Source organism: Gossypium hirsutum, chromosome A08, assembly GCF_007990345.1.
Source record: "Gossypium hirsutum isolate 1008001.06 chromosome A08, Gossypium_hirsutum_v2.1, whole genome shotgun sequence".
Taxonomy (NCBI): Eukaryota; Viridiplantae; Streptophyta; class Magnoliopsida; order Malvales; family Malvaceae; genus Gossypium; species Gossypium hirsutum.
Window position 1 is genome coordinate 121,426,789 of NC_053431.1, and position 72,089 is coordinate 121,498,877.

The following is a 72,089-nucleotide window of genomic DNA, read 5'->3' on the forward strand; positions in this document are numbered from 1 at the left end:
AAATATGGACATTTTATTTCTTAAAAAAACTTTTTTGACAATAATATTAAATATTTAAATTTTAAACTAAACTTTTCAAAAATATTTTTTTATGTATTTTTCAAAAGTATTTTCTAAAAGCAATGAAAAACGGGTCTCAAAGAACATGCTTGATTGAGTTGAAAAGTGAAAGGAAGGAATGAGAGAATGAAAAAGAAAAAAAATAGTGTACTTGTTAGAGAAAAAAAGTGAGAAAAGAAAATAGGAGCGATAGCAATTTCTTATCCTAATGCATAACCATAATTTCAAATTACTATTTTCGTTGAAAAGTTGATGGAATGAAAATTAGTTAGTATATGTTAATTCAAAAGTTCCATTTTTTTTTCCTTTAATTTTTTAACTCTACTAAGTAGTTGATAGAATGAAAATTAATTTTTGTTCAAATTTTCTATCTTTCCTAAGAAACACACATATAAAAAATTATATTTTTTACCTTTCAATTTTTCATCTTTCTAATTTTCCTTTTTACTCTGCAAAACAAAGCATAATGGAAAAGAAGAACCTCTTTCTTGTTTGAATATACTTTTTCATTTAAAGGAAAATTAGAAAATGAAGTCCAAAATTTCTTTTAAGAGGTAAAGAATATTTCTTTTATCATTTTCATCTTCTATATAGATTATTTAAAAAAAATTATAATTGTAAAATCATAATTATTTGGTATACTCACACAAATTTTTTTAAAATTTCTTTTAATTCCACAAGTAAGTTTGAGATTTTACCACGGATATTATTCTTTTATTTTTAATTTTTAAATACAATTTAAGGACACATAATAAAATCTCAACATTATTGTGGAGTTAAAAAAATTTATTGCGTGTACCATTAATCATTTCCTTTCTATTTTTTAACCAAATACAAATTAATGAAACTAATTCTCTTTATTAAATTTAACAATTAGGGATGACAAAATTACTTAAATCCGATGAATTTTGATTTGATTTAATAAAATATCTATTTGCTCTCCCAATTTCTTTGTTCTTTACTCTTTTTTATCTTTATTTCATAATACTATTTTATTTTTAATTTAATATTTAACAATTTTATGTTTCTTTCATATATTAAAGTTTTATATGTAACTTAAACATTTTTTTATTATGTTTACATTGTAGTATTATATATTCTTATAAATTTAATTTTTGTGTGTTGTAAATTACATAATATATAAAAGTAATATATTATAATATATTACAAACTTAGAAAATTGGCTAGGTTGGGCTCGGGCTTTGAATGCTTGAGCCTGAGCTCATACTTTAAATAATTTTTTTTTAGGTTTAATATTTTTGTCTAAATCTTCTTAAATTTTGGATGGATCTTTGAACTTAAACGAATAGTTAAACCCTTGGACAAGCATACCTATCCCTAAAACTAAATCTAAAAGTTAACTTGATTCTTAAAATACAAAAACCTCATAAATCTGTGTTGAAAATTGAAAGAAATATAATCTCTCAAGCTTGTCTTCCAAAAATCTATGTTGAAAATTGAAACAAAAATGATATTGGGTTGAGGCTGGTTTGATCAGTTCTGAATAATTTATACAAATTTTAGTTCAAGGATAGATATTTAATATTAAGGGTCAGCGTTCAATCGAATCGAATGAAAAATTTTCGAGTTAATCGAGTTGATGAATTCTATTTTATTATTCTAATTCAATTTGAAATTATCTTGAATCGAGTCAAGTGTGATGAAATTAGAATTGAATCGAATCAAATATATTTGTTTAAGTTAAATTAAAAATATATTTTTTGGATTTTTATAATCACTGCCACCCACTATAATCAAATTTGTTATTAACTTTCATCCCCTCATAATTTATATATTAATCTTTTTATATACGGGTTAGTTTTTTTGCTTGCTGAGTTACTTCAATTATCTTTTGATTCTTGTCACTATGTATTTCGAAATTAAAAAATATATTAAATGTAAAAAATGTGATTTTTTAATAAAAGTTATCTTAAAGATAAAATGTGAAATTGATACCAACATAAAATTTTAACATGAATATTTTTTTGGATGATTTTAATTTTTGATTTGCGGGTAAAAGGTGATAAGTAAAAGTTTAGGGGGAAAATGAAAAGTTTTGAGGGTTGAGACACTACAGGAAAATAGGGCTTTAGCAGCGTTTTTAGTGGCGTTTTATCAAAAAACGCCGCAAAAATTGTAAAACACATAGCAATAGCGGCGTTTTACCAAAGCGGCGTTTTACCAAAAACGCCGCTAAAAACAGAGCAATAGCGGCGCTTTAGTAAAAAACACCGCTAAAAAGCAGAGCAATAGCGGCGCATTTGGTAAAACGCCGCTAAAAACCAGAGCATTAGCGGCGCTTTTAGTAAAACGCCACTAAAAACTAGAGCATTAGCTACGCTTTTGGAAAAACGCCGCTAAAAACTAGAGCATTAGCGGCTCTTTTGGAAAAATGCCGCTAAAAATCAAAGCATTAGCGGCACTTTTGATAAAATGCCGCTAAAAACCAAAACACTAGTGGCGCTTTTAGAAAAACGCCGCTAAAAGTCATATAACCCTTAAACCCAAAAAAATCATAAACACTAATCTATAACCCCTAAAGTAATAATTATTAAAATTTATGGTTATACAATATATTAAATATTTTCTTATATAATCGTAAAAGAGATAGTATTGAATTTAAAATATTGAATTAATTATCATTATAGTTTAAGGTTTATGGTTTAAGATGGTTTAGGGTTTAGGGTTTATGAGTTAAATATGGTTTAAGATATATGGTTTAGGGTTTAAGGTTTAGGAGTTAACTAGTATTTGAAGGTTTATAATGAATTATGGGTTAAGGGATTATGATTTAGGGTTTAGGGTTAGGGTTGGAGTTTAAGGTGTAAGGGTTTGGTGTTAAGGGTTAAGGGTTTAGTGTTTAGTGTTTATGGGATAGGGGTTAAGAGGTTTAGGGTTTAGATTAATTAGTATTTTTTTATTTATATATTAAATGATTTCTTATATAATTGTAAAAGAGATAATATTAATTTGAATATATTAAACTTATGATTATAGTTTAAATTATTTAAGAGATAATAGATAAACTTTATATATATTAAATGGTTTAAGATTTAATCTAAAATATTTTGATATATTAAAAATAATTCAATTCAAATTAATTCCTCTACACTTAATTTATTTAAGCGAAATTTAAACTTAAAATTTAGTCCTTATATTTTAATTTGATTAGTTTTAGTCCCTGTATTTTTCAAATCGATCAATTTTATCTTTTGTACTTTTCAAATTTTAAAATTTTAGTCATGATCACTCAAATGATAGCAATTATATATGTTTGGTTAAATTCTGCTATTAGTCTTGGTATTATTCGTAAAGTTGTAGGTTGAGTTCATGTTATCCAATTATACTTTATCATGTAATGTTTTAATCAAAAAGTTAATAATATTAACTATTTGGATAAATTAATAATATTATAAAAATATATAGACTAAATGATATTAAAAATTAAAGTATATGCAAAAAAACCTGAAATTTAAATATATTAGAGAGACCAAATTAAAATTTAACCATTTTAGTAAATAATAATAATAATAATAATAAAAGAGAAAAAAAAGAAAGAAAAAATTATTGGGCTGCGTACTTAGTGGCGTTTTTTAAAAACGCCGCAAAAGATATGAATTACCGTCGTTTTCATAAAAAACGCCACAAACATCCCCCTTTACTTTCCCCAATTCAGATTATCCCCGAACGTCTGATTCCTCAAACTTTGAATCTCCAAATCCCCTAAAATTTCTCCCAATTCGATATCTTCAAATCGGTTTCCCAAAATCCCCAAATCAAAATACCTTTGATTTTCGCCGAAGTCCCTTTGATTCTCTTTTTTTTTTCATTTTCATTTTCATTTATCATTGAAAGAAAATAAAAGAGGAAAAAAAAAGTTCTGATAAACTTGAATGAAGAATAGATGGCAAAATCGTTGAAGCCAGCGTCCTCCGATGAAGAACTGTACAATGCTTCGAGTTCATCGAAGAGGAGCGAATGAACGCTCATGTCAACGGCAAAAAGACGATGAGGAGGAGATTGAAGCTGTTGCTCGTTCCGCCGACGCCTCCGACAAAGATGATGACGCCGTCCATGAAGAAAATGTCGATGATGCTGATGATGTAATTTTACGATTCTGACACTCTTTTATCTTTCTCCTTTTACTTTGGTTTCGATTGTTTACGATTTTAGCTTTCGGACTTAGCTATTTGGTTCTAGGGTTTGCTGTTGATCATAAAAAATTATTTGTTTCGGATTTATTTTTTCTATGTTCTTTATGTTTGCCAGAGCTTTATTGTTCAAAGAGGTGATAACTGGTACTACTATTGTGTATCAAATGCAGAGCTGTAAACATGAGAATTGGAATGTAGTCGCTAAGTACTTAACGGAAGATCTTCCCCTTTTGCTCACTTCCAAGAATCTAAAAGATGTTAATGATGTATTATGTATGGTATTTAGATCAACACCTTCTAGTTTGAGGGATTTCATCAAGTGGATTGTACAGATTCGGAGACAAGATGATGGCAGTACCGTTTTAAGTAAATAGGAGAAAGGAAGGGTTGCACTCAAGGTATGATGGGCATATTTGTTTATCTTTCAGTAAACTACCATTTATCTTTTTAGTTAATTCCTTCTTTATGAGTTACATCTGCAGACTGTCTCCCAACTTTGCTCCAAGAGGAGGTAATGTCTGGTTTCTTATATATTTTTTTCATTGTTTTTTGTATCAAATTCTTCGTTCTTTTTAGGAATTGACTTTATGAGTTTTTCTTAAACACCAATTTCCAGACCCTTCTGGATATCATCCCCATTTTAGACAATTACTGTAGCCACTTAAAGCTTTTCACATATCCTAACAAATAGTCCATAGGCTTTTGGCTAAGAATTCAATAATCTTTCATGGTATTGCCTGTTTGATACTTGTTATTCAGTTATGATATATATTTTTTCATTAGAAGTAAAAAGTTTATCTCAGGATGTCTGCTTGACAGGATCTCAATATCTCTCCCTCATCTTCTTGATTTTTTCTTCTTAGAGAATCTTGTTGAAGAACAATACTGGACAAACCTCTGTATTGGATTCATTATGAAAATCATTTGTGTCATTTACTACTAATATTTATACATCAACCACATTTTCTTGTGAACATGCAAAATAGAATTTCTATTATTATTATTATTGAATATATTTTTTATGCATGTGTGGAAGTGATTCCTTGTTAATTGTTATTCTATATCCAAAATGTCGATCCTATCAATTCTCCTGCATTCTGCATCCTAGTTAAGTTCATCTGATAAATGCTACAGACAACTGATTTTTTTCATCTTTGAACCACTCTCTGTTTAGGAGGAAAAAAAAATGATGTAACAGATTGAGCCATGTTCGATCTTGTTTCACGCTAAGCGCTTATATAAAAGTATACAGGGCCACTACCCTTATTATCCACTTTTGTCTATTAAACAAGGTTTTTCACTAGTTATAGGTGGTTTCAACATTTATGCTTAGGGAAAATATTCTGTCTTTTTCAATGTCTTTTTGAATGTTTGTTTAAAGTAAAATAGGATGGTCAAGGTAAAAGATTTTTCAATTAATGTGAAAGTACCTCTTTATTCCTGTAAAATATTTTATCAAATATTTTTTCGTAAGATATTTTTCAAACTGCTAAGATTATATCCACTGTAATATCCTCATACTTGACCTGAACATCGGATCAAAACATTAAGATGTTACATTCTCTACTACATTCTTCACTTATCAAATATTTTTTTTAATAAATTTTCATAACTTTTCAATTTAATTTTTTTTATCATAAAAGTTTAATATCCACTAATTAATCATATTAAATTAATTTTCTTTCTTGTTACACTTTAATCACATAATTTTCCCCCAAAGGCATACTATTTTCACTTAGCATATTTATCAATGTTGCTTCTGTTGTCAATTAATAGAACACCATATCCTTGGCTATGGGGTTTTGCTTGGTAGTTATGCAGCTATTTATTGAAAGTTGAAACTCATGCCTGTTTTATGAATGCTTACATGCATGGCAAGCTGTTGTTAGCCTTTCTTTCTATTATGTTTGTTGCTTTGTATTAGCATTCTCTATGCTACTTGCTCTGCAAAGTTCCAAGTTTCCATTTTTATTAAAGATGGCAATCGGGTATTTGGAAATGTTAATTATCTGATCTTTGGCAATTTTGCCCAACAGAATTAAGCTAATTTTATGGTTCTATCTTTAATTAATGCAGGACTGAGCAATGCCTCCTTTACAGGTCAGTTTCTTGTTTCTTTGTCATGGATGGATGTATTTACAGGACTGAGCAATGCCTCCCATACACAATTTAGCAATTTTGGAAGCTCTCATTCTTCTAATTCAGCTCAGCATCAGTCAGTCTCTGTGAATGAGCAGTTGGAAGAGAAGTGGTATGCTAGTCCAGAGGAAATCAATGAAGGTGTTTGCATAATTTTATCTAATATATACAGTTTGGGTGTGCTGCTTTTTGAGGTACAAAAACAAATTGTTCTTCTATCTTTTATTTGTTTTCTTAGCTATTTTTTATCTGCGTGGAAGAGAGTGGATATTTGTATTTGTTCTAAAAAGCAATTTGATTGTTTCTTTCAGTTGCTTTGTCAATTTGAATCTGAGAGAGCACATGCTGCTGCAATGTTGGATCTATGCCATAGGATTTTTCCTCCAACTTTTCTATCAGAAAATCTCAAGGAAGCTGGATTTTGTCTTAGACTACTTCACCCAGAACCTTCTTTGCGCCCAACAACCAGGTACTACAAATTGTTCATCGGTGCTAAATGTGAAGCTCTAGAATCTTATAACTGATGTTGGATATGGAGACTTTGAAAAAGTAGCATGCCAATGTGTAGGCTAGAATTTTAAATGCCTTAGTGATTAGACTATGATAATTATATATATATAAGCTATATCTCTATGATAACCTATGTATCTTGCAAAAAGCATAAGTGAATTAGATGATGAATTGATTGGAGAATTATATTCCATTTATTATTGGTGTAAAGAACAAGAATAGAAAATTAACAAACTATAAAAAACAAAAATGTGAAGTAGTCATCTTGGAGATCTGCATGGAATTAAATTTCAGGTAACGGTATGTTGATGAAACCATTTTTGGCTTTATTATTTTATGGCTAAGTCTTAAGCATTAATGCTTACGTTAGTATAAACTTGCTTTCTTTGTGCTTGTATTTGTAAATGTTAGGACCCTGATGTCCATTTATAATTCAATATAGGATTCTAAGTTTATAGTTGTTGATATTTATCAGGGATATCCTACAATCCGAAGTACTTAATAGATTCCAAGAAGTATTTGCAGAAGAACTGTCGTCATCCATTAACCGAGATGATACTGAATCAGAATTATTATTGCATTTCCTTGGTTTATCAAAAGAGAAAAAGCATAAGCATGCCTCGAAATTAATGGAAGATATTGCTTGCTTGGAAGCAGATATTAAAGAGGTTGAGAAAAGAGGTTGGAAGCAGCAGATATTGCATTTCCTTGATTTTAATTGTGTTATTAATTTATTATTTTAAATTCTAAATTTAAATTCATTAATTTTTGTATTTAGTTTTAAAGTTAAAATTTTAATAGAAAATTTTTATATTTATATCATGGATATTATTCTTCTCAATATTTTGATAATAAATTTTAAATTTTTTATATTTTTCATGACCTTTATAATATTTTATAATATTTTTTTTTTGAATTTCATGACATTTAGAGGTCATGACTTTTAGCGGCGTTTGTGGGGAAAGTGCCGCTAAAAGTCATGATTTTTAGTGGTATTTTTTTAAATAAACTTGCAAACTTTAGCGACGTTTTTTGCGGCGCTTGTAAAAACGCCGCAAATAGTTTTAGCGGCACTTAAAAGCGCTGCTAAAGGCCTAAAAAAACGCCGCTAAAAGTCAGTTTTGCTGTAGTGAGAGTGTAAAATTTTCGAGGGAAGTAAATGAGGAAGTAAAATTGGGGGGGGGGTGGGTTTGGGGTAGAAGGGGGTGGGATGGGAGGGGAGTAAAAGTTTTGGGGGAAAGTAAATAAGTTTGAAAGTTTGGGGTAAAAATGTAAAATATTATACTTTGGTATTTAGTTTATTTGAATTATTCAAGTTATTCGAATTCGAAAACCAAACTCGATTCGAACTCGGAATTTGAGTTGACTCAAATAATTCAATTAATTTGAATAACTCGATTCATTTAACTCAAAATTTAAATTTTTTTCGATTTTTTTGAGTTGAATTGAATTTTACTCACCTCTATTTAATAAAACCTTAAAAAATTGTTTACTATTCACTCGATAACTGCAGGTGTATTGTATCGTAGTTAAGTAATAATTATAACTATTCATTAGGAAGTATTTTAAGAATTGAATCCATAAGAAAGTATGTAGCTGACTTAAACTAACTAACTTGACTCCATAACTAAGTTTCTAATATAAGTCAACAATTAATAAAACAAATAAATATACAGAGTGCACGAAAAGAACGCAAATAAGATAATGGAACTATACAAACTAATGTTATTTATTCTCGATTCATAAATAGAGTGGTTAATAATCTCCTTCAATCAATGTCAATTAATAATCTATATCGGATTAACCTGGATATAGAAATGGAAAGCACAAGTGTCCCTGTCCTCCTTCCTCACCGTCTTCAAGTGATATACTACAGTTAATAGCTTCACCCTTGGTTGTTAAGGTCTTCAATTGGAGGTTGTTACCTGGAACCAAAAAAATCTCTTTATTAAATTGCTAAGGAAAAATTAAGGAGGTATTCAATTTACAAAATATTTATGTGGAAAAAATTAATGAGAAATTATTAACATGTTTTCAAGTGATACTAAAACATTCAACCATTTCAACTAAGTCGTGGATGATACAAATAATAATTATCCAAAAGAATTATTGAATACATTTCTACCAAATGGTTTTCCTCCACATAAATTGATCTTAAAAGTTAATTATCCAATTATACTTTTAAGAAATTTGGATCCATCAAATAGCTTGTGCAATGGAACAAGAATGGTCTGCAAACCCTTTGATAATAATGTAACACATTGGTCAACATGTTGGAAAACATGTCCTTTTACCAATAATTCTACTATCATCTGCAGAAAATGAATGATATTCTTTTCAATTTAAGGGAAAGGAATTTTCAATGTCTTTTTGCTATAACTATTGATAAAGCACAAGGCCAAATAACACCAATAGTAGGAGTGTATTTGTTGCAACATGTTTTCTCTCATGGATAATTATATGTTCTATTATCAATGTCATCATCAAAAGTTTTAGTTAAATCAAACAAAAAAAACACGAAAAAAAAAACCGAAAAAATATGGTATATTGAGAGATGTTATTGTAAGAAAAATATTTATACAGCATCTATTTTATAACTGAAAATAACATTATTATTATGTGGATTTATAATACAACTAATTATTTTGAATGAGAGTGAAGGTGCATGGGAGACGGAGAGGAGCTGTAAGGTTGAGGGAGATTGGAAATGGTAGATGATGGTTGTGATGGTGATGGGAGGAGAGGGAGATAGAGAGAGAAGGGTTTGATTGGAAAATGATAAAAGAATCTAAAATAAATAAATTTTTATTTGTTGTTTAAAAATATTGTTTATTATACCCAAATAATATGTCCAAATTTAAAATTTATTTGTATATTAAATAACTTGATTTATAATAATGAAGTTCATTTTTTATTCGTTTCTTTATATGCGTCATTATTATTTGTCGATGCAGTTGCTAAATTTGCGCAACTTCCTCTTGATATATGGTCAGTTGATGTCATGGAGGGCCTATTTTTATTTCGGCTCTTATAAATGTTGCTACTATTGTAGCTACGGGTATTTTTCTTATAACCCGCCTTCTTTCTCTTTTTATAGTTATACATTACATAATGAATTTAATATCTTTGGTAGGTTATTAATAACGGTATTATTAGGAGCTACTTTAGCGTCAAAAAGATATTAAAAACGGGTATCAATGTGGAAAAAACATGTATATTTTCAAAGATTATCCACAAACATACTGAAAGATTCACCAGAGATTAACGCTTCAGAGGCCATTTTGAATTGGAAGTTAATCCGAAAAATAAACAATACACCGGCGTTGGCTTAATCATTTTTTGTGGTCAAGCATGTTGATAAAATAACCATCCATTTTTTTACAGTGACCATACATGGATATATTTCTTATTAGGATTCCAAATATGAAAGAATGACACAGTGTTTCCAGGATTTTTTTTTTTGCCAGAGTGTTTGACCATATAAGGTATCTTTTATCAGGATATTAAAAAAACATTGCCATAATTAGTTTGACCATATAAGGAAAATCAAACAAATACATGAATCTGCACATGCATTAGCATTTTAGACTTAAAACCCCCCATAGTAGTTGCCCCACTGGTTTATCTATATAAAAAGGAACGCTAGCTCCTAGGGTTGTTTCACCCACCGCAATCATTTCTTGTTTTTGGCAAAGGTAAATCTGTAGTGCTAGCAAGCCACTAACTGTTGCAAGGTATATTAAGGTTGTACAATTTCTTAACTTAAGCTTGTTTTCTGTAGGTTATAGACTTGATTGAAGTAATGGCAGGAATTAATAATAGAGATGTTAATGAAGAAACAATCAATATTGCTCCATTCCCCAACTTACCATCCAATGGAAGTGGCAATGCTAATAATGAGAGAGTTCCTCAATCAACCAATGGAAATCAGGTCCCCCATGCTGAAGGACAAGGAGTTGACACTAACATGGCGATGGACCCTAAAATTCTCAAAAGGTGAAAAACATACATAGCATTTGCAATATATTATGTTTGGAAAATATTTTAGTCTATTATTATCTTATACACTTAAAAAGGTTTTAGTTTTGTTTCTCAAAAAGGTTGATGTATGTGATATTTTTGTGGTGTGTGTTAGGGCTGCCGCAAGCCGTCTATATTCGCAAAGGTATCGACTCAAACAGATCAACTACATTGCACAACTGGAAGCAAAAGCAAGGGCTCTCGAGGTAAACAAAATCGCTGATATATATGGCTCCATTTTGTGTTTAATTGTTAGATCTATTCTTGATGTTGAAGATTTAAGGTTTAAAATTTACGTGAAAACATTAAATTTGAAGTTATCGTGCAATCTGAATGTAATAATAAAAGAGTTAAAATATTATGTAACCAAAAACAAAAAAAAAACTAAGAGTTAAAATATTAAGAAAAAGAAAATGTAAAATGCCTAATTTATTTTGTACGACAATGAAAGTTAAAACAGAAAATCTTTAAAGACGATAAAGATAAAAAGCATATGATCTAAAGAAAATTTCTAGTAATAATAGTTCCTACGTTATATGGAAAGAATAAAACATATAATTAATATAATGACGTCACATTATTAGTTATACAAAGACGTCACTTTGAAAACCTTTAATATCTTATTTAAAATCCTAAAAAGAATAAATACACATTTGATATCATATAATTAATTGTTCATGAATGGATTTATACCCTAATAATATTTAAATAAAAGAAAATATTTAATACAATGTTAATGAAATTTTAAAATTTCACAAGTAAAATTAGGATAGCTATAGGTGTATATAGAATATATTAAAACTTTTAAAAAAAATCAAATATATATAGAATAGTTAGGACAGAGATAAAAACATTAAAAAATGATTAGTTGTTTATGTAAATATATTATGAAATTTATGTAAATATTAAAAATAAGTTTAGGTGAACTGTGTATAAAAATAGTTAAATCAAATCTAAGTCATTATTATGATATTGATACCATACATAGACCTGGCTGAATCTAATTTATCTCATGAACACTTTTAAACATGAAAATGACTATATTCAATATCGGGTCTTTACGGGGCATAGGGGTGGCCCCCAAAAATTTTGAGAAAATTTTAATTAGCTCCCAAAAAAAATTTAAAAGATTTCTTTTTTTTCTTGAAGTTTTTAGAAAATTTCAATTAGGCACCTTCAATTTTTGAAAATTTTCATTAATCTCATGAAAATTTTAATTAGATCTTCAAATTTTTTAAATATCTTTAAAATCTTAAAATTTTTGAAAATTTTATTAGACCCCAAAACTTAATTCTAGGATTTGCCATGGACTATATTTATATATTTATATAAAAAATATAATAATTCTTTCTTTTTATTTTTACAGAAAGCATAACAATTCTTTTATCGTTTGCAAACTACTTATTTTAATTTTATGATTACAATTATAATTTTTTTTTCAGCTAAAGTTTTTAGTTCCCAAGAAATCTGAAGGATGTTATATAGATGAACATATCATACACCCAATTCACCTAAAAGGAAAACCCCTTCCAATCAAATTATTACTTAAAAAGTCTTAAAACATAATTCTGTTTTGATCACCTTAGCAAAGATGCTAGAGAAACAAATTAAATATGAAAAATCTATGCTAAACCTCCAAAATACAGTCACTAAATGTACCTGTTCTCATCCTACCAATGCTTTATTGTAACACCAATTCTACCATTAAAAAAATTATGAATTAGTCAAATCATCATCAAGTCCACAACTCTATGCTCGTAGCCTAGGGGTAACAAATTACTCCAAAGCAGTTTTAATGACTAAATCAAATTTTCGTCCCATTTCCTAATCCAAACACACTAGGGACTCATCCTTCTCCTCTCAATGACCATTTTCCTCCCTCTCTTACTACACACATATTTGCATTCGTTCTTTAAACAGGATGGATTTGTATTGGGTTAAATAATTATTTAGGATTTAAATTTAGTAACTTTTTTCATATTGGAGTCTAAATTTTTTTGTCTAAGTTAGGGTATGAACTTGACAATTGTTCTTACATTGAAATTTAAATTTTTTTTGTCCAAGCTAATCTTTGAACTTAGCAATTGTTCCTATATTTATATTTGAACTCCGCAATTTTCTTACATTAAGGTCTAAACTTTAAGGTTTTCATGAACTAATTTAAACAAAAAAAAATTCAAACCCTAATATAAAAACAGCGAAAAAAAATTAAAACCTCAATATAAACCTAACTTACAAAAAAAAATAAATTCAAACCACAAGAAAATTTACTAAAGTCAGACTCCATTTAACATTTCAAATAACATTATTCCTAACTGTTGAAGTTTCAACATACTTTAACCGGGTAAAGTATGTATTTCAAACAGAATATCATTTGCTGGAGCATTTGACAGCAACAAGATTCTCACACAAGCTTAAGAGATTAAAAGATTGAAAAACAAAAACAAGGAGAGCTTGAGTTCAAGAATAACTGAAAAATCATACTTTTTCATTAAGAAAACAGTAGCTTATATAAATTACAAAGTGAATGGACAATTACCTAATGACTTAACTACTCCCACTAATACTTAACAATTTCAAAATGTGAACCACATAAACAAGTAAGCTGATATGATCAGCCATTACATCCATTACATCAAAAATCTTACTAACTTTGATTACAAGTTACAAATTAACTAAGCAAGTTACATTTGAACAAAATAAACAAAAAGGGGACCATGTTGCTGCTGCTCTCGGTTCTGTTACATTGCAAGTCTGCTTGGTGAGCTGCTAGTCACATGTTGCATTGCAGACCAATGCTCAATACTCCTCCTTGGACTGTATGCAACAAACACCAATCATCTCCCTTAAGGCTTCAAATCTGAATGTACCAAGTGGCTTTGTTAAAATGTCAGCCAATTGGTCTTGTGAGTTGCAATGAATAAGGCTGATTTCTCCTGTCTGCTCAGCCTCTCTAACAAAATGAAATTTAATTTTAAAATGTTTGGTCTTGCCATGAAAGACTGGATTTTTAGCTATGGCTACTGCTGATTGGTTGTCAACCATGATTTCAGTAGCTTCACTTTGTTCTTCATTTAAATCAGACAATAACTTCCTGAGCCAAATGGCTTGATTCACCGCTGCTGCTGCTGCAATATACTCTGCTTCAGCTGTGGATTGGGCAACAGTTTGTTGCTTTTTTGAACTCCAACAAAATACTCCTGAGCCAAGAGTAAAGAAGTAACCTGAAGTGCTTCTCATATCATCTGCAGAGCCTGCCCAGTCACTGTTTGAATATCCCACCAGTTTAAGTTCATTTTCCTTCTTAAACATGACTCCAAGTTTCAAGGTTCCTTTAAGGTATCTAAGTACCCTTTTTGCTGCCTTAAAATGTGATGTGTCACAGCAGTGCATGAATCTAGACAACAAGCTAACAACATGCATAAGATCAGGTCTAGTTGCTGTCAAATAGAGTAAACAGCCTACTAGGCTTCTGTACTCCTTCTCATCAACTCTTTCTTGGTTTCCAAAGCTGGTCAGCTTCTCTCCTTGAGCCATTGGTGTGCTCACTGATTTGCAATTGGACATGCATAACTTGTCTGGGATCTTCAGGGCAAATGCTTGCTGGCTGATGAAGATTCCTTGATCAGACTGGTTCACTTCCATGCCAAGGAAGTATGTTATGGCTCCCAAGTCAGTCATATCAAATACTTCCTTCATTTGAGTCTTGAAGTCATTGATCAAATCAGTTCTGCTTCCAGTCACCAGTAGATCGTCTACATAAACTGAAATAATCAGCAAAGTTTCATTTTTAGTCTTCTTTACATAAAGAGTTGGTTCACTCAGACTTTTCTCGAACCCAAGTTTGCACAAGTAAGTATCAACTCGATCATACCAGGCCCTAGGTGCCTGTTTCAGACCATACAAGGCTTTCTTTAGCCTATAGACTTTGTTTTCTTCTCTTGGAACTTTAAGCCCTTCTGGTTGCTCTATGTAAATTTCTTCTTTCAGAAAACCATTCAAAAAAGCTGACTTGACATTCAATTGGTGAATCTTCCAATGTTTCTGTGCAGCCAAGGCAAAAAGAAGCTTGATTGTGTCAACCCTAGCCACTGGAGCAAAAGTCTCCATGAAGTCAGTGCCATACTCTTGACTATAGCCCTTCACCACTAATCTTGCCTTATGTTTGTTCAAAGAACCATCTGAGTTAAATTTGGCTCTAAAAACCCACTTGACACCTATGACTTTCTTTTGGTCTGGCCTTTCAACCAAGTCCCATGTTTCATTCTTCTTGATCATCTCAAGTTCAGCTTCCATTGCCTTTTTCCAGCTTCTGTCCCTTGCAGCCTCTTCATAGCTTGAAGGCTCAACTATGGCTACATTACACCTATGATAGATGTCAGCAATGGTTCTGGTTCCTCGCACAGGAGGATCATCAATGTCACCACTTTCTAGTTCATTTTCAGTTGGCTCTAGGTTGATATCAAGTTGATCTTCAACAAACTGACTTGTTTCTGAATCATCCCAACTCCAAAACTTCTCTTCATCAAATCTGATGTCCCTGCTCACCAAAATCTTCTTTGTTGAAGGGTCATACACCTTATAGCCCTTTTTGGTACTGCTATAGCCAACAAATATCCCAGGGGCAGACCTTCTTTCCAGCAGCTGGAATGAGTGCATAACACATGCATCCAAATACCTTCAAATGGGAAACGGATGGTTTGAGCCCATACCATGCCTCAAAGGGTGTTTTGTCCTTTACAGCTCTTGTAGGAAGCTTGTTCAATAGGTAAACTGAGGTGTTGACAGCTTCTGCCCAAAATTTGCTTGGAAGCTTACTTTGAAACAGCAGACATCTGGCCATATTCATCACTGTTCTGTTTTTCCTTTCACAAACTCCATTTTGCTGTGGAGTATAAACAGTGGTGAGCTGATGATGGATCCCTGCATGCTCACAAAGCTTCTGAAACCTCTCAGACAAGTACTCAGTCCCATTGTCAGTTCTCAAAGCCTTGATTTTGCAACCTGTTTGGTTCTCTACTAGTGCATTGAATTTGCTAAAGGCCTCAAACACTTCAGATTTGTGTTTCATGAAGTAAACCTAGCAAAATCTAGTCAAATCATCAATAAACAGCACAAAATACTTGCTGTCATTCAAAGAAGGGGACTTCATTGGTCCACAAATATCATAATGCACCAGTTCAAGCCTTTCTCGAGCTCTCCAAGCTTGGTTCATTGGGAATGGAAATTTGGCTTGTTTGCCAAACTGACAAACATCACAAACACTGTCACTTGCTTCTATCCTCCACCAAATTCTGTTTTTGTAACAGATCAAGTGATCTAAAGTTAACATGGCCTAATCTTCTATGCCATAGACCAGCATTATCAGCCAAGCTTGCATAAGCTTTGTTTTCAAGCTGATTAACATCAAGCATGAAACATTTATCTACCATGCCTACTGTAATCATTTCTTGACCATGACAGTCCTTAATAACACATGAATCATTCTTGAAAACTAGGGAATACCCTTTTTCAACCAACTGACCAACACTCAACAGATTCTAATCAATATCAGGCACAAAGAGCACATCTGAAATGACTTTGTTACCTGAACAAGTGCTGACTGAAACACTGCCCCTGCCTTTGGCTTCAATCAGTTCACCATTGCCAATTCTGATTTTTGAGACATAGCTTTTGTTTAGATCTTTGAACAGACTCTCATCACCTACCATATGGTGTGAGCAGCCACTATCCACCAACCAATTGCTTTTGACTTTGCTTGAAGATGCAAAGCAAGAAGCTGTGAACACATGCTCCTCCTGAGCTTGAAGGTCTTCAGTAGCTTGAGCTTGAATCTGCTGCTGTGCTGGTGCTTTTGGTTTGTTTTTACAAACTTTTTCAACGTGTCCAAACTGCTTGCAGCTCCTGCATTGGATGTCTGGCCTAAACCAGCAAAACCTTTCAGAGTGAGTGGTCTTCTTATAATGGACACATGGTGGAAACTTTCTCTTGCCTGAATCTCTCCTTGGTTTATCCCTCTTGTCAAGCCAAGGCTTCTTACCTTTCTGACTTGTGCTGGAACTTTCTTTGGCCTTTGCTTGGAAGGCTCCTTCTGGATGGTCTTCCTGCCTGTTGGCCCTTCTCTGCTCCAAAGCATATAGGGAGTTCACCAGCTCAGACAAAGAGATGGTTGTTAAGTCCCTTGAGTCCTCGAGTGATGAGATTTTAGACTCAAATCTCTCAGGAAGAGTGGTGATGACCTTCTCCACTACTCTGCTCTCACTGAAGTCTTCACCAAGTAGCCTTATGCTGTTGACAGTGGTCATGATTCTGTCTGAGTATTGCTTAATGCTCCCAGACTCTTTCATTTTCAGGTTTTCAAGTCCCTCCTCAAGTTGATCACTTGTTGCTGCCTAGTTTTATCTGACCCCATGAACTCCTCCTTCAACCTTTCCCATGCTTCCTTAGGTGTGCTGCAGGCCATAATCTGAGTGAAGATTACATCTGTCACTCCATTTTGCAAGCAGGCCAAGGCTTTGTGTTTCTTGGTGTTCTCCTCAGCATGCTGCCTCATTTGTGCAATCGTGGGATTGGCCCTCAATGGAGGTGGTTCGATGTCATTTGCAACTACACTCCACAAGTCTTGAGCTTGAAGATAAGTCTTCATTTTAACTACCCAAATGTGGTAGTTCTCACTAGCAAATACTGGAGGTGGAGGTGTTGTAAAGCTCATCTTGCTGAAACAAACTTAACAGCCCCAATTTCTTCCTTCTCAAGTTTATATTTTCTCAACAAAACAACAAACAAAACAGAGGCCCTCAAAGACTTAGGCTCTGAATACCATTTGTTGAAGTTTCAACATACTTTAACCGGGTAAAGTATGTATTTCAAACAGAATATCATTTGCTGGAACATTTGACAGCAACAAGATTCTCACACAAGCTTAAGAGATTAAAAGATTGAAAAACAAAAACAATGAGAGCTTGAGTTCAAGAATAACTGAAAAATCATACTTTTTCATTAAGAAAACAGTAGCTTATATAAATTACAAAGTGAATGGACAATTACCTAATGACTTAACTACTCCCACTAATACTTAACAATTTCAAAATGTGAACCACATAAACAAGTAAGCTGATATGATCAGCCATTACATCCATTACATCAAAAATCTTACTAACTTTGATTACAAGTTACAAATTAACTAAGCAAGTTACAGTTGAACAAAATAAACAAAAAGGGGACCATGTTGCTGCTGCTCTCGGTTCTGTTACATTGCAAGTCTGCTTGGTGAGCTGCTGGTCACATGTTGCATTGCAGACCAATGCTCAATACTAACCCAGTCAGCTTGTTAGTAGCTACCTATTAACCATGGTATCCACTTGTTCATTCCTAGCTTCTAAAGCCCACTTATTATCATCAAGCCACTTGTTGAAATAACCCAACTTAGAAGCTGCAAGTTGCAGCCAACTCATGGGCCATGAACGAATCTTCCACTGGAAACCTCTTTTTCTATCAGTTGTAAACTGAATTTGGGACTCTCCTCCATAATATTTTTCCGGCATCATATTGGATCTCCTACATTTATTGGTATCATCAAAACCTGACATTGACTCCATATCAGTACCTGTCGTAATATCCTCAACTTTCCCTTTCATACGCACATCCAAAAGAAATTCCCAAACTCTTGCACGATATTTTTCATCATCACATTGCAATATGATTGTTTCATCAATCCTTGATTTGTCATTATCATAATCGAGCCCAAACAAAATTCCTAATAACACCTCATGTTAAATGAACCCAGACATAATTCAGTAATTGCAATATAAGAATTTATACTTCCATAGTACGGCTAAATGAACATCTCATATTAAATTAGTAGGGAAATATTCATTCACTTTAAATTTCTTTTGGTGCTAAACCCTAACATTATCTTTATATGTGCACAGGCAGAAGTGGCGGCCGCCTATCCCAAGATCAGAGATGCTGATGCTCAGAACTCAATGCTGCGAGCGGAGAATGGTTCCATGCAGGAAAAGCTGTCAGTCCTCTCTGGAGAGATTATGTTGAAAGAAGGTTTTCCTTATTATATATATACCCCTCACCCTCACCCTCTCTCTTAATTTCTTTCTTTATTTCTAATGAGCCAAAACCTGATGTTGGAATAATGTTTTCCAAAGCCAAATATCATGAGCTAAAGAAGGAGAAGGACGCGTTGAAGCAACTGTCTTTGATGCAACTATCACCCGCATTTGCAGAATCCTCCCAACCAAATCATTACGGCTACCCACCGGTGAATAATATGGCCATGGACCAACCAGGATTCAATCAGTTTGTGGGAGCAGTAGTTCCGCCGCCAATGATGCAGAATCAAAATACTGAGAACGAGTTTAGGTTTGATGTCAACTTTGGAGACAACTATAATCCGATGTGAACTTCCAGCTTTTGGATAAGACTGAGAATATCTCCTCGTTTGAATCTTATCTTGTAGTGCTTTTTAGTTGGCTTGCTGGCTTTGTTTGTTTTAGTTAAATTTGCATGGACTTTACAGTATACAGTACTTTTTAAAGTATTTTTCTCAGCCATAAGCTGGAAACTAGGGATATAATAAAATGGAGAAACAATTTCTGAAGAGTTGATTGATTTTCCATAAGTTTCATTTACAATTGGATGATTCCTAGAATCATATGACAACTTATGTTTGTATTGGGGTGAGTCCGTTGATAATAACCATTATGCATAATGATAAATTCTACCCTCAACTTTACATATGTTTTCAATTTGGTCCTTATTCGTTTTTTTAGTTGAATTTGACCATTAATCTTCTAAAGAAAGTCAAATTATTTTTTTAACTAAAATGCTGACTAAATTATTAATTTTTAACGATGTTTGCATGACAGTCCGTATGACAACACATACGTGCTTCATCTTAGGCACTATTTGTCTTATATGTTACATCAACAAATAATTTAAAATTTATAAAATATTCAAAAATAAAAAAATAAAAAAATACAATATACAAGGTTTATAAAAATTCAAAAAAAAAGCGTGAAGTATATGCAGATTATCGTATGGGCTGCTGTATTTAAAAATTTATTGTTTTAATTAGTATTTCCGTTAAAAAATAATAATTCGACTCTTTTTAGAAGGTTAATGGTCAAATTCAACCATTTTTAAAATAATGAAGGCTAAACTTAACTTAAAAGAAGAATAAAGATCAAATCGATAAAACGTGTAAATATTAAGTGTTAAATTTATCATTATACCTAACCATTAATATCACCTTTGGTTGTCATTGTTGTAAGGTGCAACTATGGTTACAACTATAGTAGTTTTTGCAACTTGAGGCATAGTTATATTAAACCATAACTTGCCTTACTTATTTGAGATAAGTCGGTTAACCACTATTACTTTACATTAATTGTCGTGAGTTGTTAGACTCAGGACCTAGTAAGCTAGACACAAAAATTTAAAGGAGTAGAGTCATCACTAACTAATTTGAGATACGTCGGTTAACCACTTATTATCTAAAAATTTAAGACTTATCCTAAAATTAACTTAAAAAATCTTAAGAACTAAGACTCAAACTCATCACCAAAATTTCGATTTAAGAGTACAGTTATGTGTAGGGAAAATCATAACACCCTATAATGCCTATATAATGATAATCCTATTTGGTAATTAAAATTCCTAACTTAAAAACTTCGAATTTTGACAAAAATCTAAACTTAAAAATCTAGGATTATCATTATAATGCATGAAAAATTTCGAATTAAATCAGAACACCGCCAGATCATCTTCCATTCTAAAACACGGCCTAAATTAAATCAAAATCTAAAGTACAAGGAGCGTCGTCGTGAAAAACCTCAACTAGAACAAAACCCTAGAAAACTTGCTAGAGTAGCAGACCGAAGACGTGCTAGAAATCTTAAAAATCTAAACCATAATGCATGAAAAATTTGCATTGAACTGGATCTTAAAGTTGTAAATGAAAATTCAAGTTCAAATCAAACAATTAACAATTTTAGAATTAAAGTCAAATAAAAAGAAAATAACAGGAAAGGCCTAATTTTAAAATTTAACAAAATGTAGAAGCAAAGGGACTAATAGGGAGATTTATTTGCTCAAAATTTCGAAAATTAAAAGATATTTCAAATCCCAAGGACCCAATCTGCAATTACAAAAGGTAGAAGCCTTGAAAACAAGTTTAAAAACATAAAGGAACTGTCGAAACCATTTTTAAACCACGTTTTGGAAAATGGGAATCGATTTTAAAAAAAGAAAACGGGAGTCGCCACCAATCTTTTTAGGTGTGATCGGATCACCTTTAAAACATTTTGTTTTAAAATTATTAGTTTTGGTCCACGAAATAAAAGAACGGGTTCGGGAGTCAGTTACGTACGAGGAAGGATTAGCACCCTCGTAACGCCCAAAATTGGTACCTAATTGATTATCAAATGTCTTGAATGTTGGAAATTAAAAAAAATTAAGATGTAGTGCTCTTTAAAATATTTTAAATTTGAAAATTGGGATTCGCTCGCGTCAAAGTATTGACATTAAGTTAACCTTTTTTGAAATTCCTATTTCGGATCAGCAAAACGCTATATCCAATAAGTTAGGACATATTGCTTTGAAATTCCAAGATAGTGGCTTGCATTTAGAAAACCTTCAAAAAAACTCAGAAGGGTACTTAATTATTCGAATTCAACGAGAAAAGTGGTAACCCAATAAGTTAGGGCACTACTTTCTCGAAATTTTCAAACACCAAGTATTGCCTGTATATTTTTTGAAATCCTTAAAGTCTCATTTTTAAAACCGATGCATGAAGGAGCGCGTTAACATGATAAAACATAGCATACAAGATAGTGTCGTGACCATTTTTTGAAAACGGCATCGACTTTGGTTTTGAAAGTGAAAATTAAAACGGGAACGGATTTGAAATTCGATCCTTTCTATTAATATCGATTTTAAAATTCTTGAATTAGCTCAAATCGATTGTTTAAAAATTTCCTTATCTTGAGATATCGAAATATCACATCTCGTAAGTTAGGACACAATACCGTGAATTCCCAAGCACAAGGTCGTCTTTTAATTTAAATGAGAGTTTCGTGTGTTTTAAAACTCGAAAAGGATATTTAGCTATTTAGAAATAACGAGAAAATCGAAACCCCGTAAGTTAGGGCAAAATTCCTCGATATCTCAAAATGCATAACATTGCCTTATTTGGAAAATTTCGTTTTTGAATAGTAGCGAATGCAATATTTAAACAACAAGTGTTATTTATTTGGAGTAAAAGTGGAACGATCCATATTGGATAAAACGTTGAAGTTTAATACACGATACGATGACGTGAGATAAAAATATAGTAATGTGCATAGAATGATAGTGCATGGAATAATAATGCATGAATAAAATATTACACTAGTGAATGATAATAATATGAAAATATAAATAAGGAATCTTAGTACATGCAATAGCAACAATCATACAACATTTAAATGACAACATCAATAAATGAGGACCAATGAATTAAATGATAAAAAGGTATAAAACAAATTAAAATAAATAAAGTGTGAACAAATTTTAGAATGATAATAAATGAGTTTAAAATAAGTAATATAAAAAAGGTGTCTTAAAAAATCCATTACCACACAAAGTAGAATTTAAAAAAAAATGAATAATTTTAAAATATATAATATGTATATATAAAAGGGGTAAAATGATATGTAAAAAAAGAAACCTAAAATAAATAATAATAAAATCATTTGAAATAAGTAAAATGGGTTTAAAATAAGGTATATAAAATAATTTTAAAATAAGTAATATATAATAGTTAATTTAAAATGATATATAACAAGTTTAAAAAAAACATAAAATATGTAAAAGAATTAAAAAGGGACAATATAAATATACTTTGTAATAGTAACAATTCAAAGATAATAAAGAGAGAGTTATTTGAAATACATAAGATACAATAACTTATAATATATAAAAAAATTAAAATAAATATATAATAATTTTTAAAGAATTATAAATATCTAAAAAGCTTGAAATAAACCATATGTATACATATATATAATAGGTAAGGAATAAAAAAATAAATAATACATATAAAGTAGATTAAGGTAACATATACATAAAGCAAGTTAAGATAAATAATAAGAATTTGAATAATCAACACATTAAAATAAGTTAGAATAGATGTAAATAAGCAACATATAAAATATTTGAAATAATATGTAAATAAAACAAATACAAAAAAAAGTCAATAAGTGAATTAAATAGATTTAGGTCATGGCTAAAAACAAATTAAAATTCGAGGTATAAAAGTATAAATACTAAAAATTTAATTAAGGATAAAAACGAAAACTAAATAGGATCTGAGGGCTAAATTTTAAAACCAAAAGAAGACAGAAAATGGGGCTGATTGAATGGGGGTTGAAAAAGGAAAGGACTAATTGCATAAATCTACCTTTTAGGGAAAATGCCAAACCCCCCACTATGCCAAATGGCATCATCTCATCATCATCATTTAAAAACAAAACCTTTCTTTTTCATTTCATTTCCAGTTCCCTTTTTTTTCAACAGAAAGCTTTTTTTTTTTTGCTTTCTCTCCTTTCTTTAGCCTCCTCCATGGCCGACCATGGATTCCTTGGCGGCCCTCCACGCCCACGAACGACGATCGGTGCTGAGTGGCACGAGACCGCTTGGTCCATCTCTAAACAGCCCGAAGACGGTATTTTCGTGACCCACCGCAACGAAAGAGAGAAGAAAAAGGAAAAAAGAAAAAAAAAGAAAAAAGAAAAAGGAAGGCCCCCCTCCAGTTCCATGCTCCCTTCCACGGCCATTGGCCGAACCCCCAATGGTTCAACGGCCTCCAAATCGGCTAGGGAACGCCGGAACCCCCCTCCCAAACAATGAATCAGAGGTACGTTCTATTATTTCTTTTTATTATTATTTCGTGAAATAAAAAAATTGAAACACACAAAGATCAGAACTGAAACGCAAATAATATTCACCTCTAGAAAATGTCTATTCTTTTTTGCTTAATCTGTTTTTTTTTCAAGTCCCCCTTCACAAAATTCCTTTTTCCGGTTTTTATAACCGATTACAAAGACTACCATTCCTTTGTTGTTGCTGCTGTTTCTTGTTGTTTGTGTTTGCAGGATATAAGGGTGTCAGACGCGTGGAGCGTGGTGACCAAGGCTGAGATGCATGCGTGGGGCGTGGTGGCCAAGGCTGAGGGGTATGGTCCCTGGGGTTGGTTGCTGAAAAAATTTTAGGATAGTGGGTTAGTTGGGCTTTTAGGGTTTAGTTTTAGGCCTATTGGGTTTGGGCTTGTAAAATTATTTGTTGGGTTGTTATATTTTATTTGTTTATGGGCCCGGGCAACATTAGGCTTGTACAGGAATTAAATAAAAAATTTCCCACATTCCCTATTATTTAAACTCGAAACCCCAAAATAGTCTTTCCATTTTTTCAATTTTAGTTTCAAAAAACCCTCTCCTCCCTCTTCAAGTTCAATATACGGCGAGCTCTGCCGCCGGAGAACCCAAATGTTCTTATACTGTTTTTCATCATTATTGTTAATAAGAAATTATTAGTAAAAACCATGTTAATTTAGTCTTGCTTCATTTGTGTAATTGGCTACAACATGACTAAAATGGCTTTAATTAAACAAACCTAGGCTTGACTATAAACTATAAAGGTAAACTATATTAGTGATTATCTAACTATGTCGTAATATTTTTATCTTAGTCATTTAATTTTAAAAAATTTCAATTTAGGTATTAAACCTTATATTTGTTTTTATTTGGTCACCCACTGTTAAATTGATCACGAAGTGTGATGTTTTTTTAATTGGTATAATGACACATTCGGTCCTCAATACTTACATATACCTATAAATTTGAGCTTAATTCTAAATAATTCAATAAATTTAACTCTTCACATTTACAAATTCTATCAATTTAATCTACAAACTTCTTAACCAAAGCTTTTAGCTTTTAAAATAGACACATTCTATATTTATAAATTTGTAAACCCCAAAAGAAAACTATTCCCATTCTGCCATATCTGTTAATAAAAAACATTCTTTTTAATTCAAGGATTATCATCAATGGTGAAAGTTTTTAAATTTTTTAAGTGAGGTTTAAAAAATATTGCATGTTTAATTTACTTTTTACATTTTATTTTATTTTATTAAATATATTTATATAAAAAAATTAGTTTACTTGTGGAAATACTAAAGTCAATAATAATATTTAATTTAATACATGTAGTTTTTTTATTATCTCAAACCTGATGTCCAAAAACCATAAATGAAAATAAATTTTATAACATTTACACAAAATTCAAATTAAGATTAATTACATTGAAATAGAAAATTTGGTCATCTTAATTTTATGCTTTGTGTAGTGAAAACATTATAACTTGCCTATTGATCTATGTTTATTATTATAATTTTCTTTTGAATAGTTTTAGATTAGAAATTAATCTTAATGGATTAAAATATGCACATGCATGCATTCGCAAGAATTCTTCATTAATAGGAGATATTATTAAAAAGCTGAGTGAAGGAGAAGGTAATGTGGTATTTGTTGGGAAGAAACTGAACTACCAAAACAAAGCAAAGCACAACTGGTATTCTTTCTCTCCCTATAACTCCTGTCAAAATTATGGCAAGCACAATAGCACAAAATATGTTATCTAGCAACCTTAATCAACCACAAATTAACCAATGCAACCACACAACAAAAATAAATAAATAGAGACACCGATATTTTTACGTAGAAAACCCCTCTAAATCAAGGGTAAAAACCACGGGACTTTAGAGTCCGATCAAAAGCTCCACTATCATCAAATGTTCAACTACAAGATCAAAATATCAAGCCTACAACAAGCATTCAACTCCAACAAGACTAACAATATGTAATCTTTAGCAAAAGAGAGAAAAATGGGAGAACATCACCAAAAATACAGCTGCTGAAAAACGGGTATTTCCGACGCTACAAGGCTTGGATGAAAAATCCGACAGTACAAAGTCAAGAACACCTTATCGTCTAGCTTCTGTCCAAAAATCAACTCAATCGAACCACGGATGGACCTTCGTTCGAAGAGTTGATCACTGCTGCACCAAACTTGAAAAAAAACTGATTTTTCCTCTTTTGTTTTTTTTTTTGACAAGCTTCAATCTCTCTATTTCAAAATTTGATTTTTGGCTCTCAATAAATAGCTGCCCACATCCACATGTAAAAGCCAAAAAGAATGGCTTTTTGTCAAATCCAAAAAGGATAATAAATATGTGGCAGAAGCTTTCCTTTTTGTAACCAAACAAAAGAAATAAACAACCCCTTTTAAGTTGGGTTGACCGGTGTAAGGGTTCCCCACATAGTGGGACCCACACCCAACAAATCTTCCCCTCGAACTATGTGGGGAATGCCTTCATGCCGGAGGTTAAACACCATGCTTCAAACTTTCCTTTTGGTAAGACCTTCGTCAACATATCAGCACCATTATCATTAGTGTATATCTTCTCAAGCTCTAATAGCTTAGCTTTAAGAACATCTCGTATCCAATGGTACCTCACATCAATATGCTTAGATCTAGCATGAAAAGTTGAGCTCTTACCAAGATGAATAGCACTCTGGCTATCACAATACAGGACATACTTCTCCTGAGTAAAACCAAGCTCATGCACAAACTTCTTCATCCAAAGCATCTCCTTGTACGTTTCGGTTGTTGCAATGAACTATGATTCAGTGGTGGGCAATGCAACACACTTTTGCAATCTCGATTGCCAAGCCACAGCTCCCCCTGCATAAGTGATCGAGTAAGCTGAAGTAGATCTCCTCGAATCAATGTCTCCGGCCATGTCTGAATCTGTATACCCAACAAGAACATGTTTCTTATTACCAAGTTTCATATTGGAAGTGTCACAAAGATATTTCATAATCCACTTTACTGCATTCCAATGCTCTCTGCCTGGGTTAGAAAGAAACCGACTAACTATACCAACAGCATAAGCCAAGTCTGGTCTCGTGCAAACCATTGCATACATCAAACTATCCACAGCTGAAGAGTAAGGAATTTTCTGCATTTCTTCCTTCTCCTTTTCTGTGGAAGGACTATGCTTAATACTCAATCTGAAGTGTGTAATAAAGGGAGTATTCACCGCTTTAGCTTTGCCTATACTAAACCTTTGAAGTACTTTCTCAATGTACCTCTCTTGTGATAACCATAATTTCTTGACCTTTCTGTCACGTGTCAATCTTATGTCAAGAATTTGCTTTATTGGTCGCAAATCCTTCATTGCAAAGGATTTACTCAACTCTTGTTTCAAATTCTCAATTTTAGAAGCATTCTGACTAACAATAAGTATATCATCAACATAGAGTAAAAGAATTATAAAATCATCACCAAAGAATCTCTTAACAAACACACAATGATCAGAAGTAGTCTTCTTGTAGCCTTGCTTCCCCATAACAGACTCAAACTTCTTGTACCGTTGCCTTGGAGCTTGCTTCAAACGATACAAGCTCTTCTTCAATCTGCACACATAGTCCTCTTTCCCTTGTGTAACAAACCCCTCTGGCTGCTCCATGTAAAGCTCTTCTTCCAAGTCACCATGAAGAAAAGCAGTTTTCACATCCATTTGTTTAACCTCTAAGTCATAACAAGCTACCAAACTCAGTATAGTTCTGATAAAGGATATCCTCACAACTAGAGAAAATATTTCTTCAAAATAAACCCTCTTTTTTTGAGTATAACCTTTGACGACCAATCTAGCCTTGTATCGTGGAGATGAAGACTTCTCTTCTTGCTTCAACCTGTAAACCCACCTATTCTTCAAAACTCTTTTGCCCTTAGGCAGTTTCACCAACTCAAAGGTATGGTTCTCATGCAAGGATTGAAGTTCATCTTTCATCTCTTCAACCCACTGATCTTTGCATTCACTCTCCATAGCCTCTTCATAACATTCAAGTTCTCCCCTGTCAGTCAAAAAAACATATTCATCAGAAGAATACCTGACAGAAGATCGTCGATCTCTAGAAGACCTTCAAAGTGGAATTACTGGTGGAGCTATAAGTGCTTGTTGTTGACCATTCATAACATCATCCATAGGAGTATCAAAGTCACCTATATCCTGATGGTCATCACTAATATCACCTTACACATCATCCTAGATAGGATCTGGTGAAGAGTCTAGGGGAACCGGATTCACATCGATCAAGTCACCACTATCTTATGAATCCACTTTCTCCGTCTTATCAATGTCATCAATGGTCTGATCCTCAATGAAGACAACATCTCTGCTTCTCACGAGTTTCTTCTGAACTGGATTATAGAGTCTGTAACCAAACTCACCATCTAGACCATAACCAATAAAAATGCATTGTCGAGTCTTGGCATCCAACTTGGATCTTTCATCCTTTGGAACATAAACAAATGCTTTACAACCGAACACACGTAGATGATCATATGACACGTCTTTACCAAACCAAACTCTATCTGGCACATCACCTCGCAAAGGAACACTAGGAGACAGATTTATTACATGTGTCACTGTATTCAAAGCTTCAACCCAAAACAATCTTGGTAACTTTGCATCTAACAATAAACATCTGACTCTCTCAATCAATGTTCGTTTCATTCTTTCAGCTAACCTATTTAACTGTGGAGTCTTTGGTGGTGTTATCTGATGTCTGATTCCCTGTCGCAGACAATACTCATGAAACGACCCTATGTACTTGCCACCATTATCAGTACGGATGCATTTCAACTTCTTCTATGTTTCCCTTTCAACTGATGCTTGAAATTGTTTAAACACCTCAAATACTTGATTTTTAGACTTCAAAGTGTAAACCCACAGCTTTTTTGAACAGTCATCAATGAAAGTCACAAAATAAAGTACACCGCCATGTGACCTTACTTTTATTAGACCACAAACATCTGAATGGACCAACTCTAGCAACTCTGATCTTCTATGAGGAGGACAGCTTCTAAATGAAACTCTTCTCTGCTTTCCTGCTAGACAATGAGCATAATTCTTCAGTGCAGCATTCTTCAAACCCGAAAATTGATTCTTCCTTACTAAATAGTTAAGTCCCTTCTCACTCATGTGACTGAGTCGTTTATGCCACAACTCAGTTGAGCTGTTATTCACTGTCACATTCACTGTCTCTCGAGAAGTCGAAGCTTGCATCAAGTATAAATTTGAGCTCTTTTTTCCTCGAGCCACAACCAAGGAGCCTTTAGTCAACTTCCACTGCCCCTCACTGAAGGTGTTACAGAATCTCTCATCATCAAGCTATCCTGCAGAAATCAAATTCAAATGGATATCCGGTGCATGTTTGACATCATTGAGAGTTACTTTGTTCTATTGTTACTCACCAAGCTAACATTTCCCATACCAGTAACGGAAACCAAACCGTTATTACCCATCTTCAATACCCCAAAATCACCAGGAGTATAAGATGTGAAGAAATCCTTCCTCGACGTGACATGAAGTGATGCACCAGTATCAATCACCTAACTAGTCTCGTCGCATGTTAGGTTGACCAAATTCTAATCACAAATAACCAATAGATCTTCATGAGTAACAATAGCAACACGCTCGGATTTTTTATCATCATTCTGGTCATGTTTATCACCACCACATTTGTTCTCTTTCTTCCATTTGAAGCAATATTTCTTGATATGACCTTTCTTACCACAATGATGGCACTCAAGATTCTTGTATCTCGATCTTGACTTGCTTTGGTTTTTATCTATACCCTTTCCATCTTTGTCTCTGTTCCTCCCCCAGTTCTCGATGACCAACACCTCGGACTGTGATGTAGGACCCTGAGATCTTCTTCTAACCTCTTCATTCAACATACCACTCTTAGCCAAATCCAAAGTAATAATACCCTGTGGGGCAGAATTAATGAGCGAGACCCAAAAGGTCTCCCAATAGTCTAGTAGAGTAGCAAGCAACCAAAGCCCTAAAATCTCGTCATCAAATTTGACACCCATACCAAGCAACTGATTCATCACACTCTGAAATTCAATAACATGGTCAACTATAGACATTCCTTCTTTGTTTTTCAATGCCATCATTTTTTTCAGCAAAAAAACTTGTTATTGCCCGACCTCGAAGCATACAAGCTTTCAAGCTTCTCCCACAATGTTTGAGCATGTGTCTCTTGATCAATGTGGTTGTAAACATTTTCTTTAACAAATTTCTGAATAAAGCCACACACTTGTTGATGCTTAAATTCCCATTCTTTATCACTTTTCGAATCGGGTTTTTGAGTAGCAAAGACCGAAAGATACAAAGCCTTCACAAACAACAAGTCCTTCATTTCATTTCGCCAAAGTTGATAATTTGTGCCATTCAACATAATCATCTTGCTCTTATTGATTTCCATAATTATCTAACACAATAACCTAGCTCTGATACCAGTTTGTTGAGAAGAAACTGAACAACCAAAAAAAAGCAAAGCACAACCGGTGTTCTTTCTCTCCCTATAACTCCTGTCAAAATTATGGCGAGCACAATAGCACAAAATATGTTCCCTAGCAACATTAATCAACCATAAATCAACCAATGCAACCATAACAAAAATAAATAAATAGCAGTATTTTTACGTGGAAAACCCCTCTAAATCAAGGATAAAAACCACAGGACTTTAGAGTCCGATCAAAAGCTCCACTATCATCAAATGTTCAACTACAAGATCACAATATCAAACCTACAACAAGCATTCAACTCTAACAAGGCTAGCAATATGTAGTCTTTAGCAAAAGAGAGAAAAATGGGAGAATATCACCAAAAATGTAGCTGCTGAAAAATGGGTATTTCTGACACTACAAGGCTCGGATGAAAAATTCGACCGTACAAATTCAAGAACACCTTATCGCCTAGCTGCTGTCCAAAAATTAGCTCAATCGAACCACAAATAGACCTTCGATAGAAGAGTTGATCACTGCTGCACCAAACTTGAAAAAAAACTGATTTCTCCTCTTTTGTTTTTTTCCGGCAAGCTTCAATCTCTCTGTTTCAGAATTTGATTTTTGGCTTTCAATAAATGGCTGCCCACATCCATACGTAAAAGCCAAAAAGAATGGCTTTTTGTCAAATCCAAAAAGGGTAATAAATATGTGGCAGAAGCTTTCCTTTTTGTAACCAAACAAAAGAAATAAACAACTCCTTTTAAGTTGGATTGATTGGTGTAAGGGTTCCCCACAAGTGGGACCCACACCCAACAGTATTATTTGATGCCACATATTTATATTAAAAGTATGTTATATTTGTATTATTGGAGAAGTTTTTTCTTTTTTTTTGGGTTTTACAAATTTATAGATGTGAAACGTGTTTGTTTTAAAAATTGAAAGCTTTGGTTAAAAATTTGAAAATCAAACCGATAGAATTTGTAAATGTGAAAGGTTAAATTTATCGAATTATTTAGAATAAGGATCAAATTCATAGAATATGAAAGTATTGAGGACTAAATGTGTTATTATACTAGTTAGAGAAAGATTTTTGTTATCAACTTAATCACTGGTGACCAAAATAGAAGCAAATACAAAGTTTATTACCTAGATTAAAAAGTTTTACAATTTGATGACTAAAAAAAAAATGCAGACAAAAATACAAAGTTTTTGCCATTTCTTCCTTACTATTAAAACTAATAATGGTTAACAAGCCTCTCCAAGGAAACAACTTACAAACCAACCCATTTGCCAATAAAGCTTGTTGCGCCAAATTTGTGGCTATACATACTTTTTAATTTTCCAACAAAAGTGAATCCAATTCATATCTAGCCATGGAGACTTGAATAACAAAACCATCAATCCTTCTACCATTAGCTTACACCAGCGTTTTCCTTAGCTCTAAGTCATATCTGAACCTCACAAAAGCAAAGGTGTGACTACTATAAAACCTCTTTCGATTCTTATACGCACATAAACATCAATGACATTCCCATATTCGTTGAATGCCTCTCTAAGAACAGAAATAGAAACTCTTTTGCTCATGTTATCCACAAAAGCCGTGTAAGATCATTGGTTCCTACCCCATGTGCTTATGGTATCACCCGCTAGGAAAGAAAATATATGTTAATTAAATAACCGTCCATATTTTGGTCAAATTCTATTAGGACTGTTATACTATTATTTAAATTTTATTTTAGCCCCTTTACTAAAAAAAAACTTCAAATTAATCCTTATACATTAAAATTTTATTCAAATCATGATACCATTAAAATTTTCCGTTAAACTGCTTATAGATTCAACCACACGATAGTTCAAACCCACATGGATTTTTTTGAGGGATAGTTGGGTTTCTTTATGGGTCGGGTTGGGTCATGGGAAAATCAATTGGTTATAATATATTATTTCCAAATTATGAGTAACTTAACGACAAATTTTAATGGTGCCATGATTTGAATAAATTTTTGATGCATAAATACTAATTTGGAACAATTTTTAGTAAAGGGACTAAAATGAACTTTACATCGTAGTATAGAGAATCCTAGTAGACTTTGGCCTCCATTTTTAACCATTACCATATAGATGTATTTCTTAGGGTTCCAAATATGAAAGAATGACTTGGTGTTTGCAGGTTTTTATTTTCTTTGGCCAGAGTGTTTCCAGGTCAAGAAACATCATGGAACATTTGATTTTCCAAAGTGGAAAACTGTTCAATTATTCAATTTTGATACCCTGGTAAAAGATAACTTTATAAGGTAACATTAATAAGGAAAAAAAATCTATATATTTTAATGACAGATTAAATACCAAATTATAACAGGACAAAGTTCATTAGCATTTTAGATTAATGCATGCATTCCACTATGCATTACCATTTTAGAACGGAAAAACATTGCCATAACAGTTTGACCATATAAGGAAAATAAAACAAATACATGTATTTGCACTATATGCATTAGCATTTTAGACTTAAAAACCGCCATAGTAGTTGCCCCACTGGTTTATCAATATAAAAATGAACGCTCCTAGGATTGTTTCACCTACCGCAATCATTTCTTGTTTTTGGCAAAGGTAAATCCGAAGTGCTAGCAAGCCACTAACTCTTCAAAGGTCAATTAAGGTTGTACAATTTCTTAACTTAAGCTTGTTTCTTTGGTAGGTTATCGACTTGATTGAAGTAATGGCAGGAATTAATAATAGAGATGTTAATGAAGAAACACTCAATGCTCCATTGCCGGAGTTACCATCCAATGGAAGTGGCAATGCTAATAATGAGAGAGTTCCTCGATCAACCAATGGAAATCAGGTCCCCCACGGTGAAGGACAAAGACTTGACAGTAACATGGTGATGGACCCTAAAAAGCTCAAAAGGTGAAACATGCATAGCATTTGCAAGATATTATGTTTGGAAAATATTTTAAAATCTATCATTATCTTAGACCCTTAAAAAGTTTCAGATTTGTCAATCAAAAGGTCGATGAATGTGTTTTCTTGGGTTAGGATTGCCGCTAGCCGTGAATATTCACAAAGGTATCGACTCAAACAACTGCAATACATTGCACAACTGGAAGCAGGAGTAAAGGCTCTCGAGGTAAACAAAATCACTCCTATATATTGCTCTATTTTTGTGTTTATGATCTTTGATATAACCCCCAAATAAATCTAAATTATAGGTTTTATTCTTAGTGTTCAAAGCTATATTATTGAAGTGTGAACAGATGTGATCGTAATAAAAGAGTTAAAAAATTATGTACCCAAAAAACCGAGAGTTAAAATATTAAGAAAAAAAGAAGTAAAAGTACAACGAAATTCATTCTGAATTTACTTTCTACGACGATTAAAATTAACGAAAAATCTTTTAAAAAATAGAGATCAATAAGATATATAATCCAAAGAAAGTTTCTAGACAATCTTGCTTTACGTTTATATATATATATATCCTTAAATATCAAGTTTGTAAATGATCCGACTAGTAGTACGGAACAACCCGTACATTGCATGGAAAGAATAAAATATGTAATTAATTTAAATTAATTATTTAATCAGGTCATTTTTAAAACTTTTAGAATGTGTTTAAACGAAATGTAAAATTTTTGAGTTTTTTAAAATGCTAATATTTTAAAATACTAGAATTTGTAGTTGTTTTGTTTTAGGTTATTGAAATTTTATAAATAAAAATAATTATTATCAAATGAGAATAATTATATTTAAAATAAATAATATAAGAAAATATTGAATATGAATATAAAAATTATAAATAGTTTTATAAAATAAAATTTTAAATATATATATTTATATTATAATTAAACCTTCTCAATCAAATCATTACTTAAAGTCTTAAACATAAAATATGTTTTGATCAGCTTAGCAAAGATGGTACATGAGTGTTGCCTTCCTAGCTTTATTGTAACTCCAATTCCACCGTTAAAAATTTTCAAAATTTGTCAAATCATCATCAAGTCCACAAATCTCTGCTCCTACCCAAGGGGGGTAATAATTTACTCCGAAGCAGTAATTTATGAAACCCTTAAATGATATGTTTCATCACCACATTGCAATATGATTGTTGCTGACATCCTTGATTTGTCATTATCATAATCGAAGCCAGATCAAATTCCTAATAACACCTTATGTTAAATAAACCCAGACAAATTTCAATATTTGCAATATGAATAGACATCTCATGTTAAATCGATAGGGAAATATTCATGTACTTTAAATTTCTTTTGGTGCCAAATCCTAGCATTATCTTGATATATGCACAGGAAGAATTGGCGAATGCCTTTCCCAAGATCAGATATGTTGATGCTCAGAACACATTGCTGCGAGCGGAGAATGGTTCCATGAAGGAAAAGTTGTCTACCCTCTCCGGAGAGCTTATGTTGAAAGAAGGTTTTCCCTCTCTCTTAATTTCTTTTTTTTTTTTTTGCCCTTTCATTTTAATGAGCTATGGGATAATGTTTTCCAAAGCTGAATATCATGAGCTAAAGAATGAGAAGGAGGTGTTGAAGCAAATGTCTTTGATGTATCGCGCACCTGCATTTGCAGAATCCTACCAAACAAATCATTACGGCTACCAACATGTGAATAATATAGCCATGGATCAACCAGGATTCAACCAGTTTGTGGAACCAACAGCTCCACAGGCAATGATGCAGAATCAAAACCCCGAGAACCAGTTTGGGTTTGATGTCAACATTAGGGACAACCATAATCTGATGTAAACTTCTAGTTTTTAGCTGCTCCCCATTTAAATCTTTATCTTGTAGTGCTTTTTAGTCGGTTTGTTGTTTAGTTATTTGCAGCACTTTTTTAAAGTTATTTTCTTGGCCATATAAGCTAGAAACTGAGGATCTAATAAAATGGAGAAACAATTGTGAAAAAAGGATGTATGAAATAGTGACGCCACGTCATTGTATCCCTTTCCAATAGTTTTATGTCACATCTGTACTCTTATCCTGAATTTCAAGATTTTATTCTGAAAAAAATCAAATTAAAATTAAAATACTAAAATTTAGGATTTTATCTTAATCAACTTTCATTGACAATTGGATAATGGTTTGCATATAATTTTTTCCCCATTAACTTTCTCTGTAATGCACAAAATGTTTGGTTTCGTAATTAGTACTATATCAAAAATCAAGCTAAATAAGATCAGTGAATTAAATGTTATTTAATTATTAATTAATTTTTTTATTACGCGTGTTGATTTATTGTTTTTAATAATTAAAATATATAAAATTAATTCATATTATTTTTTATATTTAAAAACTAAAATATTATTTTCATTTTATTTTTTATATTTAATAAATTTTAAACAACATTTAAATATTTTTTTAAATATTGGTTTACATTTTTAATTTAGTTTTATAAATTTGTAAGGGTATTTATTTATTTTTTAAATGTTGAATAATTTTTTAAAAAAAATTGATAATGTTTTAACATTATTTTAAAAAATCATTAAATTTCGTATAAATGGTTATAATTTATTATAATTCAATATTTTATTTTTTATAATTTAAAAGTAATAACAACTAACATTTTATTACCTCTCATATAATGTGGATGATATATTCAAATTAGATATATTTAAGGTAAAATATAAGAAAATAAATAATTTAAATTAATGATATGATTGTCCGAAATTTGGTAGGAGATTAAAATACAAGTGAGTTGAATTAAAAATATGAAAAATAAAAAATTTTTAATTAACATTTTCGATGTAAATAAATATAATTTATTATATAAAATTTTTTTAAAGAGTGATGAATTTGAGTGTATATCCATATTTAAGAATGTCTTTTTATTTAAAAAATTAACTTTTATTTATTTAATTAGTTATATTTACTTAATAAATGTTTATCAATTTAAGTAATATGTTGTTATTAGAATAGGATTGAATCAATAAATTGAATAGGTTAAATTGAGGATAGATGGTCCAATCTATTCAATCAAAACGGTATAACTATAAAAGGAAAATCGGTTAACCATAACTTTTATAAAGTGAAAAGATGCAAAAATTTTAGAAGACGTTGAAGTAAATTTTTTATTTTAATATAGTGGAATTAGTTATAAAAAAATGTAATAATTTTTACTTTAAAAAAGTTTAATTGAAATGATTATTTTTGCTTAAAAAAGCAAATAAAGAATTTTCTTTTTTTATACACATATTTGTTTAAAAATAAGTAAGGATGAATGGGCTCGATTAAAATTTTTTTGCAGCAATATTGATTTTTGTAGATTCATGGTGAAAGTGAAAATGAGATCATGAAGGCTATTGAAATCTTGCCACCCTTGTTAGCTTTGAAAATATATGGTAAAGGGAGTAGTTTTTTAGCAAGCGTGATCAGATATGTTATTCCTATTCCACATATTTCATTTTCAATCGGTAGTTGAAAACAATTGTTCATTCCAACTTTTTTTGTTTGAGAGGTTTTAGCATAACAAGCTCTTACAAATCCTCATTACTCTAGGTTACATTAAGATTTCTTCTTCTTTTTAGCACTTTGCATGGTTATGCCTATAGCCTTTAATTCATGGCATCGGATCGTTTTTTGCCTGTCGTGTTATTTTTCTTCTACCAACTTTGTTTTGCCTTTCTCCTGGTTGTTGATCGAACTGCATCATTTTACAATTTTCTATTTTGAATGGCTTTGTTGAAGTTTTCAGTGAGGACTGCAAGTTTTTCTTTCGGTTCTTCAAAAGATGGAATGGAATTGCCAACATTTTCAATAATGTCTTTAACTTTGAAAGCAACTTTTTTATTTGCTTTGTCTTTCTCACTTTTATTCTCTTCCAAATTCATTTCGAAAGTTTAAAGAACCCAATCAACACATTGATATCTTTAGCTTTTTCAATTATTATGACTTAGAATGCAAACTTTTCGAGTAGTGATCTTAGCAGCTTACTAAACAATTGAGCCTCAAAAAAGTTTTCACCAAAAGCAAAGGCTTTGTCAGCTATATCACATAATTGTTCATTAACCAAAGAAATCGTTTTATCATTAGACATTTATAGATTTCAAAACCTGGTAGTAGACATTTGAAGCTTTTACAATCTAACTATTGGAATTCCTTCATAGGAAATTTGCAGAGTAAGCAATGCATCTCTAGCATATTCGCTGGTGAAGATAAATTTGAAGTGACTAACATCAACTCTGTTAACAGGTGGAAACCAGCCAGTCATGGCACCACACTATGCTTTTTTAATTGATGGCCTTGATGGATGCTCTCCAATTAGTTTTCTAATATAGCAGTGGTGGTCAAGAGTCAAATCCTCCTTTCAATCAAAGATAACACCCAAATGGTTTGATGACCTACTCTGACACTAGTTGAAAGATTTGGCTATGAGTAGGGGTTGTAATTTTTGTTTGATGTGATAATTATTTGAATTCAGGTTATTTCTAAAGAAGATGAATACTCCATAATTTGGGGTTCAATAAGTGTTGTAACTTTGGATATAACACATGTGAATCTACAAGGTCATGCGAATTGATCAACTATTCAAAATTATCAACAGCAGAACCACTAATTAAAACTTAGTAAGCGAGGACCTCCTAAAATTGCTGCAATCTCGATGTTGTACATCTTCATGGATATCTCCCTGCACTAAACCTCTTGAAGGTTGTAAAAACTCTTATCTCAAATAATCAACTAATCTTCAAAACACATCAATGGAAAATGTTCCATTTCGAATAGCTCAAAGTGTTGATAAGTTAAATTAAAAAAGGGGTTGAAAAGTCAAAAATGGTGGGAGGTGCAATTGGCACCGAAAGAAAAAAAATAGTTGGCAAGTTGTTTAAAGTTGAAAGGGATAATTGCAATTTTGGTCCCTAATTTTTTAGGCCATTTGCAAGTTAGTCCCTGAACTTCAACTATAAATAGGCCTAACCATTTCTCATTTCAACCATCCCAACCAATCTTTCTCTCTTAGTTTTCTCTCTTCTCCCATTTGAGAATTCTTAAGGAATTCTATTTGTTTGTAATACTTTGGAGATAGTAAAGTTATCATCTGGTGTTAGTGCCCGAGGACGTAGGTATAATTTACCGAACCTCGTTAAATCTCTTGTGTTCTTTCTTGTCCTATTTTTCTTTCAATATTTGAGGGTATAATAGTAGTATTTAATTGTGCTATTAAATTACTATAGTAGGGATATTCTGTCTAAGGAAAGACTTGGTATTTAAGAGATCCATGTGATCTACCTCTCTTCCCTGGGAATTGAACTTTGTGTGATTTTTTAGTACAATAATTTACACGCTTCCGACCCTATTGGAACAACAAGTGGTATCAGAGCCGAAGGTTAATCGTAGTATGCTCTGTGGTTGCAGTTTAAACTGATCTTCCACATCAGAAAAGATTTCCTTAGGTATATTGAAAGATTATGGAGAAAACGGTCGGTGTAGGAGCTTCAACATCGTCCATGTGGACAAGACCGACAATTGCAAATGCAAGATTGGCCGTGGAGATCTTTGATGGCACGGGCCATTTTGGTATGTGGCAAAGTGAAGTTCTAGATGCCCTTTTTCAGCAGGGTCTAGACATTGCCATTGATGAAGAGAAACCAGATGATGTACAGGAGAAAGATTGGAAGGCGATCAATCGGTTGGCATGTGGCACAATTCGATCATGCCTTTCTCGAGAGCAGAGGTATGCTTTTTCAAAGGAGACTTCTGCAAATAAGTTGTGGGTGGCACTTGAAGAAAAATTTTTGAAGAAAAACAGTCAAAATAAGCTCCACTTGAAGAAAAGACTGTTTCGCTTCACATACGTCCCAAGTACCACAATGAATGATCACATCACCAAATTTAATCAGTTAGTCACTGATTTGCTGAATATGGATGAGACATTCAAAGATGAAGATTTGGCTTTGATGCTGTTGGGGTCACTTCCTGAGGAGTTTGAGTTCCTAGAAACTACTCTACTTCATGGCAGGAGTGATATATCTCTGAGCGAAGTCTGTGCGGCCTTATACAGTTATGAACAGAGAAAGAAGGACAAACAGAAAAACTCAATCAGAGATACAGAAGCTTTAGTAGTCCGAGGTCGTTCATACACTCGGAAGAAAACTCAAAAGGGGAGATCAAAGTCAAAGTCCAGACTCGGGAAAGATGAATGTGCTTTTTGTCATGAGAAAGGCCACTGGAAGAAAAATTGTCCAAAGCTGAAGAATAAGGGAAAAGCTGCTGTAGATGCTTGTGTTGCTAAGCATGATACTAGTGACTCTGAACTATCACTGGTTGCATCATCATCGTCGTTCCATTCAAATGAGTGGATATTGGATTCGGGTTGTACCTATCATATGTCCCCTAACCGGGAGTGGTTCTCTGATTTAGTAGAACTAAATGGAGGAGTTGTTTATATGGGCAATGACAATGCCTGTAAAACTGTTGGGATAGGTTCAATCCAATTAAAGAATCAAGATGGATCAACCAGAGTTCTGACTGATGTTCGGTACGTGCCCAGTTTGAAGAAAAATCTCATCTCATTGGGAGCCTTGGAATCCAATGGTTCAGTTGTTACTATGAGAGATGAGATTTTGAAAGTGACATCTGGCGCACTTGTAATATTGAAGGGCATCAGGAAAAATAACTTGTATTACTACCAAGGTAGTACAGTTATTGGAGCAGTCGCTGCAGCTTCCGGTAACAAAGACTTGGACTCAATGCAGTTGTGGCATATGAAGTTGGGACATGCCAGCGAAAAATCCTTGCAAATTCTGGCAAAGCAAGGATTGTTGAAAGGTGCAATGGCTTGCAAATTAAAATTTTGTGAGCACTGTGTTCTGGGAAAGCAAAAGAGAGTGAAATTCGGCACTGCTATCCATAATACAAAAGGTATTTTGGAATATATTCACTCAGATGTGTGGGGGCCTTCCAAAACACCTTCGTTGGGAGGAAAACACTACTTTGTTACTTTTGTTGATGACTTTTCCAGAAGAGTTTGGGTGTATACCATGAAAACTAAAGATGAAGTGCTTGGAGTTTTTCTTAAATGGAAAACTATGATCGAAAACCAGACTGGCAAGAAAATCAAGCGGCTTAGGACGGACAATGGAGGGGAATATAAAAGTGATCCGTTCTTCGATGTGTGCCAAGAGTATGGTATTGTTCGACACTTCACAGTTAGGGATACACCACAACAGAATGGAGTGGCAGAGCGTATGAATCGAACATTGCTAGAGAAAGTTCGATGTATGTTGTCCAATGCTGGGTTGGGCAAGCAATTTTGGGCTGAGGCTGTGACATACGCTGGCCATCTTGTTAATCGTTTGCCATCATCTGCATTAGAAAGAAAAACTCCTATGGAGGTATGGTCTGGAAAACCGGCTACAGATTATGATTCCTTACATGTGTTTGGAACCACTGCATATTACCATGTGAAGGAGTCAAAGTTAGATCCGAGGGCAAAGAAAGCTCTCTTTATGGGAATCACTTCTGGAGTGAAGGGATTTCGTCTTTGGTGCTTAAGCACAAAGAAAATGATCTGTAGCAGAGATGTTACCTTTGATGAATCTGCCACATTGAAAAAGGTAGCAGATAAAGATATTCAGACGAGCAATACTCCACAGCAGGTGGAGTGTACTCCAAAACAGGTGGAGTTTGAGCAGATGGGGATTTGCCCAGTTAATAAGTCTAATTCTCCAGCCACAATGGAGGAATTAGAGGTTGAAGAGGTTCTGACCCAAGAACCACTAAGTACACCAGAACCAGTTGCAGTTGCAAGGCCACGGAGAGAAATTCGTAAACCTGCTCGATTTACTGATATGGTGGCCTACGCCCTTCCCGTTGTTGATGATATTCCTATCACTTATCAAGAAGCAATGCAAAGCTTAGAAAGTGATAAATGGAAAAGCGCCATGGATGAAGAAATACAGTCTCTCCGGAAGAACAATATTTGGGAGTTGGCGCAATTACCGAAAGATAAAAGGGCAATCGGATGCAAGTGGGTATTCGCAAAGAAAGATGGATCTCCTAGCAAGAAGGATATTCGCTACAAGGCAAGATTGGTAGCTAAAGGCTACGCTCAGAAGGAGGGAATTGACTACAATGATGTATTTTCCCCTGTTGTGAAGCATTCCTCCATTAGAATTTTGTTGGCCTTGGTAGCACAGTTGAATTTGGAGCTAGCTCAACTTGATGTTAAGACGGCTTTCTTGCATGGTGAGTTAGAAGAGGAGATCTATATGACTCAGCCAGAAGGATACACAGATGCTGGTGGTAGAAATTGGGTTTGTAAGCTTAACAAATCGCTATATGGATTGAAGCAATCCCCGAGGCAGTGGTACAAGCGATTTGATAGCTTTATGAGAAGGCAGAAGTACACAAGAAGCAAATATGACAATTGTGTGTATTTGCAGAAGCTGCATGACGGATCTTTCATTTATCTACTCTTGTATGTTGATGATATGTTAATCGCTTCGAAGAGCCAAAATGAGATAGATAAGCTGAAGGCTCAGTTGAATCAAGAGTTCGAGATGAAAGATCTAGGTGAGGCCAAGAAGATTCTCGGCATGGAGATAAGTAGAGATAGACAGAGAGGCAAGCTTTGTTTGAATCAGAAGCAATATCTGAAAAAGGTATTACAATGTTTTGGTGTAAATGAAAACACAAAACATGTAAGTACCCCACTTGCTTCTCATTTGAAACTTAGTGCTCAATTATCTCCGAAAACTAAAGAAGAAAGAGAATATATGGCGAAAGTCCCATATGCTAATGCAGTTGGGAGTTTGATGTATGCGATGGTGTGTACGAGGCCTGACATTTCACAAGCTGTTGGAGTTGTGAGCAGGTATATGCATGATCCTGGAAAAGGACATTGGCAAGCTGTGAAATGGATTCTACGGTATCTTCGAAAAACCGTAGATGTTGGTTTAATTTTTGAACAGGATGAAGCACTTGGTCAGTTTGTAGTTGGATATGTTGATTCTGACTTTGCTGGTGATTTAGATAAACGTCGTTCAACTACGGGGTATCTGTTTACTCTTGCGAAAGCCCCAGTGAGTTGGAAGTCTACCTTACAGTCTACAGTAGCTGTGTCTACTACAGAGGCAGAATATATGGCAGTTACAGAAGCTGTTAAGGAGGCTATTTGGCTTAATGGATTATTGAAAGACTTGGGAGTTGTTCAAAGTCACATTAGTCTATATTGTGACAGTCAGAGTGCTATTCATTTAGCGAAAAATCAAGTCTATCATTCAAGAACTAAGCATATCGACGTAAGATATCACTTTGTGCGGGAAGTCTTTGAAAAAGGAAAAATTCTATTTCAGAAGATTCCGACAGCAGATAATCCCGCAGATATAATGACCAAGGTGGTAACAACAATCAAGTTTAATCATTGTTTGAACTTGATTAACATCCTGAGAATTTGAGCACCTTTAGGTGTATGGCGCTCGAGAGCGCATTTGGAGGCACTACAAAAGATAGCTTTATCGAATTTGGGGAGTTGAAGGAAGTGTGTGAAGATGTGATTATCCTAATCAAATCTTCAAGGTGGAGATTGTTGATAAGTTAAATTAAAAAAGGGGTTGAAAAGTCAAAAATGGTGGGAGGTGCAATTGGCATCGAAAGAAAAAAAATAGTTGGCAAGTTGTTTAAAGTTGAAAGGGATAATTGCAATTTTGGTCCCTAATTTTTTAGGCCATTTGCAAGTTAGTCCCTGAACTTCAACTATAAATAGGCCTAACCATTTCTCATTTCAACCATCCCAACCAATCTTTCTCTCTTAGTTTTCTCTCTTCTCCCATTTGAGAATTCTTAAGGAATTCTATTTGTTTGTAATACTTTGGAGATAGTAAAGTTATCATCTGGTGTTAGTGCCCGAGGACGTAGGTATAATTTACCGAACCTCGTTAAATCTCTTGTGTTCTTTCTTGTCCTATTTTTCTTTTAATATTTGAGGGTATAATAGTAGTATTTAATTGTGCTATTAAATTACTATAGTAGGGATATTCTGTCTAAGGAAAGACTTGGTATTTAAGAGATCCATGTGATCCACCTCTCTTCCCTGGGAATTGAACTTTGTGTGATTTTTTAGTACAATAATTTACACGCTTCCGACCCTATTGGAACAACACAAAGTGCATACTTTCCTTCGGAGGTTTATAGACAGTCCAGGATGAGCTAGTCAACTAGTCAAAGTTTTATTCCCCTTATATCAAGGTTGAGTTGCTAAAAGTTCATCCCTTAAATCAGGACAACTCTCTCACTAAACGACTTGGTCTTTAACCCAAATAAGAAAAAATCAAAACATACAAACTTGGGCTTTGAGCATAAACCTCCAAGGACTATTTAACTTTTGTACTTAGCATGAAAAGGAGAAAACTAAGAACAAAACTGAGTGATCATAAATCATGATGGTCTGGAAGTAAGCACTTGAAGATTTATTGCGATTAAAACAAGCACTTGAGAACGGAAAATCGACAGCAAAGTTAGACCATGACAATTTTTGCCATAACCTCTTAGTGTAGGGCACCAACCTATGATAATAACTTTTGTTATTTTCTTGTACAAGTACCAACAAGATCTCACTAGAATTCTCTCTAATTCATATAGTCAGATCCAGGGTACTAGCCAATTTAAGATAATGAAAGAGATAAATTGCTATTCGCCACTTCTTCTTCATTGGATGTCTTTCTCCTCAACTTTGTGCTCAGTGATAAGCTCAAATCAAGGTCTTCGTCAAGCGGTTTTCTTTTGGACATTCCCTGCCTTTCTGCTCCTTTCCCAGGCCATTTGTTTGCAAAAGAGGGATGCATATACATTAGCATTGGCTGTATTTGTGCTCCGTTGCTTTCACAATCATGTACCATTTCATTAACAGGTTGCTGACTGAAGATGAAGTTATTATTCATATTGTACAGAATCTCACTCCTTGGGTTTGAACAAGCTTTCCTTCTACTATTTATGAAATTAGTCAGGTACGGCTCAGGCGTTCGATTTCCACAGAAACCACTCCATGAAATATCACTATATATGTTAATGTCAGAGATCGTTAGGAGGCTTACAAAAGAACCAAAAGCTAAATCTGTGTTGAAGTTGAAGCAAATATATTCAGGTTGTTTTATCAATCTATACCTGATAACTCTTTGATGATCATGAAGCGTGGACTGATGCCAAAGATTTTGAGGAAGGTAATCATCTACACTTCCCAAAAGATAGCATTGTTAGAGATTTAGAAAATTATTAACCCTAAATATACAATTAAGGATCTTTTTTTTTTGTATGATTCAAGAGTTGTACCTTTACTCTGATCATTGATTTTCTTGCTCCGATACATCTGTATGCTCAAAAACAAAACTGAAATTAGAGCAATTATTTGTGTGTTGTCATCTTCCTTCTAAGACTGCAATTCTTGATATTTTAACAAATACCTGCAAATGGCTCTTCACATGTGCAATACTAAGACCCTTGATGTTCATTAGTTGCAAGACAAGCTTTGGTGTTGCTCCTATACGCCAAAGAACATATCGTTTTAATTGGATATATAACCTGTATGGAAAGGCTGTAAATGTAGCAGAGAAATTCAAAGGATCTTACTCTCCTGACCGCCAAGTCTCTCCACGGCTCGAACAAAAGAAAGATGAAGTTCAGGGGTCCATCGTAGCCTTGGCATCTTTGATCTTACATAGTGCCGCACCCCATTTGGACTTGCCTTCTTCTCACATTCTTCAACGATGCTGTTGCTTGAACTTGCACCATCTCTGGCCTTAGTTCCATCATCACCTTCCTCATCTTCATCATATAAGTTCAATGGATTCTTCTTCATCAGCATTCAAGCGAGTTAGATTCAAATAAATTCAAGTAGAAGTGATTAAACAGGCTTTAGTATTTCTCCAATAAACTGTGAGAAAGAAGATTCCATAGCTTGGAAAGAGTACTGCAGAGCTGGTTTTCCTAGTCTAGTCCAAATGGAAAGTACAAACCCTAACAGTACTCAATCCTTGGTGGAAATAATATTTTTCTTCATACAAAGAGAACCCAGATCTTATTCTGCGAATGATGATAATGCTGACAGATAGATATACATGTCATGCCATTCATATACATGGGATGTAGTCATAAATAGTTACTACTTAGTAAGGTAATGACAGGGCATACTAACTAGATGCCATATTTGGGGCAGCAAAAGTTTAAAATAAGACAAATTTATTTATGAAGTAGTAATGTTTTCTACTGTCTTAAATATGAATATTACCATATATTCTAAGAGTACAGTAGTTATTTTAATAGAAAAATTTAGGTTCTAGAGAGCTCGGAAGTAACAAAGAGATATAATTATAAAGTAGCCCTAGAAACTTGAAAGAGTATGGGTGTTTGAGGAAGACTGTGCGGTTGATTCTTGCTGTCGGTGATCACGGATTTGTCTTCGTCTCTTATTACTCATATGACCGCTCCTAATAACGACAGAGCTTATATTTTTTGGGCTACAGTCCCAAGATTCCTCTGCCTCATCTCCCAGAAGATGTTAAATATATAATTATATGAAATTTGATGGTTTCTCAAACTATATTGGACTGAATTCACAGCTTCCATGATCGTGATTATCTGGGCACAAAAATTTGTGCTGGTTTTTATGTGATTATGGGGTGTTTGTCTTCCATGAAAAATGCTGAATATTTTATACGTGCTGTAAAGTTCTCACATGGCATATATGTATAAATATTGGCCAACATGTAAATGGATGAGACAGACAAGATAAGCAGGTGCATGCAGCTGTTGATGAGTAAATATAACTCATCAATATCCAGTATCAACTATTGCAATTTTATATTCTTATCATTTATATGTATATGTGAACTACATGAAATAAGTTTATGTCATTGAAATTTGGATTTTTGATGAATATAATAGAAGCCCTTAAACTATAAGTATTGAAAGTGTTTTCTTGAAAATTTACGTTGTTCAACTTGAGTCTTAAGAATCGTGCCTATTTATCAAACATAGAGTGTATATTTTTGGTGAAAGCTTTTGGGAGAGACAAATGGAGGTCCTAGACCTGTTGCGTGCATGTGAAGAACATCAAAACAGGACAGGAAGAACACTTTGTTTGATGTGCTTATGGAGACCTGAGAAGCTTTAGCCAGCCAGCCACCTGCCAGGGTCAACTCCTATCAATCTCTGCCCCACTGTTAAGTTTTTTTTTTTTATTCTTTAACCCAAGGCAGGATGTCATCTAAACATATATCTAATAATGTTTAATATGGTTGCATGAGAATACGTTGCCCTTTTTATGCGGATCGAACCAATATTCCAGAATGAGTATGTTTGTCTTTTCTCTAACCATCACATTCCTATCTCCATTCTTCGTATTAATATATCATACATGCATGCATGCATGCATATCATGACTACATCATGCCATGGTGAATGGGTGATAATATATACATAAAATTTTCTTGGGCTACATCCAGCAGACTAAAAGCTGGTCCAGGCTCTAGATTTCTTTCAAGATGGAAAAGGCATTGAAAGACCCCAAATTCGACTATGATGTTCAGTCGATTTGGGTTGGGTTGGGGAGAACATATTAGGAAAGAGCTGATTATAGCCCTGTGTTTGTTTATATATGGATTTTGAAACAATGTTCACATCTTTATCCAAACCGAATCCACATAAAGCAAAAGCTAATCCATAACAAAATTAAGATGCTATGCTCTATAAATGGGGTCTTTCATGTCTCATAACATACTACTATTATTATTAGATTAAGAGATTATTAGAATGCTATATAAATTATATTATTATAAAAGTGTAAAAGATCATATATGATAAGATATGAACTTAAGATAATATAATTTTAAATATTTAATTTTAACATTTTAACCAAAATATTATTTGTTTTTTATGTAAACTTTAATAAATTTATATTTTTTACATAAGTTTTCTTTCAATCAGATCATGCTATAATCTAGTTACTACTAAGCCTTTGATTGAATTTGTATCATGAGTTAACCGAAAATCAATTCAATTAAGAAAATCTAAAAATCATTCGTTTTGAAAAGTACCTAATATTATTATGAGGGTGTTTTTTTATATTTTTATATAAGATCTATAAAAAAAATTAATTTAAACCCAAAATAAATCTTGCAAAAAAATCATACTCTGAACTTAGGATACCAAAATCTTAGAAGCCATAATTTTTTTCATGTCAACTAAAGCTTTGTTGATTTCTTAAATAATTTTTTTTATAAATATATTATTTTTGTTATAAAATAAAGAGATATGGAGAGAAAAAAGAACAAAGAAAATATGAAAGCAATAGAGAATCTACTTTATTGATCAAAAGGAATGATTATAATGCTTCATCAGAGTCTCTATTTATAGGCATAAGAAGTATAAAAGAAGTAGAGATCTAATTCTAATAACTATTAGAATTTAAAGTATATCAAAACTTTATCTTGATCATGATGGGCATCCATTTAATAAGATATTCATAATACCCTATGGGATAAAAACCTAATGAAGGAAAAAGAGTACATGATGATTCACTTAACTAACTAAAACCACAATAAAGGCAAGTGCACCTATCGAATAGTAGTATAGTTATGGTAAGTCGGGAATATCGTATCCATGAGGATTAAAAGTACTAGTAATTACTATCTTTTTATTATCTAGCCGATAAATTGAGGAATTGTTTTTAATCTAAAATTAACTAAACTAATTACTAAGAATGCAACAAAGAGCAAATTGGGAAAATATTTGAAGAAAACCAATGAGATAGACAATACCCAGGAAAGAATCCACCTAGACTTCACTTATTATTCTGAATTTGAATTATACGATTTATTCACTTGCCTTGATCCGTAGAAATCCCTAAATTATGTTAATATCTCTTTCGAGAGTAAGAATAACTGACTCTAGGTTGATTAATTGAAATCTCTTTCTAATTAAAACCCCTATTGTCGCATTAACTTGATATATGGATTTTCTTATTAGATTTGACTCTAATCCGGTAGATTTATGTTGTCCTATTTCTAGGATTGCATGCAACTCCACTCAATTATGTCAGATATATTCTTAAACAGAGACTTTTGCTCAACTGAAATAAGCACATCACACTTGAATTAATATCCTGAAAATATTAAAGCAAGAAATAAGCATACATAATTGAGAACAAGAATCAAGTATTTATCATATAATTCAAAAAATCAAATAATAAAATCCATCATAGGTTTCATCTTCCCTAGGTATCTAGGGAATTTAGTTCATAATCTGGGATGAAAACATCTCAAAATTAGAATAACAACAAGACATAGGAAACCCAATAAAACTTCGAAAGAAATTTGAATGGAAATCTTCAATCTTGAAGGAGATCTACTTCTGAGTTGATTCTGACAGCGTTCTTCGAGTAATTTCTTCATTCTACTCTGCATACTCCCTTTAATCCTCTTCTGATATGTATTTATAAACTTTAGAATGCTCAGAAACCCTAAAAATTTGGTTCTCCGCTTAAAAGGGAAATAGGGTTCGAAATTGACATGGGCTGCCACATGGACGTGTGGCTAGCCCGTGTGTCTCACACGGGCGTGTGCCTAGCCGGTGTGGAAGTGCCCAGGCCATGTGGTTCCTAAAAACAGCTCTTTTTGTTTGATTTTGGCCTGTTTTTCTCTCCTTTCACTTTCATATCCTCACCAAAGTATAAAAACATAAATTTAAAGGATTAGGAGCATCAAATTCACTAATTTACATAATAAATCATCCACAAACATGCCAAGCATGGGAATAAAACATGCTACTTTTATGGTTTATCACTACACAATCTATAATACGCATAATATGCTGCCTAATTAAAAATCTTACTAGGAAAATCAAATGGGACAAAATCTCGATTAAGGGAAAAAGAGTGCAATGCGTATTTACTCCCCTCTCATGAAAACATCACATATTTTATCATATTTTACATATTCAATCTTGAATACTAGTTTTTCAAATGACTATTTGAATGTATTTGATAAGCATTTATGTTACCATTCTTTTAAAAGTCATGAGAGAGAAAAATTTAGGGGAAATATATTTTGATCTCTTCAGGAGATTCAATAATAATCGTAACAAACTTTAATCATGATTCTTTTATAAAAACACAAATAGGTATTTTGGGTCATTTTATAATCCTCCTTCAACTACTCATATGTTCAAATTATTTCAATTCATATAAATGAACAATTTCTCGATAATTTCAAAATGCTTCTAGCATCCTCCATACTTCAAAGATTTTAATATAAACTTTACTATATAGTGATTTATAAAATGTTGTAACAATAACTATTAGACGCAAGTTAAATTTTTTATGAATTGTCAATTTAATAATATATCTAAAGGTTATTACATTCACCACAAAGAATATTATATCTTTTCGTAATCAATGCCAGGATTTAGTAGAAAACTTCATATTTTTTATTCCACTTTTGCAAAACTACTTTAATTGCACCCTCACTGGCTTTATACCTTTAGATATTTGACTACTGGTCCAAAAACTCCACGAATTTAATTGTACTTGAGTTGGGTCTTTCTATTTTGATCAATTTATTCCATATCTATATTTCTCAATAGATTTATTCAAGATTCTCCTTTTATTTCATTATTTCAATAATAATATTGCATGCAAAATCATTTTCGATCACTTTTATTATTCGGTTCTACATTTTTTCAAATTAACATAACTTATCGAGATATCTTATTTTCATTATTATAAAATTCAGTTTTAGGTATCTGAATCTTTTTTGGAGTTTTACTTATTAGTTATGTCTTGGATTTCTTCTGGAGCACCCGCATCCACTATATGACCATCTAGAAGAATTTTCATCTTTGGAACCGATCAATCTACTATTTATTCTAACTGATTGTCCTATTGGGACTTTGATTCAAATTAAAATATTAGATGTTATATAACACTTAGTTATTCTCATTAAGCTTGTAAATACATCTAATAGTTAACTTGTAATGAGTTATCATTATTGAACTTCTGGTTCAAATTACTCTCCCCCTAACTCATTACAAGTTATTATTTCTCTCCCCCGAATGATAGGAAAACTATTGAATCAAAATTGTAATCACAAATCATGTCATAATAGAATCTCCAATGCATTCAAAACATCTAATAACATAAAGAGACTTGTAATTAATATATATTCCCAATTTTCTTTGAGGATTCACTTATCTTTGTGTATTGTGGTGGAGTAATTGGAATATATACGCACAAAAACCAATTGTAATGGGGAGTATTTATAACTTATAGGTTTGATGCGTACAACACATAAATCAACATAACTCATTTTGAAATAGGAACTTTAGTTCTCATAAGTAATGGTTTAGACATTAATCAGAGGTGTTCAATCATTAATTTCTCTAAACCATTATGACCAAACTTTTACAAAAGTTTTTCAAACTCAATCAATAAAAGATTGAGATATAAACTAATTAGTATTAACAAGATGAATTGTCTTAATTGCATGATCTGAAATTAATTATTTAAACAAGCAATCTTGCAAACGACGGGTTGCAAATTGATAACACATATGTGATTATTTTCTAAATTCATCTAACAAAATCATATAATATCAAAACCATCCATATGGTGGATGAATGGGCCCATATTCGTTTCAGAAATGCAAGACATTAAATTTCAACTTTAATTAGTGAGTTTCTAATAATCAATTTTCATTGAGAACAAGCAACATATGATAATTCTTTTAAATTAAAGAATCTTCTAGTTCTTTAATGAATGTCTATATGAATTCTTAATTAATTTCACATCATATATGATCCAGGATGGTCTAACTGGTCACGTCAAGTAGTAAATGTATTTGTATCAGTAAACTTCTGGTTTACTTTAACATGTGTTTCAATTGTACTAAATTGTAACAAATTAATAATTTTACTAACATTCCTTTTACTTTGTATCCACATATAAGTGCTATTGTGACATTTACTACTGGAAATGACTAAATCAATGTAAATATTATAATGTCACTAAGTCAACAAAATAAATATAATTTTTAAACAATTATATGCAATATTCGCTTCAAGGAATATACCAAAATCTTCAAATATTTAAAAAAAAATTTACAACTTTAGGTACATCGAACCATAACAAGCTTTAGATAGAATTATCATATTTTATTGCTTATAAATCGATCTTTCACAGTCAAATATTTTGCTTTCAATCCCTTAATGGGGATGATGACAAAAGAAGATCACAAAGATTATAATATAAATTAATAACCCAATCCTCTCTTTTTCATTTTTTCAAAATAGATATTTATAGCAATAGTGATTCATATGAAATATAATATTTTCCTCATTCACAATCTCAATATAAGATACATTATAAATATCTTTTAAAACCAATGGAGTAACCATCACAAGATATTAATAAATTAGCTCTTCTGGAGCTTTCGACTAGTTTTGTATTATCAAATATTGAAATAATATTTGTTTATTTTAGTACCAAATAAGATAAAAATTTTCTATCTATAATGATAGAATTTATTACTATATTCTCATACCATTCCTCAAAGAATATTAACAAAAATAAAATATTTAGGCATATGCCACATATGTGGCCAATAACCTTTCATATCACATTGATAATATAAGTTATCTTTACCATCTAAAGAGTTATATTGAGAACTCTCATTATCCTCTTATTTATTACTATGTTCCCACTTTTAGTGGTCCATGATTATATCTTTCAATCATAATATTGTTACTGCAGGAGCACATTACATATTTCAATCATATATTGTAATGTATTCCTTCACGGAATATATATAATACAATTACTTGAGTATCTCATGTTATTTACATAAATATATGGTTTTATTGTAAAATACTTAAATGTTTTATTCAACATATATCTTCTTGATCTGAAAAATAATATTATATTTTACAAAATTTTGCATCATAAGGAGTTAAAATATAAGCTCTTAAAGAGCTTTTTATAGTTTGATGCAATATTAGCTCTTCAAGAGCATATAATTATTTTATTTTATAACCTTAGTGAATGCTTAATTTAAATAAAATTTTATTTATTCATATAAAAATAAAATGAATAGGTATAAATAAAATATATATTAAACATAACAAATAATAAATTCACGCTACTAATAAATCATTGTGGTTAGATAATATATATATTTTATGTATCATACCACAACAAAATACAAAATATTATAATGTCAAATTAAAATAACTTTACAACTATAAAAGTTTAAACATAAAAATTTTCTAACCTCCACCTCTTATGACATAATTTCATCTCAAATTTTACAATGATATGAAATTATCACAAACAAGGTGAATATCCCAAAATTCATGACAAGTAAGTATTTTTACTTCCGCAATAATCATATATCTTAATCAAAAACAAAATTAAACCAATCAATTCTATTAAAAATGAAAAAATATTTATCTCCACATAAAAATTCCAATAACTAAATGCGTGAAGGGTTTTATAAATTCATGGAGATACAGATAGTGAATTATATAAATTGAACTTTTTAATAGAAATCAAATCAAATTTCAAAAGAAGTTGATTAGATTGACTTACGTTACCATGGATGAGAAGTAGTGATTATAAACATCCTTTGTAATGAAGAAAAAGAGATCATCTCCAAGCAAATATCAAAAAATAAACTTTGAGAGTGAATCTTACTTCTCGATTTCATATAGATAACGATATCAAATCTTTCACCATCCTGAAGAACAAAAAGTAAAATAAGTTAATCAAAACAATGGTAACGTATAATAAGAGAAGAATAAAAAATAATAATTAGATATGAAACATTAAACAAAAGAAACTTCCTGTAAAAACTTTGCATCTTGCCGTCAAAGATATTGAAAATCATGAAGGATAAATTTGATCGACGAACTATCATTTTGAGCAAGATCGTGCTAATAACATGTTATAAAATAAAGAGATATGGAGAGAATAAAGAATAAAAAAATATGAAAGCAATAGAAAATATACTTTATTGATCAAAAGGGATGATTACAATGCTTCATCAGAGTCTCTATTTATAGGTATAAGAAGTATAAAAGAAGTAGATATCTAATTCTAATAACTATGAGAATTTAAAGTGTACCAAAACTTTATCTTGATCATGATGGACATCCACTTAATAAGATATTCATAACAATTTTTACTTTTTTTATCCACTTCATGAGTGTGCCATAAAGCTCTCTATGGGCCAAGTTGCAACCTAATTCTAAAAATATATTTTATTAATATTTATATATTTTTATAATTAAATTTAAAATATTTTTATTTAAATTGAATTTGGGTCAAACTGAAACAAGACATGAAAATTCGTATCCAAGCTCAAGTCGAGCCAAGTAGCCACTTGGCCCATGACAACTATGACCAAGTTATTGTTAAAGTTTCTAAATGAGTTAGGGTCAAACACTAACTCAATTTGTGAATGAAAAAAAAGTTTTTGTTAAACATCAGTGTAATACCCCCTACCCGTATCATTGCCGGAATAGGGTATGAGGTATTACCGAAATTAACGATTTTTTTTATATTCAATATAGCCCATTTATAAATATCTAACCTTCACTGAAATATTAAATCGAGACCAATCCACTTTAACCAAACCAATTCAACATATTTTCAAGATAAATTCATACATATTTATAAGATAACGTCATCACATACCCAAAACCAGGTTTGTTAACCATACTAACGGCTAACTTTACATTCATTTCACGTTAACATTTACTTTATTAGCTTATACATGCCATTGATTTCCAAAATAAAGTTTCTTTATATACCGAAATCCTGAGGTTGATAGTGTGATATGTCTCCGACCAAATCCGACCTCCGAGCTCTTAACACTACAAAACAGGGGAAAAGGAAACAGGGTAAGCACTTTGTGCTTAGTAAGCTCATGTAACAAGAATTATACTTACCTAATATTTTCAATACAATACAATAAACATTCATATATCCATTCAATGCATTATTACCCTAACATGCACAAACTCAACATTCAAGTTAGTAAAATAATTTCCATGTACCCATAATATATACTATGATTGATGAGCTCATCAATACCATGATTTCCATTTCCTTGTTATTTTTCCATATTTATCCCGTTGAATTTCTCGAAATTTCGATGGATTTTCAGAGGTACACTTTTAGTGTACATTTCCGGGTCCGTCAATTCATATTCATGTGCGCACATTTCCATTTCAGAAAGCACACTACCGCGAACCTCATCCTTACAGCGGGATTACCAGTCCAGGCTAAATCCCCTATAATATAAACTCATAGAGTATTGTCGGGATTACCAGTCCAGGCTGAATCCCCTGCAATGACAATTACTCTAATGAGCTTGGATCTGAAGTACCAGTCCAGGCTAAATTCAGACCCTAATTCGGATTACCCGTCCGGGCTAAATCTATTTTCCACATATTCTTCGGGAGGGCTATATCAGGATAGGATTATCCGTCCGGGCTAGATCTTTTTTACCGTCAATTCCTTCTCAGAGATCCATCGAATTTTCCTTTCATTCAACCGGGATTTCTTCTCCTTTTTATCAAATATATCAATGTTTCATAATTTTTTTATATAATGAACATTCAAATCATATTCACATCAATAACATACATTTCAATTATTTAAGAATATAATTCAAGTTACACGAACTTACCTTGATACTTGTTCGTGTACAAAAATGTACTAATCCTGAACTTTTTTGATACGAGTAACTCAGCCCAATTCAAAGGCCATAATAGAGATGAGTTTAGTTTTCCTCAAGGCCCAATTACGAGATCCAAATCCAAACAAATAAAGTCAAAACTCAACTTAGTGGTTCAAGACTTTATCACGAAAAAAATTCAAGAAGAAGAGTTGAAGTTTCAAGACAATAAATTCTGGAGTAATGATGAATTAGAAGAGACTAATTATGTTTGTGGGCCTAAACTCTCAATCTATGACGACAAGCCCATGTGGAAAATGCTAACAAGCTTAAGCATTTCACTTCAAGAACCCCAATTGATCTTACAAGCTTAGACATTTCATATTGGGTTTAAGTTTTAGGCTTAATTTTTATTATATATAAGCACAATATTTTATTTATTAGCTCTTATTATTTTATTATTATTTTATTCCGAATTTTTGATAATTATTAAGTATTTTAAGTTATTTAGGAATTTTATGTTAACAAGAAAGTTTAGTTTAAAACTACTTCTTGTTTAGATTAAATTAGAGTTCTAGTATACTTAGGAGTTTTATTTAGATTTATTTATCTAGCCTATATATAGGCCTTTGCATTGTACACAGGGAGACAATTGATTATTATTCTATTTCTCTTTTGAGTTAATAAATTCTCTTTGAGTTTTTTCTTTTCAAGAATTTCTCTTGAGTTTCTTTTAGAAGAGTTTTAACAATCTTTTTAGATTGTGGGGATCATCTTCAAACTTTTTCTTGCTAAGGTTTTTATCTTGGAGGGGAAATTAGAGCCGCTTGAAGGGGGTTGTGGATTCTTCATGTTTCCAAGGCTTCTTAGGACTTCTACACGCCACGTTCTATCTTTCCATTTATCTTCTTTATTCACTTCCTGAATCCTTGATTTATTATTTGTTTTAATTATTTTATCTAACTTGGATTTAATTTCATTTCAGGTTGTGTCAAGAAAATCCAAGTTTCTTTCCGAACGTCTAGAGCCCTAAGTCAAATCCGCGACTTTGACAAACTTTACGATCCGCTTTCGCGTTCATCCTTCTCAACCTTTATCATTTGGTATCAGATTTGGGCGTTTTAGGTGTTCTTTTTTTAAATTGATTTCTCGAAAACAGCTTCAAAACAAATTTTACCCCTACAGTTTTCAGAAAAAATATTTTTCAGTGGGTAAACGATTTTCAAATGATCTAAAATTTTGCATACTATTTCTTGGCACTATTTTAAAGTATAAAAAAATATTTCCCACAAAAAAAAAAGTGATAAAAAAAGTACAAAAAATAAAATACGAAAAAAATAAAAATAAAAAAAATTCTGTGGGTTGAATTTTGTGCCAAAACTTTCCAGATCAAATCTACATTATTTGAGGAGGCTTCAGTTTAAATTTTGTGATTTTTGGAAATCGGGAACACCTTGAACGAAGTTTGTCAAGTTGCTTCGCAGTTTTTCGGGTTTTCGGGTTTCAACAATTTTCATTGACTCTTAGCTTTAAGTATTCATTTATTTTCCTTTTTATTTGTTCCTTACGCATTCTAACACTTTCTTGTTTCTTGTGTTAGTAGGTTAAAGCACGTTGCATATTCCTTCATCCGTGCAACAAAATTCTTTGATGTCTAAGCAAATTTTGGACTCATAGTGCTATTAGGTTTGCTTTGATAGTTTGATTCTAAAACATCTTGATTGATTGATATAGACACTTTTAAAAGACTCACAAGATTAATTCTTACCTCATTGAGAAATTTTTTTTTGAGTGCATATAGGTGAGGTTTGCTTAATTTTTTCTTTTGAAGTGTTGTGCTTTTCCAGGCTTTCACTATGACTCGTGACACTCATGCCCGTAAAAACCATGATGAGATACCATCTGATGACAAAGAACAAGATGTTACATTAGAGAATATTGTGGGGATGGTAAAATTTCAACATCAACAATTGAATGAGGTACGTGATACATTTGAGGCCAATTTGACTACGTGTCGAACAGAACTACAAGAGAACATTAATCAGCTTTCCGATCATATTTAATTGCTCACTCAAGCTGTTGCTCGTTTGGAGACTTCTTCGAATCGACGATCTCGTGCTCGTGATAATGATCATAATAGGGATAATGAACAACTTCGTATTCGTTCTAATCCTGGTAGACACGAATATCGTCACATTGATGAAACTTTGGGTATTTCTAATCAAGGCCATCCTTCTGTCGCTAAACCAAAGTTCAACATTCCACCATTCCAAGGAAAGTATGATCCAGATGCATATTGCGATTGTGAGGATAAAATGGAGATCATGTTCTGTTGTTATAAGTGTCCGGAGGAGGAGAAAGTTCCATTAGCTATATTGGCATTTTCTGATTATGCATTGAGTTGGTGGACTCAACTTGTGTTGAACCGCCAAAGGAATCGTGAACGAGATGTTGATTCATGGGAATAGTTGACACAAATCATGCGAAAACGTTTTTATCCCACCTCATTATTATAGGGATATTAAACGAAGACTTCAACGCCTTGTTCAAGGTAATCGATCTGTTGATGAGTACTTTAAAGAGATGGAGATGCTTATGCATAGAGCAAATATCCAAGAAGATGAGGAGACTACCATGGTGCGGTTTGTAGATGGTTTGAATGTTTCGATAGCCAATGTTCTTGATCTTCAAACCTACATTGATCTTGAAGATACGGTACGTAAGGCAATTGAGATTGAGCGACAGTTTCAACAACGTCAATCTCGTTCATTTAGTACTTCACAATATTATAGAGGTACGAGTTCTAATTCTACTTTCAAGAATTCGAAATTTCCTTTTGCTACTAATAAGTTGCTGCCAAAACATGATGAGACTAAATCTTTTGAGGGGAAAAGTGGGGCTCCTACAAAACCTTCTTCTTCATCTTCTAAGCAGTTCACTTCTACTACTTCACCAAAAAAACAACGAGCTCGTGAAATTGAATGTTTTAAGTGCAAAGGGCGTGGGCACTATAGCCGTGATTGTGCCAACACAAGACTTTTGTTGATCAAAGAAGATGGTGATTATACTTCCGATTCCGATAAAACAGACCCAGATATGCCCGAATTAATTGATGATGTCAACGATTGCGGTAAATTTTATGGTGAAGAAGAGTTGGTGGAACCACTAACTCATCCCCGATGTTTAGTTGTGAGGCGCACACTCAACATCCAATTGAAGGATGATCATGATCTTGAACAGAGTAATATATTTCATTCGAGGTGTTTGATTAAAGGTACACTTTGCTCATTTATCATTGATAGTGGAAGTTGTGCTAACGTTGTGAGCAGCTACCTTGTGGATTCTCTTACTTTGCCATGTAGCAAAACACCCTACACCATACCATCTTCAATGGCTTAACGAAGGTTCGGAGGTCCGTGTGGTAAAACAGTGCTTGATCACTTTTAAACTTGGGACTTACATTGATGATGTTTGGTGTGATGTCGTTCCCATGCATGCCGCCCACTTGTTACTTGGTAGACCATGGCAGTACGATCGTGATGTTATTCATCATGGTAAATTAAATCGATATTCTTTTATTTTCAGTGGGAAAAAGTACATTTTCACCCCTTTGAATCCGAAAGATATTCACAATGATCAAATCGACATGATGAAGTTTTGTAAGGAGGTTATGGGAAGTAAGACACAAAATTCAAAAAAGGCTGAGAGAAAAGAGGTCTCTAGTGAAAAAAGCCAAATTAATAATGACCCAATGGTGAGTGCATCCTCTTGTGAGAAAAAAAGAGTGGTTCATAATTTTTATGCGAGTGGAAAAGATGTGCGACGAGCCTTACTCACTAAACAACCTTGCATCATTATTCGATTTAGGCAAAACTGTTTATCTTTGACTAACCTTCATAACTCTTTGCCTAGTGTTTTTATGTCTCTTTTGCAGGAATATGAAGATATTTTTGAAGAAGCACCTAAAGGATTGCCACCTTTGAGGGGTATTGAGCATCAAATTGACTTAATACCTGGGTTAACAATTCCAAATCGACCAGCTTATAGAAGCAATCCCGATGAGACGAAGGAGTTACAAAAGCAAGTTGATGAACTTTTGGCGAAGGGTCACATTCGTGAAAGTTTAAGTCCTTGTGCAGTGCCGGTAATTCTGGTGCCAAAGAAAGATGGTACGTATAGAATGTGCGTCGATTGTCGACCAATTAACCAAATTACTATTAAGTATAGACATCCTATTCCAAGGCTTAATGATATGTTTGATGAACTTTATGGTGCTTGTATCTTTACAAAAATTGATTTAAAAAGTGATTACCATCAAATTCGAATGAAAGAGGGGGATGAATGGAAAACAGCATTTAAAACTAAGTTTGGTTTATATGAATGGTTAGTCATGCCTTTCGGTTTGACTAATGCACCTAGTACTTTCATGCGCTTGATGAACCATGTTTTGAGACCTTATTTGGGTAAATTTGTGGTAGTATATTTTGATGATATTCTGATTTACTCAACTTCTTTAGATGACCATGTTTTTCATGTTAAATCAGTTTTGGATATTCTGCGAACTGAAAAATTATTTGCCAACCTTGATAAATGCACTTTTTGTTGTGATAAACTAATCTTTTTAGGTTTTATAGTAAGTGCTCAAGGTATTCATGTCGATGAGGACAAAGTAAAGGCAATTAGAGAATGGCCCACTCCTAAATCAATTACCGAGGTGAGATCTTTCCATGGTTTAGCAAGTTTTTATAGACGTTTTGTGAAGGATTTCTCCACTATTGCTGCTCCATTAACTGAGATTATTAAAAATCTGTGGGTTTTAAATGGGAAGAAGTTCAGGAAAAGGCTTTTCAAACTTTAAAGGATAAGTTATGTTCTGCTCCGGTTCTTAAATTACCTGATTTTTCTAATACTTTTGAACTTGAATGTGATGCTTCAGGTATTGGAATTGGTGCCGTGTTGATGCAAGAAAAAAGGCCAATTGCATATTTTAGTGAAAAACTGACAGGGGCACAATTAAACTACTCAACTTATGATAAGGAGTTGTTGGCATTAGTCCGAGCTCTACAAGTTTGGCAACATTACTTGTTGCCAAATGAGTTCGTTATCCATACAGATCATGAATCCCTAAAATGGTTAAAGGGACAATGTAAGTTAAGTAAGAGACACGCTCGATGGGTGGAATTCATAGAGACATTTCCATATACAATTAAGTATAAAACAGGTAGAGAAAATGTAGTTGCTGATGCCTTATCTCGTAGATATTCTTTGATAACTACATTAAATGTTAAAGTCTTAGGGTTTGAACATATAAAAGATTTATACTTAAATGATATTGATTTTGTAAATGTTTTTTTTTCTAATTGTGAGAATGGTGCCTTTAACAAGTTTTATCTTGTAGATGGGTTTCTTTTTCGCCTAAACAGGTTATGTGTTCCACAATGTTCATTGAGAGAGTTATTAATTCGTGAAGCACATAGTGGAGGCCTCATGGGACACTTCGGTGTCGCCAAAACACTAGATATTCTACATGAACATTTTTATTGGCCGCACATGAAAAAGGACGTTGAAAAGGTCTGTTCTAATTGTATTACTTGTAAACAAGCAAAATCTAAGGTAATGCCTCATGGACTTTATACTCCTTTACCGATCCCTTCTTCGCCATGGGTAGACTTATCTATGGATTTCATTCTTGGTTTACCACGAACAAAAAAGGGTCGAGATAGTATCTTTGTTGTTGCTGATAGGTTTTCAAAGATGGCTCACTTTATTCCTTGTCACAAAACGGACGATGCTACACATGTGGCTGACTTGTTCTTTCGAGAGGTGGTGCACCTACATGGGATACCTCGCACCATTGTATCGGACAGAGACGTAAAGTTCCTAAGCCACTTTTGGAAAGTATTGTGGGGTAAGCTTGGTACTAAATTATTATATTCTACTACATGTCACCCCCAAACAGATGGACAAACTGAGGTAGTCAATCGAGTCTTAGGTGCTTTACTACGAACTGTTGTGGGTAAGAACCTTAAAAGTTGGGAAGAATATTTGCCATTTGTTGAGTTTGCATATAACCGATCTATTCACTCTACAACTGCATATTCCCCATTTGAACTTGTTTATGGTTTTAATCCACTAACTGTACTTGATCTTGCACCATTGCGTATAGAAAACATTTCTAGTTTAGACGGTGAGAAGAAAGCTGAATTGGTGAAATCCATGCATGCGAAAGCAAGACAACGAATCGCCAAAACAAATGAAACAACTGCCAACAAAGCTAACAAGGGGCGCAAGCAAATTATCTTTGAGCCCGGTGACTGGGTTTGGGTCCACATGAGAAAAGAACGATTTCCAACTAAACGCAAAACAAAATTGGACCCACGTGGCGATGGACCTTTTCAAGTACTCAAGCGCATTAATGACAATGCATATCAGATCGACCTTCCCGGTGAGTATAATGTTAGTGCCACTTTTAATGTCGCTGACCTTTCTCCTTTTGATATTGCAGATTCAAGGGCGAATCCTTTTGTGGAAGAGGGGAATGATACGAGTAACTCAGCCCAATTCAAAGGCCATAATAGAGATGAGTTTAGTTTTCCTCAAGGCCCAATTACGAGATCCAAATCCAAACAAATAAAGTCAAAACTCAACTTAGTGGTTCAAGACTTTATCACGAAAAAAATTCAAGAAGAAGAGTTGAAGTTTCAAGACAATAAATTCTGGAGTAATGATGAATTAGAAGAGACTAATTATGTTTGTGGGCCTAAACTCTCAATCTATGACGACAAGCCCATGTGGAAAATGCTAACAAGCTTAAGCATTTCACTTCAAGAACCCCAATTGATCTTACAAGCTTAGACATTTCATATTGGGTTTAAGTTTTAGGCTTAATTTTTATTATATATAAGCACAATATTTTGTTTATTAGCTCTTATTATTTTATTATTATTTTATTCCGAATTTTGATAATTATTAAGTATTTTAAGTTATTTAGGAATTTTATGTTAACAAGAAAGTTTAGTTTAAAACTACTTCTTGTTTAGATTAAATTAGAGTTCTAGTATACTTAGGAGTTTTATTTAGATTTATTTATCTAGCCTATATATAGGCCTTTGCATTGTACACAGGGAGACAATTGATTATTATTCTATTTCTCTTTTGAGTTAATAAATTCTCTTTGAGTTTTTTCTTTTCAAGAATTTCTCTTGAGTTTCTTTTAGAAGAGTTTTAACAATCTTTTTAGATTGTGGGGATCATTTTCAAACTTTTTCTTGCCAAGGTTTTTATCTTGGAGGGGAAATTAGAGCCGCTTGAAGGGGGTTGTGGATTCTTCGTGTTTCCAAGGCTTCTTAGACTTCTACACGCCACGTTCTATCTTTCCATTTATCTTCTTTATTCACTTCCTGAATCCTTGATTTATTATTTGTTTTAATTATTTTATCTAACTTGGATTTAATTTCATTTCAGGTTGTGTCAAGAAAAATCCAAGTTTCTTTCCGAACGTTTAGAGCCCTAAGTCAAATCCGCGACTTTGACAAACTTTACGATCCGCTTTCGCGTTCATCCCTCTCAACCTTTATCATTTTTCCTTTCCTCGATCTAGCTTCGTAATTGAATCTTCTGGATCTAAATAAATAAATTTAATTATCAATTTAATACATTTCATGTTCATATGCAACAATTTCTATAATTTCATTATTATTATTTATAGTTTATTCAAAGCTGTCTATTTGAGTCATAGTCACTAAATTATTTATAACTAGAGCTACGGAACTCCAAATTAAGATCCGTTAATTTTACCTAAAACTAGACTCATATATCTTCTTACCATAAAATTTTCAGAATTTTTGGTTTAGCCAATAAGTACATTTTATTCTTTAAAGTCACCCCTGTTTTGCTGTCTGACAATTCTGACCATTCTTCACTAAAAATAAATTATCTCTTCATACAGGATTCAAATATGTTCTCGTTTGTTTATCTTAAAAATAGACTCATTCAGAATTCTAGACATATAAATTTAAGCCCCTAATTATTTTTATTCAATTTTTTTATGAGTTTTCAAAGTCAGAACAGGGAAACCCGAATTCATTCTGACATTGTCTCACAAAATTCATTATATCTCAAAATTTACAAATCCATTGCTTACACTATTTCTTCTATGAGAAACTAGACTCAATAAGCTTTAATTTCATATTTTTTTTCATCTTCTAATTCGATTTTTAAAATTTATGGTGATTTTTCAAAATTAGTCTACTGCTGCTGTCCAATATTGTTTTAGTGCAAGCTGTTTATTACTATTTTCCCCTAAGCTTTTAACAAATAACAATTTCGTCCTTACTCAATTAGCCTCTCAATTGAGCTGATTTTTCTCAATTAACACTTTATTCTATCACCTTAAACTTGTTTACAACCTTTAGGAATCAAAATTTCAGCAATAGACTTTAATTCCAAACATTTTCACAATTAGGTCCTAAAAATCAATTTCTATTGAAATTACCTAATAAAATCATCTCATAAACAAATTAAAGCTTTAATTTCATTCTATTTCATCATAAACTTACAGAACTCAACCATGGTGATTTTCAATTTCATCCATGAAATCAAAAACTAATGAATTTAATAGTAGGACCTAGTTGTAAAAGTCTTAGAAACACAAAAATTACAAGAAAAAAGGCAAGGATTAACTCACTTGGTGCAAAAATTATGGAATACCAGCTTAGAGAACCCTCCTATGGCATTTTTATCTCCTGAAATTGAAGAGAAATGAAAAAAATCTAGATATTTCCTATTTAGTCCTAGTTTTATTTAGTTAATTTTGCAATATTCCAATTTTGCCCTTAATTTATCAATTTTCCTGCTGACTTCATGCCCTTGCCGTCCAGCCCAAATAAATTTTGGGTCTAATTTCCTTTTAAATCCTCTCTCATTAGACACTTAAGCTATTTAATCATCCCATCCAGTTTTACACCTTTTACAATTTAGTCCTTTTTATTTAATTAACTATCCAAACATTAAAATTTCCTAACGAAATTTTAATACCACATTACTAACATTTCATAAATATTTATAAAATTATTTTTGACTCGATTTTACGAGATAGAGGTCTCGATACCTTATTTTACCAAATTTCTTCAATAATTTCTTTTTCTAACTAACCACTAAATCGGTAAAATTGAATTTGTGGCTACGAAACCACTATTCCGATAACCTTGAATTTAGGCCATTACAACTCTCCCCCTTTAAGGATTTTCGTCCTCGAAAATCTTACCAGTAAAGAGATTTGGGTATTGTTTCCTCATTGCCTCCTTCGGTTCCCATGTCGCTTCCTTAATCCCGTGCTTTTGCCACAATAATTTCACCAAGTCTATCTTTTTATTTCTAAGCTCTTTTGTCTCCCGTGCCAAAATTTTGACCGGTTATTCACTGTAAGTCATATCCGGTTGAATCTCCACTTCTGTCAGAGAAATAACATGTGAAGGATCTGATCGATATCATCGTAACATAGATACATGAAAAACATTATGGATTCTATCAAGTTCCGGTGGTAATGCCAATCGATAAGCCACCGGTCCAATTCTTTCTATAATTTCATATGGCCCGATAAATCTTGGACTCAGTTTACCCTTTCGACCGAATCGAAGAACTTTCTTTTAAGGAGACACTTTTAGGAATACCTTGTCACCGACTTGAAATTCAATCTCTTTTCGTTTAAGGTCGGCATATGATTTTTGACGATCGGAAGCTGCTTTTAGACTATCCCGAATAACCTTTACTTTTTCTTTTGTTTCCCTGGTCAAATCAACCCGTGTATCTTCCTTTCACTGAGTTCTGTCCAATATAACGGTGTTCTACATTTTCTACCATACGAAGCTTCATACGGAGTCATTTTAATACTGGACTGATAACTATTATTGTAAGCAAATTCAATCAAACGTAGACACCTCTCCCAATTACCTTCAAACTCTAGTATACAACATCGTAGCATATCTTCCAATGCTTGAATTACACGCTCAAATTGACCATCTGTCCGAGGATGAAATGCAGTGCTGAAATACAACTGAGTACCCAAGGCTTCTTGCAATTTTTCCCAGAAACGAGACGTAAATCGGGGATCTCTATCTGATATAATAGAGACAGGCACTCCATGTAGCCTGACAATCTCAGATATGTATAGTTCAGCTAATTTATCTAAAGAATAATCCATATGTACGGGAATAAAGTGCACTGACTTTGTCAATCGGTCAACAATCACCCAAATAGTATCTTTTTTCCTCAGAGACAAAGGTAACCCCGATACAAAATCCATAGTGATTCTTTCCCATTTCCATTCCGGTATAGTAATTGGCTGAAGTAACCCTGAAGGTACCTGATGTTTAGCTTTAACTTGCTGACATATTAAACACCTTGATGCAAACTCAGATATATCATGTTTCATTCCCGACCACCAGTACATCTTTTTCAGATCATTATACATTTTATTACTCCCCGGATGTACAGACATAGTACCGCTGTGAGCCTCGCGTAGAATCTTCTGTATGAGCTCTGAATTCTGAGGTACACATACCCTACCTCTGAATAATAAACAACCATCAGAACCAATCTGAAATTCAGAATCATTACCTGACTCACACTGTGCTCGTTTAACCTGTAACTTCTCATCATTCTTCTGAGCTTTACATATTTGCTGTAAAAATGTCGGTTTAGCTCTCAATTCAGTTATGATTGAACCATCATCAGTTAGTGACAACCAGGTATTCATAGCTCATAAAACAAATAGAGATTTTCGGCTCAAAGCATCAGCTACAACATTAGCTTTACCCGGATGGTAATCAATAATCAAATCATAGTCCTTTATCAGTTCAAGCCACCTGCGCTGTCTCAAATTTAAATCTTTCTGTGTCATCAAATATTTCAAGCTTTTATGATCAGTATAAATATGACATTTCTCACCGTACAAGTAATGCCGCCATATCTTCAGTGCAAATACAATAGCAGCTAATTCAAGATCATGTACTGGGTAATTTCTTTCATGTGGTTTAAGTTGTCTTGAAGCATAGGCTATTACTTTACCTTCTTGCATCAAGACACAACCAAAACCATTTAATGAGGCATCACTGTAAATAACAAATTCCTTACTCGGTTCAGGCTACAATAATACAGGTGCGTTCGTTAGTAGATCTTTCAATCGGTTGAAACTCTACTGACATTCACCAGTCCATTCGAACTTTACATCCTCTGCAATAATCGAGTCATTGGAGAAGCTATCATAGAGAATCCCTCTACAAATCTCCGATAATAACCAACTAAACCCAAGAAACTTCTAACTTCAGATACATTCTTTGGTGGATTCCAATTGACAATAGCTGAGATTTTACTTGGATCTACCCTGATGCCTTCGGCAGATACAATGTGTCCAAGAAAACCCATTTCTCGAAGCCAAAATTCATATTTACTGAATTTAGCATATAACTGCTTCTCTCGCAGAATTTGCAATACAATTCTCAAATGTTCTACATGTTCTTCTTCATCCCGAGAATAAACCAAAATATCATCAATGAATACTACTACAAATCTGTCTAAGTACGGTCTGAATATCCGGTTCATTAAATCCATGAATACTGCAGGTGCATTAGTTAGCCCAAACGGCATAACCAGAAACTCATAATGTCCGTACCTGGTTCTGAAGGCTATTTTTGTCACATCTAACTCCTTTACCCGTAACTGATAATAACCTAATCGAAGATCAATCTTTGAAAACACAGTAGCACCTTTCAGCTAATCAAATAAATCATCAACCCGGGGTAACGGGTATTTATTCTTTATGGTTACTTTATTGAGCTGCCGGTAGTCGATAAACAGTCTTAAAGACCCGTCCTTCTTTTTCACAAACAGAACAGGAGCACCTCAAGGTGAATGACTCGGTCGAACAACACCCTTATCAACAAGCTCTTGCAACTGTGTTTTTAACTCCTTTAATTCAGTAGGAGCCGGTACGGAGCTATGAAAATCGGAGTAGTTCCCGGAATCAAATCTATGGAAAATTCCACTTCTCTTTCTGGTGGCAACCCTGGTAATTCCGCTGGAAACACATCAAAAAATTCAAATACTATTGGCACTGCCTGTATCATTGACTCAGATACCTTGGTGTCGAGTACATAAGCCAAGTAAGCATCATACCCTTTTTTGACATACCTCTGTGCTGCCATTACTGAAATCAAATCAGATAACCCCTCTGTCTAATCAGATTTAACCCGGAGCAACTCACCATTCTGACATTTTAGTACAATATATTTTTGTCTACAATTTACTATTGCATCATGCTGGGTTAACCAATCCATGCCCAATATCACGTCAAATTCATCAAATGGCAGTAACATCAAATCAGCCGGGAAATAATAACCTCTTACCGTCAGTGGACAATTTTTACAAATTTTATCCACCAAAACAGATTGACCTAGGGGGTTCGAGACTTTAACCACAACTTCAGTAGGTTCAACAGATAAATTTTTAACAATTGCAAGTTTAACACATATATATGAATGCGTAGAACCAGGATCAATCAATGCAGTAATATCAGTATCAAGTAAAAAAAATGTACCAGTAATAACATCGGGTGCTGAGGCATCTTCTCTGGCACGAATGGCATATGTCCTAGTAGGTGCTCGTGCTTCAGACCTGCCTGCAATATCTTTCGTAGCTCCTTGGCTACCACTGACATTACCGGATGGTCGAGGTGGTCTGCCCCTCGAAACTGGATTACTTAGCTTCGATATCTGCTCAGCTTCTGTTTCATCTCTTTCTGGACAATCTCTGAGGAAATGGTCAAAAGAACCACATCGGTAACAAGCCCCGCTCTTCAATCGACATTCACCAAAATGAGCTTTATTACAGTACTGACATCTCGGCTTAGGAGTGCCAACATTGCCAACACTGGCCACTGATGGAGTGGAAGGTCTTGGATTAGTGCGTTGAGATCCTCGCTCTCTACCCAAATGCCCAGTGACTGAGGTAGAACGATCCTGGTACTTCTTCAATTTCTTTGGAGCAGAAAACTGGGATTTTCCCATCGGTCTTTTACTAAAAATTCGAGTTTCCCTCTCAGCCCGTTTCTTTTCTTTGCTCAATTCTTCTGCTTTATAAGCTCTCTCTGCCAATGTAGCAAACTCTCGAATTTCAAGAATTCCGATCAGTAGCTTAATGTCTTCATTCAACCCTTCTTCAAATCATTTGCACATTTCAGCTTCTGACTGTACCCATTCTCAAGAGTATTTACTCAATCGAACAAATTCTCTTTCATACTCAGATACTGATCTGTTACCCTGTTTCAACTCAAGAAATTCTTTTCTCTTCTGATAGAGAAACCTCTAACTGATATATTTCTTTCTGAACTCGGTCTGAAAGAATTCCCATGTAATTTCTTCTTTCGGAACAGCTGAAGCTTTAGTATTCCACCAATGGTAAGCTGTATCTTTTAGCAGTGAGACGGCACATTTCAGACATTCTTCTGGTGTACAAGATAATTCCTCCAAAACCCGAGTAGTGTTTTCTAACCAGAATTCAGCCCGTTCGGAATCATCATCAACTGCTGCTCGAAATTCTTCGGCCCCATATTTTCAAATTTTATCTACTGGAGCTTTCCCTTTTCTGACAGATTCAGTACCTGTACCCTGTGGGATCTCGGGAACCGGTGAAGGAACAGGAGGGGGAGCTTGAACTTGCTGCACTACAGGGTTAGTTCTTAAGTATTGACTAAACCATTCATTCATCATTTGAAAGAAGGCTATTTTTGCCTCCTCCTCTCGACCCTCTGTCTCTGGCCTTCTACTGCTAGTTTCTTCTCTTTGTATTGAAGCCGGAGCATGACTCCGAGCTTCCTCAGATTGAGCTCAGTCGGTAGACATTTACTATAAGAAAAACACATTTAAATGGTCAGGAGATATCACACTATCAATAATAATTTAAATGACATGTATAGTTAATCCCGTATTTGCTACATCGGTCTTAGAACCTGCTAAACCGTAGCTCTGATACCAACAAATGTAATACCTCCTACCCGTATTCATTGCCGGAATAGGGTACGAAGTATTACCGGAATTTACGATTTTTTTTATATTCAATATAGCCCCTTTATAAATATTTAACCTTCCCTACAATATTAAATCGAGACCAATCCACTTCAACCAAACCAATTCAACATATTTTCAAGATAAATTCATGTATATTTATAAGATAACGTCATCACATACCCAAAACCAGGTTTGTTAACCATACTAACGGCTAACTTTACATTCATTTCACGTTAACATTTACTTTATTAGCTTATACATGTCATTGATTTCCAAAATAAAGTTTCTTTATATACCGAAATCCTGAGGTTGATAGTGTGATGTGTCTCCAACCAAATCCGATCTCCGAGCTCTTAACACTACAAAACAGGGGGAAAGGAAACAGGGTAAGGACTTTGTGCTTAGTAAGCTCATGTAACAAGAATTATACTTACCTAATATTTTCAATACAATACAATAAACATTCATATATCCATTCAATGCATTATTACCCTAACATGCACAAATTCAACATTCAAGTTAGTAAAATAATTTTCATGTACCCATAATATATACTATGATTGATGAGCTCATAAATACCATGATTTTCATTTCCTTGTTATTTTTCCATATTTATCCCGTTGAATTTCTCAGAATTTCGATGGATTTTCAAAGGTACACTTTTAGTGTACATTTCCGGGTCCGTCAATTCATATTCATGTGCTCACATTTCCATTTCAGAGAGCACACTCCAGCGAACCTCATCCTTACAGCGGGATTACCAGTCCAAGCTAAATCCCCTGTAATATAAACTCATAGAGTATTGTCGGGATTACCAGTCCAGGCTAAATCCCCTGCAATGACAATTACTCTAATGAGCTTGGATCTGAATTACCAGTCCAGGCTAAATTCAGACCCTAATTTGGATTACCCGTCCAAGCTAAATCCATTTTCCACATATTCTTCGGGAGGGCTATATCAGGATAGGATCACCCGTCCGGGCTAGATACTTTTTACCGTCAATTACTTCTCAGAGATCCATCGAATTTTCCTTTCATTCAACCGAGATTTCTTCCCCTTTTTATCAAATATATCAATGTTTCATAAATTTTTTATGTAATGAACATTCAAATCATATTCACATCAATAACATACATTTCAAGTATTTAAGAATATAATTCAAGTTACACGAACTTACCTTGATACTTGTTCGTGTACAAAAATCTACTAATCCTGAACTTTTTCCTTTCCTCAATCTAGCTTCGTATTTGAATCTTCTAGATCTAAATAAATAAATTTAATTATCAATTTAATACATTTCATGTTCATATGCAACAATTTCTATAATTTCATTATTATTATTTATAGTTTATTCAAAGTTGTCTATTTGAGTCATAGTCACTAAATTATTTATAACTCGAGCTATGGAACTCCAAATTAAGATACGTTAATTTTACCTGGAACTAAACTCATATATCTTCTTACCATAAAATTTTCAGAATTTTTGGTTTAGCTAATAAGTACAGTTTATTCTTTAAAGTCACCCTTGTTCTGCTGTCTGACAGTTCTGACCCTTCTTCACTAAAAATTAATTATCTCTTCATACAGGATTCAAATAATGTTCTCGTTTGTTTTTCTTAAAAATATACTTATTCATAATTCTATACATATAAATTTAAGCCCATAATTATTTTTATTCAATTTTTTATGATTTTTTAAAGTCAGAACAGGGGAACCCTAATTCATTCTGACCTTGCCTCACAAAATTCATTATATCTCAAAATTTACAAATCTATTGCTTACACTATTTCTTCTATGAGAAACTAGACTCAATAAGATTTAATTCCATATTTTTTTCATCTTCTAATTATATTTATACAATTTATGGTGATTTTTCAAAGTTAGTCTACTGCTGCTGTCCAATATTGTTTTAGTGCAAGGTGTTTATTATCATTTTTCCCCTAAGTATTTAATAAATAACAATTTCGTTCCTACTCAATTAGCCTCTCAATTGAGCTAATTTTTCTCAATTAACACTTTATTCTATCACCTTAAACTTTTTTACAACCTTTAGGAATCAAAATTTCAGCAATAGACTTTAATTCCAAACATTTTCACAATTAGATCCTAAAAATCAATTTCTATTGAAATTACCTAATAAAATCATCTCATAAACAAATTAAAGCTTTAATTTCATTCTATTTCATCATAAAATTACAGCACTCAACCATGGTGATTTTCAATTTCATCCATGAAATCAAAAACTAATGAATTTAATAGTAGGACCTAGTTGTAAAAGTCTTAGAAACACAAAAATTACAAGAAAAAGGCAAGGATTAACTCACTTGGTGCAAAAATTATGGAATACCAGCTTAGAGAACCCTCCTATGGCATTTTTAGCTACTGGAATTGAAGAGAAATGAAGAGAAATCTAGATATTTCCTATTTAGTCTTAGTTTTATTTAGTTAATTTTGTAATATTCCAATTTTACCCTTAATTTATCAATTTTCCTGCTGATTTCATGCCCCTGCGTCCAGCCCAAATAAATTTTAGGTCTAATTACCTTTTAAATCCTCTCTCATTAGACACTTAAGCTATTTAATCATCCCATCCACTTTTACACCTTTTACAATTTAATCTTTTTTATTTAATTAACTATCCAAACATTAAAATTTTCTAACGAAATTTTAATACCACATTACTAACATTTCATAAATATTTATAAAATTATTTTCGATTCGATTTTACGAGATAGAGGTTCTGATACCTTATTTTACCCAATTTCTTCAATAATTTCTTTTTCTAACTAACCACTAAATCAGTAAAATTTTTCTATCAATATTTTCATACGATTTTCCTATCATATCAATTTTCATGCAAAAATATTGAAATAAATTTCTCTTTAAATCGAATTTGTGGTTACGAAACCACTATTCCGATAATCTTGAATTTAGGCCATTACAATCGGTGGATCAGATTTTATTAAGAGGGGTGAATTGGTAATTCTAAAAAAAATTGCTAAGGTGGTAGAAATGATGGAAAACTTAAACACAATGATTTATATTGAT

General features: G+C 32.9%; 4 protein-coding genes and 1 long non-coding RNA gene across 11 annotated transcripts; 4 read left to right on the top strand and 1 right to left on the bottom strand.

The window, feature by feature from the left end:
* Positions 1-3,729: 3,729 nt before the first annotated feature.
* Positions 3,730-7,685, top strand: LOC107893485 (protein SPA1-RELATED 2). 7 transcript variants are annotated; one of them, XM_041075092.1, is made up of 6 exons: positions 3,730-4,163; positions 4,385-4,725; positions 6,291-6,314; positions 6,420-6,547; positions 6,665-6,822; positions 7,339-7,685. In XM_041075092.1, exons 2-6 carry the CDS (start codon positions 4,680-4,682, stop codon positions 7,604-7,606), a joined length of 624 nt encoding a protein of 207 aa, XP_040931026.1. In that variant the 5' UTR covers positions 3,730-4,163; positions 4,385-4,679; the 3' UTR covers positions 7,607-7,685. The 7 variants fall into 7 exon arrangements, with proteins under 7 accessions (XP_040931026.1, XP_040931025.1, XP_040931020.1 ...); XM_041075091.1 differs by having other exon boundaries at positions 4,385-4,612; positions 4,697-4,725; positions 6,291-6,547; XM_041075086.1 differs by having other exon boundaries at positions 6,291-6,547.
* Positions 7,686-18,470: 10,785 nt separating this feature from the next.
* LOC107905162 (uncharacterized) lies at positions 18,471-19,497 on the top strand. The gene is made up of 2 exons (XM_016831743.2): positions 18,471-18,941; positions 19,046-19,497. Exons 1-2 carry the CDS (start codon positions 18,869-18,871, stop codon positions 19,297-19,299), a joined length of 327 nt encoding a protein of 108 aa, XP_016687232.1. The 5' UTR covers positions 18,471-18,868; the 3' UTR covers positions 19,300-19,497.
* Positions 19,498-23,159: 3,662 nt separating this feature from the next.
* On the top strand, positions 23,160-24,475 carry LOC107893547 (uncharacterized). The gene is made up of 2 exons (XR_001682865.2): positions 23,160-23,793; positions 24,032-24,475. It is a non-coding gene; the product is annotated as an uncharacterized lncRNA (long non-coding RNA).
* An 8,833-nt stretch (positions 24,476-33,308) lies between these two features.
* On the top strand, positions 33,309-35,274 carry LOC107905169 (uncharacterized). The gene is made up of 3 exons (XM_016831755.2): positions 33,309-33,432; positions 34,607-34,733; positions 34,812-35,274. Exons 1-3 carry the CDS (start codon positions 33,319-33,321, stop codon positions 35,063-35,065), a joined length of 495 nt encoding a protein of 164 aa, XP_016687244.1. The 5' UTR covers positions 33,309-33,318; the 3' UTR covers positions 35,066-35,274.
* Positions 35,275-43,690: 8,416 nt separating this feature from the next.
* On the bottom strand, positions 43,691-45,493 carry LOC107905177 (putative two-component response regulator ARR20). The gene is made up of 5 exons (XM_016831765.2): positions 44,879-45,493; positions 44,713-44,789; positions 44,582-44,618; positions 44,417-44,480; positions 43,691-44,308 (listed from the first exon to the last, which is right to left on the bottom strand). The coding sequence occupies exons 1-5, from the start codon at positions 45,111-45,113 to the stop codon at positions 43,918-43,920; spliced, it is 804 nt and encodes a 267-aa protein (XP_016687254.1). The 5' UTR covers positions 45,114-45,493; the 3' UTR covers positions 43,691-43,917.
* Between the last annotated feature and the right edge of the window lie 26,596 nt (positions 45,494-72,089).

What these genes read in the sequence shown, in the direction of transcription:
- LOC107905169 (XM_016831755.2), top strand. Translation starts at nt 33,319, where the DNA reads ATGAATGTGTTTTCTTGGGTTAGGATTGCCGCTAGCCGTGAATATTCA. An exon ending in CAGGAGTAAAGGCTCTCGAG is followed by an intron (nt 33,433 to 34,606) that starts GTAAACAAAATC and finishes ATATATGCACAG; the next exon opens with GAAGAATTGGCGAATGCCTT. An exon ending in AGAGCTTATGTTGAAAGAAG is followed by an intron (nt 34,734 to 34,811) that starts GTTTTCCCTCTC and finishes TGTTTTCCAAAG; the next exon opens with CTGAATATCATGAGCTAAAG.
- LOC107905177 (XM_016831765.2), bottom strand. Translation starts at nt 45,113, where the DNA reads ATGCTGATGAAGAAGAATCCATTGAACTTATATGATGAAGATGAGGAA. An exon ending in GAGACTTGGCGGTCAGGAGA is followed by an intron (nt 44,790 to 44,878) that starts GTAAGATCCTTT and finishes TTTGGCGTATAG; the next exon opens with GAGCAACACCAAAGCTTGTC. An exon ending in GATCATCAAAGAGTTATCAG is followed by an intron (nt 44,309 to 44,416) that starts GTATAGATTGAT and finishes TAACATATATAG; the next exon opens with TGATATTTCATGGAGTGGTT.
- LOC107893485 (XM_041075086.1), top strand. Translation starts at nt 4,680, where the DNA reads ATGAGTTACATCTGCAGACTGTCTCCCAACTTTGCTCCAAGAGGAG. An exon ending in TGGGTGTGCTGCTTTTTGAG is followed by an intron (nt 6,548 to 6,664) that starts GTACAAAAACAA and finishes TGTTTCTTTCAG; the next exon opens with TTGCTTTGTCAATTTGAATC. An exon ending in TCTTTGCGCCCAACAACCAG is followed by an intron (nt 6,823 to 7,338) that starts GTACTACAAATT and finishes GATATTTATCAG; the next exon opens with GGATATCCTACAATCCGAAG.
- LOC107905162 (XM_016831743.2), top strand. Translation starts at nt 18,869, where the DNA reads ATGCTGCGAGCGGAGAATGGTTCCATGCAGGAAAAGCTGTCAGTCCTC. An exon ending in AGAGATTATGTTGAAAGAAG is followed by an intron (nt 18,942 to 19,045) that starts GTTTTCCTTATT and finishes TGTTTTCCAAAG; the next exon opens with CCAAATATCATGAGCTAAAG.